General features: G+C 43.2%; 3 protein-coding genes across 3 annotated transcripts in view; all 3 read right to left on the bottom strand.

The window, feature by feature from the left end:
• The window catches only part of LOC144267650 (steroidogenic acute regulatory protein, mitochondrial-like), a 10,789-nt gene extending 1,872 nt beyond the window's left edge, over positions 1-8,917 (bottom strand). The window contains exons 1-6 of the mRNA XM_077821785.1: positions 8,854-8,917; positions 6,635-6,757; positions 5,128-5,273; positions 4,049-4,207; positions 1,175-1,359; positions 73-166 (exon numbers count right to left, since the gene is read on the bottom strand). Coding sequence (XP_077677911.1) covers positions 73-166; positions 1,175-1,359; positions 4,049-4,207; positions 5,128-5,273; positions 6,635-6,757; positions 8,854-8,917 — 771 coding nt within the window. The remainder of the gene's footprint in view (positions 1-72; positions 167-1,174; positions 1,360-4,048; positions 4,208-5,127; positions 5,274-6,634; positions 6,758-8,853) is intronic.
• Positions 8,918-29,606: 20,689 nt separating this feature from the next.
• Positions 29,607-58,579, bottom strand: LOC144268474 (microsomal triglyceride transfer protein-like). The gene is made up of 18 exons (XM_077823418.1): positions 58,513-58,579; positions 54,643-54,824; positions 52,296-52,439; positions 50,893-51,000; positions 50,275-50,391; positions 46,523-46,662; positions 45,910-46,063; positions 43,514-43,671; positions 42,428-42,596; positions 40,855-40,962; positions 40,514-40,726; positions 39,531-39,745; positions 37,063-37,160; positions 34,558-34,682; positions 32,789-33,016; positions 32,266-32,390; positions 31,303-31,473; positions 29,607-29,754 (listed from the first exon to the last, which is right to left on the bottom strand). Exons 1-18 carry the CDS (start codon positions 58,577-58,579, stop codon positions 29,607-29,609), a joined length of 2,670 nt encoding a protein of 889 aa, XP_077679544.1.
• Positions 58,580-66,058: 7,479 nt separating this feature from the next.
• The window catches only part of TBATA (thymus, brain and testes associated), a 15,310-nt gene continuing 9,279 nt past the window's right edge, over positions 66,059-72,089 (bottom strand). The window contains exons 7-10 of the mRNA XM_077822847.1: positions 69,636-69,717; positions 67,915-68,119; positions 67,299-67,348; positions 66,059-66,138 (exon numbers count right to left, since the gene is read on the bottom strand). Coding sequence (XP_077678973.1) covers positions 66,059-66,138; positions 67,299-67,348; positions 67,915-68,119; positions 69,636-69,717 — 417 coding nt within the window. The remainder of the gene's footprint in view (positions 66,139-67,298; positions 67,349-67,914; positions 68,120-69,635; positions 69,718-72,089) is intronic.

The following is a 72,089-nucleotide window of genomic DNA, read 5'->3' as shown; positions in this document are numbered from 1 at the left end:
CACAGGTGGCATGTGGCGACTTGTGGCAATAGCAAAGTGGTCATATATCCTAGCAAGGCAGCATGAACTTGCCTTGAGGTCCACGCTCAGGAGCCAGGTGAAGCGAGTCTGACATTGGTCACCTTCCAATGGTTGCAGAACAATGCAGCTCAACCCAGACTCAGCCCTGGCAGTTGGGGGAGAAAAAGGAATTTAGCTTCTTTCTGAAGGGAGACCAACTGAACCTTCTGACTTGGACACTAAAGTAGCTCTAGCCATCTCAGGTTTGGATTAACACATCTGCTCACATTGAAACCTGCTTACAAGCTCTCCATGACATCCCTTCTTACTGGACTGAGCCAATTGTGCATCAATTAAATACAAATAGATTAAAAGTACATGTATTGAGGTCTGATAATAATGCCATGGATGGGTAGTTCTTCCTGGGGAAAGAAGTTTGACTAGCCATTGAACTGTACAGGTATCAGCTCTCATCTTAATAGGCATCACCTCACTAGTCACATTTCATTTTAGATTCCTAGGCCCAGTCCTTCCATGACCTCTGTGCAGGCAGACCCCTGCAGCTAATGTGTCTCTGCGTGGCCACATGGGAATGCCTGTACAGATGTTATTGTAGGGTCAGGCCCATACTTTGTAAGTGGATTTAAAGCTCATGAAAATAATGGAGTATACCAGCGATGTAGGCTAGAAACCAGGTAGAGCACTCTATACAGCCCATCTAATGCACCTAAGGCCTAATCTGCATCAGACCCTACCGTTCCAGTCCTGCCCCTTCTACCAAGATATCACATTCCTGAGCTGCACCTTATTCTGTTTCAGATCTCCTGATTAGAGATGAATACTGGTGTCTACCTGTGCACTGGGTTTGTGATGGGCCCAAAAGAGGGCTGGGATCTTCACTTGTAACGGTGCCTTGTTAAAAATAAAATTTAAAAGCTCAATTATTTAATGCCTTACCTGCCTTGCAGTTGCTAGGTGCTAACTGTTCAGAAGAGTGGTTTTTGTGTGGCCCTAGATGTGTGTTGTGCTGAACATATTTGTATTCCACCGAAATTGTGTATTCGTGATCTCTCTCACACACACACCCCTATAGGGAAGATGTACCTCTTAAGTGCACAACACACATGCTAAAATAATGCATGCACAGATTCCTGTTAACATTCAGAGCCTTCACCTGACTTGCCCCTTTTGCATGGGCATGAACTCGGAGTGGGTTGCAGTGCCAACCAGATACACAGTTGTCTCCTTCTTCCAGCAGTGCCGTACACTGACAAAGTCCCTTTGGCCAATGAGGTTTCCAGGGCGCTGAGCAGTGATCTCATGAGTCAACAGGGTGTCCTTCCCAATTCTTTGAAGGATCTTTAGCAAGGACACAAACCAAAGAACTGAATAGAAACTATTGGATGGGAAACTGTAACAACCAAACAGTCTGGAAAACCTGGTCCCCTTCCAAACAAGCATAGGGGGTGACAACAGCCCATGAACCAACTGGCCATTTTGTTCCCTTAAAGGCACTAATGGTTTTGCAAAACAAATGCCTGTTCTCCTTGCTGGCACCTTTCCACATCTGTGGAAACCCACCTTTAAATGTATTCTTGGTACGTCTTTGAGTAGTAGAGGTGGAATGTTCTAACCATCCCTCCCCATCTTTTTCCAAAGCTGCTATGATCAAGGCATATCTACAGGAGCAAAGGCTGGACTTCATGCCCCATTTAGAACCTTGTTCCTTCCTTGCATATATAGGCTTAATGCATGATTGGGAGAGTATCAACCTGTACCAAGACTTGGCGGGGTTGGGGTTAACGCTATCTTCCTCAGCAGAGGAAAGATCACAGCTGCAAGCGCTAAGTGCAGGGACTGGCAGGGTGGGAGAGCTTGACCAGCTGCGGATAATTAAATAATCCTCCCAGTACAGTATAAGGGGGATTTGCCCCTAGGAACTTGGGTTAACCAATATTAGGAGTGATAAGCTGTAAGAAGTAGTTAGTCCTGTTGACCTAAGAAGAAATGTTATTAGCTAGCAATAGTTTATGGGTTAGGTACTTCTCTAATACGATTACTTCCTTTAAAGGGGTGGGGAGTGTTTCTAATACTGGTGTGGAAGCTAAGCTGAAAGAGACAGAATGTACTGATTAGAAAATACAGTGTGACTCCACTAGCCTGTGTAGAAGCTAGCCAGGGATGTGCCCTGCGGTATAATGCAGCAGAGGTAATGTTGATCTCTGACTAGCAAGTTACTAAACTCAGGAGAGCAGGAATTAGAGGCCAAATCAAAACAAACTAGAGAGACTTAATTCTAAGATGCAATGCACTCAAAATCTATTCCCAGTGCTGTGCCCCTCACTGCAGTGCAGCAGCATTACTAGCAGGCTTGGGTCCTGAGAAGAACAGAACATTTCTGGGAAAACACCCCAGGGTAGGAATGGTCAGATCTGCAGTCTGTTAGCCAATGGGAAAAGGCTGTTTCTGCTCTGACTAGTTATTTCTTTTACTTCTGATTAGGTACTTGACCTCCTATTAAGAACCCAACCCTCTATTGTGTTTGGGGTGGGGAGAGGAGGTGTGTTTCTCTATTTTATTGTTGAAGACCCTTTCAAAGAACTTTGTACAATCAGTTTAATTATCCAAGTGGCTGTCAGCATTCCAATAGGTTTCCGCTGTACATCTCTGACTTGTGAACTTTGTGATTTACATGGATTTCATTAAATGACTCAGCACATACATTCATTTCACTCAGTTAATTAGCATTATCTGTGCATTAGTTAATGGTCACTTTACTTGATGGTCTTATAAAGAAACTCTGCACACTGATGTCTGCATGGGGGCATAAAGGCAGCAGCTTGTTTCTGTATAAAAATTAAACTCTTCCAGTTTACTGTTTGCTGTGACCCTGTGCAAATATCTAACAGCTGATCAAACAATGAGAGGATGACAGCCCTGTTCTGAGTTCCATCTTTGGTCTCCTGGACCAGTCACTAATATATATTTGACAATGATCAATATAAGTTTCCTACAATCAAGGTGCCCAAGGAAATTGTTTTACTTCCTCTTTCTTGATGAATATAGTATCCAAAACAAAAAGCCCTTCCGCGCTCTCACTCTCAAGTAAATCTTAAAATATATGCTAGTGTATCAGAACTCCATGCCCCACTTTAACAGCTGCTCTTTTACTGCATTTAGTTTGAGGTCCATGTTCTCAGCAAGGTGCAATAGTTGTATGTAATAGGCTCTACCTCTTCTAAATAGCCTGAGTCCTTCTGTGCAATGTTGTCTGGGATTATATCCTGCACTTTCAGGGAATGGCATTGACATTCAATACAGTTCTCTCTTCTAAGATCCTATATAGGTTCCTGTGAGCCTAGGTCTAGCTGGTAGGTGGAGACTCTTATCACAAGTATATTCTATCGGACCTCCACTATCAGTATTGGCTGATTGTGAATTTTTAAGTAAGGTCTGAAGAGTTTGGTTTTGACCTACAAAGCCCTAAATGGCTTAGGTCCTACCTATCGGAGAGACCACCTCTTTCCCTGTGACATACTGTCACAGCGGAGATCAGCAGAGGAGCTGGAGCTGAAGCCCCACTGGCATATACAATACACAAAGGGACTGCTGGCAGGGTATTCTTGACAATGGCCCCATGGCATTAGAATTCACCCTTTCCCTTGGCCTGAAATAACCCCAGCCTGCTGACCTTCAGGCCATGCTGCAAAGTTCAGCTCTTTATCCAGGCATTGGAAATGGAGGGGAGTGTGGGTGGGAAGCGGTCATAAATGGGGAATTACTTAGCAGGAAGAGGGGATTTGAGCTCCTGAGTTGCCTGGTTTGCTTCTGGAGGGTTATGCTGAAGGACACTGCTGCACTTTAGCTATATTTGGGTGTTTATTTTGGCTGTGGTTTTTTTTCAAGTTCTGTCAAGGGTCCTGAGAGCATTTATATAAATGTAAATAAATAACTGCAGGAGGCTTTGGGAGAGATTTGTGAGCAGGCAAAGCAGTAGCAGACGAGAAACTGGAGGCTGTAGAATGCCCAGACCCATCTCTCCATTTACCTTTACTCGACTAAGGGTAGGATTCCACTCAGGCATTTGCTCCAGCTTCTCAAACAGTTCATAGTATAGCTGGTCCACTGGAATGCCCAGCACCGCCTCCATTCGGAAGACTTTGCCAAGCCTAGGAAGAACTGTACTCAGCACCAACTCTCCTTTTCCCTGGGATGAAAGAACACATGGCAGGGTAATCCTAATCACAATGATGTAGGTGTGCTAGAATCAGGACCCAGGCCTATATCAGTAAGCCTGCCCGCATTCCCTGCCAGGTCATGCACAGATTGGCACTGACTCATTCACTGACATAATGGGCCTTTCTAATAAATGATTTTGGTCCTTTTTCATCACCATTTGTTTTATAGATGAAAGTCATTATCTTTAAATCATGTCACTACTATTTATTTATAAAATATTCACCACCAGAGGTACATTCTGTGCTTGCTGTTTCCTTTCTAGCTAAAGGAAACTATCCTTCTAAAGGTCTTAATATATAAGCACATAAATAACAAAAACCAGAACACAGACATGAGTTGGTGTCTGTTAATTTTGTAGCATAAACATTCTGAACTTTCTCGGGGACTATGATTGACTGACTTCCCCTCAAAGCCTTTTCATCTTGTCTATTTGTTTAATGTATTCGTGCGTGTGCTTAGCCAATTGTCTGTTAGAAGTTGCACCTGTTTCCTTTTACATTGACCATAATGTAGAATAGTTTCCTGTAAGCCCTCCTGTTATCTACCTGCTTTTCTGTATCTTCACTCATACCATATGCCCTGGCAGTCACCCCCTCTCTCTCTCACACACACACAGCCCTCTAGCCTCTCAAACTAATTCACCCATAGTCCTTTCCATGCACAGGCAGGTGGAAATGTGATAGACATTTTGCCGTTGCTGTTTTGACACTGGCCCTTTAATCTTGAAAAGGGGCTCTATGGGGGAGGGCATTGCTAGAGATCGTTATTAACAATAATAAGAGGAAGTGATAAATTCCATCTAGCCCTTCCGTATGCCCCAAGATTTTCTCAGCATGAAACTTTTTTGGACTGCTAGAGTAACAAAGGCAACAAGTGCAAAGACTGTACCTGGTAGGTTTCTGTCTGCCAGCCATCTTGCCTTTGCAGTATCCCTAAAGCTCCACGCAGGGTGGCTTCTCCTTGATTCACATAGGAAAGCTCCATGTTTGAAAACCAGCTGGAGTTAACATCAGAGCCATGTTCTTGACCCACAGCTACAGGAGCAAGCGCAAAGTACTTGTTCATATATGTTCAAAAACCTCCCTACTTTGCCTATATACTCTGGCCTTTGATAAGGATACACAATAGATCTGCTGTTTTAAGAGTTGTGTGTGGAATTACAGTGTGCACTGATGGGCCTCTCAGCTCAGGCCCAACCCTATAAGAAGATAGATCTGAATCGTCTCTGACTTTGGAGAAGTCCAGACCTGAACATCTTTGCTTGTGGGGCCCTCTCCAATATAATGTACAGAGCAACATCCCATTGCCAGCTAGCCATTTAAGTCAGTTTTCCCATTGTTGATGTCAGAAGGCTATGAGTCATGGTCATGACATCACAACTGCAGAATAAAATATCTTTAAAGTAGAAAACCATTTAAACAGGTGACTTTTTAAGCAATAGCATTAATATCCAAATAAACTATCACCAATATGCTGATTGGCCCAAACACTTGAGGTAGCATCATTCCACCACACTATAACAAAATTTTCCTGAAATCAAGCCACGTATATAAAACAAAATGAAAAGCCTTGTCTACAACAGCCTCACTTGGACAACGGCTCTCAAAAGCCCAGTGTTGACATATAGGCACCTACATCTACATCAGTTTTTACCATTATACGAAACTGTTTTTAAGTGCGATGTATAAAAACATCTTCAGTGACCATGGTTGTATTGGTCAATAGAGATGGGGCACAACTGGATAAAATCAAAACCATTTGCAGGAGGCACTTACTAGCTATGAGCTGACTTGCTGAAATGTATTTTTTAAAAATTGCACTTAAAACTAGTTCCCACCAGTAATGTGATAGAAACTGAATGCAGATGGGGACTATTTAGTAGTGTTACATATACCACATTGCCTCTCCAACGAATGGTTCAAAAGAACAGGACAGGTAGTTCCCATCTGCAAATCTTTGGGTAATTATTAGGTGGGCCTAAAAACACTGTTTAGATATTACAAAACACTGTTGACTGGACTCAACCTTTACTACAAGTCTTTTTGGATTTTCATTTTGTTCATTTGGTCTCTCTTACAAGTCTCAGGATGAATATACCATTGGTTAGACAAAAGTCTGGCCGCTAGCCAATACTGAGATGGTTATGAATTATTCAAGGTATTGAGACCTCTCATATGGTGAGAATAACATTAATTCTGTGTTCTCTGCAGTATAGCACTATCTCTGGTTATAGATCAGTCACATTCAGGGCAGTCTTAATACACATCCATCCATCCATCCATCCAGGGGTTTGCAGGTAGCACATACAGGCTGTGCCAGCTGCAGGAGGAACCACCTATGGGAGATTTCTTAGGACATGCAACATTCAAGCATCTGTGATAAACAGAACTCTTACCAGGGTCCTCCCACATTATCCTCTGAATATAATCAGGAACTGTAGAAGACAGGCAGTGAGATCCTTTTGACATGAGTCCTCTTATGTCATGCCCAATAGCTGAGAGAGCCATTCTCTTCAAACCTACAGGGGGACAAACATAGACAGCTGCTAAAATGTATCATATTCAGTAAGGAGGCACATTGGCCTGGAGATTGGGGCAAAGGTCTGAGAGCAAAGAGAATACTAATTAGATTCACTCGCTCACTGGATGACCGTGGATGGCTTTTGGGCAAGGCACTTCACTGCCTTACGCATTAGTTTGTTTTAGTTGGAAAATAAAATTAAAGAAACCTCTTGCCTCATAACAGGTGGTTTTTCCAGCCATGGTAGAGTAGCAATCAACTGTCTGGAGAGGGAAGAATCTGGTGAACTGCCAGAAAATTGCCTGGAACTGTAGAGATGACCAAAAAGTTTCAAATTTTTTCAGTAAAAAAGGCATCTTTACCTGGCAGAAAAGTGGTGAGTTTCAAAATTTTTCATGCAAACAGGGATAAAGTTTACAGGAAAATTTTCATGAGAAATGTTCCGATTTTTCAATCCGATCTAGCAGGACTCCTCTCAGTAAGGTGTGTGTTGGCCTCATGAACTGTCAAAGCCAAGTTTGTGATGATGGCCCAAAATAAGGAGCATGAACCAAATATTCAGAGAGGAAACTTCAAATGCTGTGGGATTGCTTCCATAAGGGTAAATGGTCTTTTTATAACATCAGTATTCATTATACTTTTCGTTTAATGTAAACAGTTTTCAATAATAAAGGTAAGGGGACATCAAATTTGTGTGGAATGCAGGTAATTTGGGGATTAAAATGAGTATCATCCCACAAAATGAGGGACACTTAAGCAGTATGGTGAAAATTTCTAATGACATCACACTGCTGGTAGCTTGCAGAAAAGAATCAGATGTACAGAGGTATAGAATTTAAGGCCATTAAGATCATCTAATCTTGCCTCCTGAATAACACAGGCCTTAGAAACTCGTCCAGTAATTCCTGCATCAAGTCCGTAACTTCCATTTGACCTTGGGTGTCAAAAACATTCCAGTGGAGGAATGAGGGGAGTTTGCCTTTTTCAGTTTTCTCTAACATTTTCCTGTCTAAAACATAAATTAATGAAAGCCACAGTTAAAATGTTGAGCACAGTACATTTTTTTAATCCCAGGATGTTGCATCATATTTCACTGAGCTACTGCACATCATTGTAGCCCTGTCTCACTGCAGTTCTGCACCTCTGTGATAAATCAGTAATATCTGCTTCAAAACACACCCTCCCCCTGCATCCTACTGTAATACACTGCACTTGACTGCAGCAAAAAGGATCCCTGTATCATAGAACAGGGTCTCTCTGCAGAACAGTGCAGCAAGAAACACTATGTTGGGGGAAATCTGATTCATGGGCATCACAATGAATTGTTCCCTGGCATCAATAATCTGGTTTGGAAGGATTTGATTTATGATTTTTGAAATTTTTGATGATAAATTTCAGTGGATGCCAATGTTTATTTCCAGATATTTCTAAGTTGATATTTTTGCACTAGCAGGAACTACCGTTCCTCTCCAAGATACTAATAATGTTGTTTATTCTGAATGTAATAAATTCAGGAACCAAGTCATAATTTTTGACCATGAGAATATGTAATGATTTGTTGTTAGGTCTGCTAGCAAAGAAGGTACCTGTTGTCTACCAATGCAACGTATCCTATGGTTCAGATCCTCAGCTGATATAAATGGTCTCAGGATTTGGTTCCATGTGTTTTCAACTTTCCCTCCCTATATATGTTGATTATTAATGATCCCATTTTTATGCTATTTTTTTTGCATAAAGGGAAAGAACAATTAGCAGCATTTACAGATTAAAATCTGACCCTTCCTAAACATGATATAGCAAAATAGGAATATATGCACCATATACATGTCAGCTTGTTTATAAATGTGTCTGTCTGACTATATGTCTATATAAATATATACATATATATTTTATCTATAGAGTGGTGACTGATGCTATTTTCTGTGTGACTGAGAGCGTCCACTGTATAGGACATAGCGATTTATTGTGGTTGTCCTGTAGAATCACACCAGTTATTCAGAGGACAACACTTTTCCATGGTTGACACTACATGGAGGAATATATTTACAGTATATTGTATGCTCTGCTTTATAGATCAAGGAGAGTTCTGCTTACCAGTCATCTTTCGGAGGTGCTCATGTGAGATCCCACAGCACAGTTTGAAAGTTGCTGACAACATGGTGTGGAGGTGTCTGCTGCCTCTTGTATTCAGTGTAAAAGCTGACAATGGCACTAAATCATGCCTTTATAGTGATTTTGAAGGACAACACCTGATGATATGGACCATGCTTCTAGAAAGCAGCTGGGAATGAGGAGCATCCAAGGACAAGGCAACCAGAGGGAGGGGCCAGAGAGAGGCACCCACAGTAATGAGAAATCACTGCTTTTGTTTAAGCATTTTACAGTCAGCACTTTCCCTTGGTTTTGGACAGTCAGACTCATTACTGACAGGTTTCAGAGTAACAGCCGTGTTACTTAGTGTACTAAGGAGTACTTGTGGCACCTTAGAGACTAACCAATTTATTTGAGCATAAGCTTTCGTGAGCTACAGCTCACTTCATCGGATGTATACTGTGGAAAGTGTAGAAGATCTTATTATATACACGCAAAGCATGAAAAAATACCTCCTCCCACCCCACTCTCCTGCTGGTAATAGCTTATCTAAAGTGATCACTCTCCTTACAATGTGTATGATAATCAAGGTGGGCCATTTCCAGCACAAATCCAGGGTTTAACAAGAACGTCTGGGGCGGGGGGGAGGAGGTAGGAAAAAACAAGGGAATAGGCTACCTTGCATAATGACTAAGCCACTCCCAGTCTCTATTCAAGCCTAAGTTAATTGTATCCAATTTGCAAATGAATTCCAATTCAGCAGTTTCTCGCTGGAGTCTGGATTTGAAGTTTTTTTGTTGTAAAATAGCGACTTTCATGTCTGTAATCGCGTGACCAGAGAGATTGAAGTGTTCTCCAACTGGTTTATGAATGTTATAATTCTTGACATCTGATTTGTGTCCATTTACTCTTTTACGTAGAGACTGTCCAGTTTGACCAATGTACATGGCAGAGGGGCATTGCTGGGCACATGATGGCATATATCACATTGGTGGATGTGCAGGTGAACGAGCCTCTGATAGCGTGGCTGATGTTATTAGGCCCTGTGATGGTGTCCCCTGAATAGACATGTGGGCACAGTTGGCAATGGGCTTTGTTGCACGGATAGGTTCCTGGGTTAGTGGTTCTGTTGTGTGGTATGTGGTTGCTGGTGAGTATTTGCTTCAGGTTGGGGGGCTGTCTGTAGGCAAGGACTGGCCTGTCTCCCAAGATTTGTGAGAGTGTTGGGTCATCCTTCAGGATAGGTTGTAGATCCTTAATAATGCGTTGGAGGGGTTTTAGTTGGGGGCTGAAGGTGACGGCTAGTGGCTTTCTGTTATTTTCTTTGTTAGGCCTGTCCTGTAGTAGGTGACTTCTGGGAACTCTTCTGGCTCTATCAATCTGTTTCTTCACTTCCGCAGGTGGGTATTGTAGTTGTAAGAATGCTTGATAGAGATCTTGTAGGTGTCTGTCTCTGTCTGAGGGGTTGGAGCAAATGTAGTTGTATCGCAGAGCTTGGCTGTAGACGATGGATCGTGTGGTGTGGTCAGGGTGAAAGCTGGAGGCATGTAGGTAGAAATAGCGGTCAGTAGGTTTCCGGTATAGGGTGGTGTTTATGTGACCATCGTTTATTAGCACTGTAGTGTCCAGGAAGTGGATCTCTTGTGTGGACTGGACCAGGCTGAGGTTGTTGGTGGGATGGAAATTGTTGAAGACATGGTGGAATTCCTCAAGGGCTTCTTTTCCATGGGTCCAGATGATGAAGATCATCAATATAGCGCAAGTAGAGTAGGGGCGTTAGGGGACTAGAGCTGAGGAAGCGTTGTTCTAAATCAGCCATAAAAATGTTGACATACTGTGGGGCCATGCGGGTACCCATAGCAGTGCCGCTGATCTGAAGGTATACATTGTCCCCAAATGTAAAATAGTTATGGGTAAGGACAAAGTCACAAAGTTCAGCCACCAGGTTAGCCGTGACATTATCAGGGATAGTGTTCTTGATGGCTTGTAGTCCATCTTTGTGTGGAATGTTGGTGTAGAGGGCTTCTACATCCATAGTGGCCAGGATGGTGTTATCAGGAAGATCACCGATGGATTGTAGTTTCCTCAGGAAGTCAGTGGTGTCTCGAAGGTAGCTGGGAGTGCTGGTAGCGTAGGGCCTGAGGAGGGAGTCTACATAGCCAGACAATCCTGCTGTCAGGGTGCCAATGCCCGAGATGATGGCGCGCCCAGGATTTCCACGTTTATGGATCTCGGATAGTAGATAGAATATCCCAGGTCAGGGTTCCAGGAGTGTGTCTGTGCAGATTTGATCTTGTGCTTTTTCAGGGAGTTTCTTGAGCAAATGCTGTAGTTGCTTTTGGTAACTCTCAGTGGGATCAGAGGGTAATGCCTTGTAGAAAGTGGTGTTGGAGAGCTGCCGAGCAGCCTCTTGTTCATATTCCGACCTATTCATGATGACAACAGCACCTCCTTTGTTAGCCTTTTTGATTATGATGTCAGAGTTGTTTCTGAGGCTGTGGATGGCATTGTGTTCCGCACGGCTGAGGTTATGGGGCAATTGATGCTGCTTTTCCACAATTTCAGCCCGTGCACGTCGGCGGAAGCACTCTATGTAGAAGTCCAGTCTGCTGTTTCGACCTTCAGGAGGAGTCCACCTAGAGTCCTTCTTTTTGTTGTGTTGGTAGGGAGGTCTCTGTGGATTAGTATGTTGTTCAGAGGTATGTTGGAAATGTTCCTTGAGTCGGAGATGTCGAAAATAGGATTCCAGGTCACCACAGAACTGTAACATGTTCGTGGGGATGGAGGGGCAGAAGGAGAGGCCGCGAGATAGGACAGCTGCTTCTGCTGGGCTGAGAGTATAGTTGGATAGGTTAACAATATTGCTGGGTGGGTTGAGGGAAACATTGCTGTAGTCTCTTTTGGCATGTAGTAGTTTAGAAAGTTTAGTGTCCTTTTTCTTTTGTAGAGAAGCAAAGTCCAAGCATATCGATCAGTTACTAAGCCTTTTCTGGAACCTCCTGGTACTTTTTTCTCTATCCAAACAAACTGCAACATACTGTGCTGAGCAAGTATTCTGAGGTTAGACATCCCAGATTAAAATCTGTGTTAATCACCCACATGCACTATTTCAGCTACTTGTGAACACCTACTTGATTTTTACCCTGTTAAGGCAGCTGCCCCTCTATCCACATCACCCTGAAGGCCACTACAGCAAACACCCGTGAGCTATGTTAACTTGTAGGTATCCACTGAAGATTATGATGAAGGTTTCTGTGCACAAACTATAATAGACTTGTATGGTTTTGGCTCTAAACGGGATGTGAATGGAGTTCAAGGCCTGTAATTTTCTGTAGTGTACGCTGTAAACTTCTTGCTGCTCTGGTTAAAATGGGAAATGTGCACCCTTTGAACCCTTCCAACCATGGCAGAAAAACAGTGGATATAATTGGTTTGTTAGGAAGATCAGTAATGTGATATGAATACTTTCACTAAAAATGCTGATCTGACTTGCCAAATGGTGGTCATTTGACTGTTCTCTGTTACCATTTGATTCCTGTTTGGTGCCCTTTGTGAAGTGAGATAGCGAACTCTATTCAGTTCCCAGAAACAGCTACTTGTCTGAAAAAAAACCCCCATTATTACAGGTGACACCTAGTTGTCACACTGGTTAGCAGACTCAGACAGGTCAAGAATGACCTATGACGAGCTCAGAGATAGGAGCTTGCACTTTGCACTTGCTTCCCATTATGGACCTCAGTATTCAGGCCTGGCACCTTTTGCCAGTATTAATAAATTCACTCTTGAAAGAGTAACAATAATAAAGAGAGATCAACCTCTCTAAGATCTAAAATCTGCCAGTGGATTCAGCTGGGCTAGTTGGCTTCTTATAGTGCATTTTAACTCCTTGCTACAGAGGACTTGGTGATTCAGTGACTGCCTCTCTGTCTTCTTGTTTGCCATAGTGAACCCACCGGGAACTTGTGGTACCACATGGTGAGGACAACAAATATAAGCCTTCACTGCAGCTGTGCAAAGTCATTCCTGTATAAAGTTTGACCCTGGGGTAACAGGATAATTTAGCTCTGTAATTCTGCAATCCTCGGTATCAGAAAAATGTCAAAAATTGGAGGTAATTCAGAGAAGTGGGGAGAAAATGTAAGGGGCATGAGGTTTTGATATATAAAGAAAGAACTAAAGCTGTATAGCTTAACCAAAGAGTCTACGTGTATCTAAAGGGTGTCACATGGAAGAGGGAAAGGTCTGGAAGAAACAATCCTGCATTAATATGTGTGTGTGGTGAGGGTAATAAGTCTTACTCATCTCTAATTTCTATGGTCCCATAATTATACTGCTCTGCTTGTATTGCTGAAAGTGTATATTTCATCATAATGTTGCTCTCACCTGCCCTTTTCTGTCTTTCTCAGGCAGCTCTATCTCACCAGGTCTCCGACTCACCCAGTCTCCTTTTCCCTAAGCCTTGGTGCATTCTTTTAAGCCCAGTTGGGGTCACCCTGAGACAGAGTATCTGGGAGAGAAACTGCACTGGAGGATGGAGACAAGTTCATATGCTCCAATACTGAGCCACTGGGGGCAAACATAATGTAACATGAAAAAATAAAGGCCTCTGTTATTTCACTGCTCCTGGTTCATCTGCTCTCCAAAGTACTGAAGTGGCACTTCAAAGCCAAGTATGCAAAGTAACTAAAAAAAAAAGTCTAAATGAAGGAGGTATAAAGTAAAGCTCTTGGTTCATCAAGTCAGGTAAATGTCAAATTCCCAAGGGGGATGGAGAGGTTCAGAGGACACCATCAAAAGAACTTCTCATCTTTTTTCATTTGTTTTTTTCTTCATCAATACTAATAACACTTCTAAATGCTCAAAACTGAAGTGTCTCCCCTCCATTGCCATCAGCTGTACCAGTTTGTTGGTGTGTTTGTGGTTTCCATCACTCATTATGAGGTCTTAATTGTTCATACACTGGTTTGTTATTGTAGGGTTGTCCATGGTTGTTTGATTACATTGGTTTATTTTTATTGCACCGTGTCACCTTTCAGCCCTCTATCACCTATCCCCTGACTTAATCCTTAGGGTTTCTGTATGCCATTCCCATGACTCTGACCAGGTATTCTAGGCAGGTACTGAGTGTTGCTGTGATATGTAACCTATTATTTAAATCAGCTTCTGTACCAAATGACTAGAGGATAGCTAATGTGACACCAATTTTTTAAAATGGCTCCAGAGATCATCCCAGTAATTACAGGCCGGTAAGGCTAACTTCAGTACCAGGCAAACTGGTTAAAATTGTAATAAAGAACAGAATGATCAGACACATAGATTAATATGATTTGTTGCGGAAGAGTCAACCTGCCTTTTATAAAGGGAAGTCATGACTCACCAATTTATTAGAATTCTTTGATGGGGTCAACAAACATGTGGACAAGGGTGATCCAGTGGATATAGTGTACTTAGACTTCAGAAACCCTTACCAAAGGCTCTTAACCAAAGTAAGAACTCATGGGATAAGAGGGAAGGTCCTCTTGTGGATCAGTAACTGGTTAAAAGATAGGAAACAAAGGGTAGGAATAAAGTATCACTTTTCAGAATAGACAGAGGTAAACAGTGGTGTCCCCTAGGGGTCTGTGTTGGGACCAGTGCTGTTCAACATATTCATACATGATCTGGAAAAAGGGGTAAATGGTGAGGTGGCAAAATTTGCGGTGATACAAAATTACTCAAGATCGTTAAGTCCAAAGGAGACTGGGAAGAGTCACAAAGGGATCTCACAAAACTGGGTGACTGGGCAACAAAATGGCAGATGAAATTAAATGTTGATAAATGCAAAGTAATGCACATTGGAAAACATAATCCCAATTATATATACAAAATGATGGGGTCTAAATTAGCTGTTACCACTCAAGAAAGAGATCTTGGAATCATTGTGAATAGTTCTCTTAAAAACATCCACTTGCAGTAGCAGTCAAAAAAGCTAACAGAATATTAGGAACCATTACGAAAGGGATAGATAATAAAACAGAAAATATATATATAAATCTATATAAATCCACAGTATGCCCTCATCTTGAATACTGTGTGCAGAAGTGGTTGCCCCATCTCAGAAAAGATATATTAGAATTGGAAAAGGTACAGGGAAGGGCAACAAAAATGACTAGGGGTATAGAACAGCTTCTGTATGAGGCAAAATTAAAACAACTGGGAATTTTCATCTTGGAAAAGAGGTGTCTAAGGAGGGATACAATAGAGGTCTATACAATCTTGACTGGTGTGGAGAAACTGAATAAGGAAGTGTTATTTACTCCTTCACATAACACAAGAACTAGGGTATCACCCAATAAAATTAATAGGCAGTGGGTTTAAAACAAACAAATGGAAGACAGTATCCTGTCTTCCAACAGTGTCCCAAATCACAGTAAATTCTGTATTAGCTTAATTAAGGGCCTTGTTACCTTTAGAAATTAGGGAATAAGGAGAAGAGCACAGTAATAAGGTAAGTGGGATAATTCCTGTCTAGTCTAAGATGTAACATTCTCTTGCTAGACAGGATGAAATCTTAGTTACAGTCTGTTGAGTCGAGTAAGGAAACTGCTGCTTTATTGTGACAGTTGCTATGTCAATGAAAAATTCTCCCATTGTCCTTCCCTTGGGTTTACACCCTGTATTTACACTGCGTCTCTCCCCTTGATGTTCAGGTGTGAAAACGTCCCTGTTACTGTCTGAGATATGAGGGATGAAATCCTGGCCCCAGTAAAGTCAGTGGGCATTTTGCCATTGATATCAGTGGCTAACGGTCTTTTGTGGTACCAGTGTACAGGCTGTTTTCCAAACACAGCTTCTTAGAGTAAGCATATCATTGTTTCTGCTTCTCTACCCCCTGTTCCATTTGCATCCATTATTGAATGCAGCTTCTGTACAGGACAGCCTTTCAGATGGTTTCCAATTAATTTGCAATCCTTTTTAAAAATCCCTTGAACCTGGTGAAGTGTTCAGTGTAAACATTAAATCTATTGTTTGAAACTTCACTTAACACCTCTCTGAAACTGTCCTTGTTACACCAAAACCTGTTTGCTGTTGATGGCCCCATTTGTCTCAGGCAACTTCTTTGTTTTTCAGGCTGATGGATGGTTTCACTCATTTCCTACAGCCACACGTTTAAATGTATCATCCTATCACAACACCTCTAATTGATCTCAGATCGAGCTGTAGATTGGAACAGGGTTCCTCTGAGTTCTGGGTTACACTCTGACTCGTTTGTTTTGCAGGATTACACATCCTGGGTGTTGGGTTACTGGCGTTGGATTGTTTGGGGATGTTTTTTTTAGAAAGGAGAGCACTTTGTTTGTTTGTTTTATGCTTGTTTTGACTAAATCTTCCTCTCCATAAGGAATGACATGCACTTCACTGAGAGTTATAATTACAGAAAGGTAAGTCAAGCTTGTTGCCTACCAAATTTTACAATTTCTCCCTTAATGAGCCTGGGCAAACCTCAGTTTCCTTGTCATTGCAGTTCACCTTTGCTCTGCTCCTAGTTCACATGCCTAAGCTTGCCTGTTATATTATATAGGAACTCAAACAATAACACCTGTCCCTGGAGACTGCTTCATCCTCTACTTAATCCCGTGCTAGACTGCCACACTTACAATCACCCATTTTGATTACTTGCCTTATGCCTCCAGCAGACAGACCAGACCTTTGCATTGTCCTTCCACATCACATGGAGTGGGGCATGTCAGCTAGGAAAACAGTCTCCAGCTGCCATCTTGCATACTCAGATGCACTCATCTTCCTTAGTTTCTCCCTGAAAGGGTATCTCCATAGAAGCAAACTGGCTCATTCAGAGGCCACCTACTTAGACATCAGTAAAGATGATCAAGGGTGGGTGCTACAAGCTGCACTGAGCTTCCATTCTGGGGCTTGTATAAAAACTCTGTAATGCTGAGTTCTTTGGCATCTTTATTTCAGTTGGTGGGATGGGGTCTGATTCTCCACAGCCATACACCGCTAAGGTCATTTATACCAGTGCAATACAGGAACCCTACTAACTCAGAATGAGGTAGTGTTCTACACCCAGGTTGCAATCCCTTTGCACTGGTCTAAATGACTGCACAAGCTTCAGAGCTATGAGAATTAGATCCAAAATGTTTTGTTTGATTTCTCTTTCTGCTGTTTCCCATGACACAAATCCCGAAAGTTTCTAGAGCCATGTTGTTTCGCTGTCTTCTGCTTTCCACATGTGCACCCGGTTGTGCCAAATCCAGATTAGTGCATGTAACTTGACATGTCTAAGCAAATTTGCAAACTTTGCAGACAGTTTTGGAGGGTGGCTGAAAATCTGTCCTATGATCTAGATCCCTATAGAGTGCTGATTTTATACCACCCTGTTTTTGTGGTCAGTGCTAAATTAAGTGACTAAGAGGAGACTGATCCAAACTTCCTTTTTATTTTGTGCTTTCCTAGGAGCTTGGAGATTTTCTGAGGATCAGATTAAAAAGGTAGCACTGATCCTTTCTGTTGCTGGCTTTGTGATACCATAAACACAGCATTCTGAGTAAGGGGAGTAAGTATCATATAAAGATGAGCTTCTATGAAACAAAGATCCTGTTTTCATGCAAAAGTCCCTAGTAATAATGAACAAATGAAAAATGCCAAAATATTATTTAGAAGCAAAACTGGTTCTAAATGGAATGTTTTCCAAAGATTCCCATGGGGTGTCAACAGCTCTATATTGCCTGGTCCATTCTCAGCATGTGCTGCAGAAAAACACCCAATCACTAGGAAAGGCCTTGATCTTGTTAGTGCCCCTTTCCTTATTCCACCTAAAGTTAGCAGGATAGCATTTATGTCCTAGTCCCCAAAGAATGCTAAGCCAAGGCTATTATATCAACCACTTGGGAAGGGATGAATTCTAGTACTCCTGCAAATGTGGAATGGATACAAATAGCTACACCCGGGTAGAATGCAGACAGATGACATGCAAGCTTCCCATCCCTCACATCTCAACTTTATCCCACCATGTCAATGTTGATCTGTAATGGACCTTGTATTCCAGTCCTGGACCCACTGCGGTTCAGCCACCGTACTCCAACCCTGACTTGCAGCACTCCTGGCTATGCCACTCTTGGATCCCCACATAGCTCAGGCTTATGTATGTTGCACTTATTTAAAAATCATTTTTGTACCTGTTTTCCCTATAGAAAGTGGCAGGATACAGGGACTATATAATGATTTTGTGAACTACTTTATTATCCCCTTTACTATCTATGCTTGGCAGTCTCTCCTCCTTCATTTAAGTTAATAATTCTCTAGATTCTTGATGATTTCAAACAGTCCTCAGCAGCCTACGTGAGAACATACACCAGTGCTATGGACTTGCATCTCTGCCTTCCTCCCCACAGTAGCAATGTCCTTCATATAACTCTGTATCTTCTTACACTCATTCCTGTCACTTTTGCACATACATTTCTGTGTTAGTCTCTGCAGGAAGCAGGCATTCAGATAATTTTTTAGGCATTCAGATAATTTTTTATTACCAGTCTTGATGGATTGAAATCCATCTGTTGTCTTGCTCTTTACATGGTGTCCTTAAAATATTACTTCTTTTAGCCAGCAATTGAGGGCTAGTAGTAATGTACTGTCACATGGGGTTCTGAACTTGCCCCTTTTCTTCCTATGTTGAAAGTAGCTGGGGAAGAGGCAGTAGGGAGCATTTTCACTGTACTTCCAAGAGAACTCCTGCTGACTATGGGCTAGACCATGGTTATACCACAAGCCCTGAGTAAGGGACTCAGAGTTACACTCTGGTCCCTGGTTTCCTGATTTGGTCTAGGAGGAAGCAATCTGCACCAGACCTCTACATGACACAGGTTATCGACCTTGTGCATCAGTTTAGCTGTGCTGGCTGGCACATTGCAGGGGCACAATCTAGTCTCACCCACTTTTCAAGGTTTCTTTTCACTGTAGCTGAGACAGGAAGAGCACTGAACATCCTGTGACCTCTCCGGTGCTGCAAGAACTCATACCACTTCCCACCGTACTGGGTCAGTACTTTTAAATGTGACACTTGCAATGAAGAAGAGAAGGTGCTGCTTCCTCTACACTCCTTCATCATTGTATGAAGAAGTAGTGGAAGCCCTCTTTGCCAGAATTCCTTAGTCACATTTCTAATACGAGTATTGCAATGGGCTACTTGTTACATTGTGTGTGTAGGTGTGCATATATATGAGTTAGAAGACTGTCCTCATTGCCCACTATCCATCACCTCGGAAATCTGGACTTCTCTGGCATACATTTAAATAGCCACTGGAGGTCTCTGAGCTACAATATATGAAGTGACTCTTGGAGAGATGTTTGGAAAAATTGCTTCCAGATGTCAGTCTTGTTTACAAAAAGCAATGCAAGGTTTGAAACAATCTTCTGGTAAGGTGCTATGATGTGACAGGCTTCATCCTTTAATCTGATCTCACAAAATCCCAGTTAGATAGATGATTGCAGGCTAAAGATGGGATCCTGCACACTTGAAATTTCTCCTAATTATCAGTGCTAAATCTTTCTTTATGAAATAACTTTGCACTGAAATGAATGGAAGCATCAGTTCTAATTGTGCAGATCAATTTAGTGCAAGTCATTTCTCAGCCTGGGGAGGAACATTTTCTTATGAACTATCCAAGGTCTCCTGAGGAAAGACAGTTGCCAAACGCTGAGTGCAAAAGTATGTGAATAGCACAAGATTCAAAACCAGAATCACTGCTGCCAATTCTTCACACCAACAAGTCGGTAATTAAAGTTGCCCATTAAAAATGTCATTCGTTTAATGGAAAGGTAGATGTGGATTCCTTTTGTTTCTCCATTTCTTCTTGGCACCTTCCTCCTCTCTTTAATTAATATTATAGGGTTCTAATTAATGGCCTGTTTTCATGGTAGTATCAGTCTATCCATTTGCAGTATAACACACAATGTAACTAACTTTTACTGGTGATGGGAGCATGCATAGCTAAGTGGTTTCAGATCTGATCCTGTAGAGCAGAGGTGGGCAAACTACAGCCTGAAGGCAGCATCCAGCATGCAGGACTGTCCTGCCCGGCCCTTGAGCTCCCACCGGGAAGGTTAGCCCCTGGCCCCTCCCTTGCTGTCCCCCTCCCGTGCAGCCTCAGCTCGCCGTGCCACCACCACTCTGGGTGGCAGGGCTGCGAGCTCCTGCCAGGCAGTGCAGCGGTGTGGTTGGCTCCGATCGGGTGATGTGGCTGCCAGTCCTGGTGCTCTGAGTGGCATGGTAAGAGGGTGGGAGAGGGAGTGGGGTGGATAAGGGGCAGAGGGTCCTGGAGGGCAGTCAGGGGACAGGGAGCAGGGGGCGATTGGATGGGGCGGAGGTTCTGGGGTGGGGCGGTCAGGGGACGTGGAACAGTGGAGGTTGGATAGGCATGGGAGTCCCAGGGGGCCTGTCAGGGGGCAGGGGTGTGGATGGGGGTTGGGGCAGTCAGGGGACAGGGAGCAGGGGGGGTTAGATAGGGGGTGGGGTCCGGGGGGGCGGTTAAGGGTTAAGGGTGGGGGGTCAGGTGACAAGGAGCGGGGGGGTTGAATGGGTTGGGAGTTCTGATGGGGGCAGTCAGGGGGTGGGAAGTGGGAGGGGGCAGATTCGGGCAGGGGCCAGGCTGTTTGGGGAGGCACAGCCTTCCCTACCCAACCCTCTGTACAGTTTCAGAACCCCGATGTGGCTCTCAGGCCAAAAAGTTTGCCCACCCCTGCTCTAGAGTTTTCTTTGGAACTTTCCATAACATGGGCAGTCCTGCTGGTGAATCCTCACAAGGAAAGGTTAATGCAGTTATAAAAGTGGAGCACAGACACTTTATTGGAGTGCAGCGTAACATGGGTTAAATTTTTGCTCTTGATCTTCGAGTGGTTAGTGGAAGTGCCAAACTGTGTGTATGCCTCCTGCTCTAAAACCAAAGGATACGATCAGTTGGTATTGGGTGCACTGAGCTATTTTTATGGTATTTCCTCTTGTATGTTTTATTTTACATGGCCAGGCCATTGGCCCTCTCTAGTTGATAAAGCAGCATGGAAGAGGTGATCCATTTATTGAATTCAAATGTAACATATAAAAAACAGTAGAACAACTGAGGATTGAGAGTAGTACTTTCATCAATTTCTTTTACGGTGAAAAGAACAGAAGTTATATGAGACTGGAAGACCCATGACTAGGAATTGGGTTTATAACATATTGTCACTTGATGAGCTGGCCCTTTAAGGAACATAAGTGACACATGTTGACAATTTTAGGAAAAGGCCACCTGGCCCAACCTATCGCTGCCCTTTACTTTTTGGTTCCAAGTGTGACCCTGGGACCCTCTCAATGTCAACTGCCAGAGAGTCCACCATACTGTGACTCAGATCAGGCCTGATACGCTCATTGCCCCCAACACTCTGTCATCTTAGTATGTATCTAAAAATTGTCATGTAAAGTATCATATGTAAACTGGTGACACGCCGGTCCCAAAAATCATTGCATAATGTATGTACAGGTTGTGCACAAAGATTTATATGTGTGTGCTGGAAATATGTTCTTAAAATGTGTTTGGGAGTCAGTGCATAAACCCAGCCCGCCCTAAACAAAGGAATGTGGATTTACTGGCAGAAGACAACAAAAGTACATTTATATCTATGATAAACAAAGTTAACCAGTTAACGAGAGCGGCTAAGTTCCGATCTACACTAGGAACTTATATTGGTATAGTTATGTATCCCAGGGGTGTAAAAAAATCCACACCCCATGAGAGCCACAGCTATACTAACCAAGCATAGAAAGCTCTAGGTTCACAGAAGAACTCTTCCATCAACCTAGCTAGTGCCTCTCAGTGAAGTGGATTACTTAGGCAGATGGGTGACCCTCTCCCGTTGGTGTAGGTAGTGGCTACTTTGTAGCGTTTTAAGTGTAGACATACCTTTAATGAGCACACTGGGGGGGCAGAGGGGGAGGGGACCAGGGGGAGGAAGACTCACCACCCCAGGAATCCTTTCTGGCTCTTGAGACAGAGACAATGGACTTTGGGTAATGTCGTCATCATCATCATTCCCATAACTGCATTGGTCATTGGGGCACCATCACTGATGGTCAATCAACCAATTATCTCCATCCCTGACAATTGTGTGTCAGTGCTTGAGTCTCTGCGAAGTCCATTCCTGTCCACTCTTTTATGTTGTCAGTCTATCTCTTCTGTCTACCTTTTCTTCTCTTCCCCTGTATTGTCCCTTGGAGGATGACCATGGATAGGCCAGATGATCTTGTTATGTGGCCATACCACTTCAGCTTGCACTTTTTCACGGTCGTCAGGAGGTCTTCCTATGACCCAGCATATTGGGTGATGATGTTGCTGACCTTTTCATTAGTGACGTGGTCGAAGTAGGAGATGCCCAGGATTTTACAGAAGCCTCTCATCTCTACTACCTGTATTTTCCATTCAAGTTCTGCCGTAAGGGTCCATGTCTCGCACGCATACAAAAAAATGGAGATGACCAGTGCGTGCAGCAGTTTCAGTTTGGATTCCAGGGAGATGGTCTTCTTCCTCCAAATTGGCTTTAGCTTTGCCAGTGCTGCTGCTGTTTGCGCAGTTCTTACCCGAATTTCTGCCTTGGATCCTTCATTAGTGATGATTGCCCCCAAATACTTGAACTGTTTCACTGTCTCCAGCTCTTGCCACTGGCAGTGATATGTGAGCTGATCCCATCATGTTTGTTTGTTATCAGTTTCGTTTTCTCTGCACTGATTTCCATGCCATATTTTGCGGAGGTTTCATCCAATTGTTTCACAAGGTTGACAAGTTCATCTTCACTGCCTGCCAGACCATCAATGTCATCAGCGAACTGAAGATTTGAGATTGTTCGCCCCCCAATGCTGACTGTGCATATGCGATCTTCTAGGGCATCAGTCATTATGCACTCCAGGTAGATGTTGAACAGTGTGGGCGAAAAAAGGGAGCCTTGCCGGACTCCAACAGTGGTGCGAAACCACTCTCCTGTTGTACCATTGATGAGAACTGCACTGCTGGCCTTGGCATACAGTTGTTTAATGGTAAGAATAAGCTTAAGACAACATTGCAATTCTTCATGGTTGCCCAGAGAGCTTCGTGCCATACTCTGTCAAATGCCTTCTTGAAGTCAACAAAGTGGTAGATGTCTTGCTGGAGCAAAATGGCATTTTCATTATCCACTACTTAGGGAACAAAGATAGCAGCTCCCTTTGATTCTGTGAATGTTGGGTCCACAATCTGGAGGGCTGGAGATGCTGGTAACTTGATGGGAGTAAGAAAACTGCTTAGGCAAAGATTGTAACTTGCTAAGATTTAAGTTTTAGTCACTAGAAAGTGTGTTTTGTTTTGTTTGTATTCAGATCCCTCTTTCTTTCTTTTGCTTAGTGTCACTTAAATCTCAGTTCTTTTTTTAATAAACGTATTCTTGTTTTAATACAAATCCATCTCAGTGCTGTGTATTTAAAGCAAAGTCTGAGTCTTCAGCTAACCTAAGAGACTGGTGTGGACTCTGTCTCTCTGGAGGCAGCGAACGTAATAATTTCTGCGCGTATCCAGTGAGAGGGATTGGACACTTCAGGGAGTCGTCTCTGAGAAACAAGAGGACTGGGATTCGTTGTTTGTTCCTTACAAGGCAAGCTTCAGACTGGCAGAGTTTTGAAGAATTTGCTGGCCAGGCTGGTATGTCAGGGAGCTTACATGTAGTTTAGCAGCTGCAAAAGAGCTGTCTTGCTCTTGTTAAGGCAGAGGTGTGACACAGTGGATCACAGTTCTGGGTGCCCTGAGCAGGATGTCAAACCAAGGTACAGCTAGAGTTGAAAAATCTCTGGACTGGACCTTGAAACGTTAAGATTTCATTGACTTCTGAAAAGCAGACAAAAACTGCCATCAGTAGCAAAAGTTAATGAATTGCTCTCCAAAACTTTCCAGAAACTTCCAAAGGAGCTGGAAATATGCCTCCAGACAAAATATGGAGAGTTAGTCTCTCCACCTGGGAGGCAGAGGAGATATTCTTTCTTCAAGGCCAGAAATTTTACTACTCTTTTATGGGGAAAAATACAACTATTTGTTCTTTAAGTAGAATCCTTGAACCAGACCTGGATTAAGATCTTCTGAAATGTCAGGTCCCTCACCCATCCCCCCACTTCCTCTTAGTTACTATCTTAGGCTACTTTAGATATAATCCTCTTCCCTACATCTCCCCAACCCCGGGCAAACTGGACTCAGTGATCAGTGGTCACTTACACCAAAAATCACAAAATATTCAGGTTGCTTCCAGTCCCAAGAGACCCAGTCATTTACTCCAGATCAATTTGTATCTTAGATCTCACACCAAAGACAATGCTGTAGCCAATCCTATAATAAACTAACAAAAGATTTATCAGCTATAAAAAAGAAATGAGTTATGTGCAGGTTAAAACCGGCAACGGATAAGCACAAATGAGGTACGGTCTTTGGTTCCAAAAGGTGACAGTAATCTGTCCACTGAATGTCTTTTAGGGCTAACCCAGGTTAATCTGAGGGATCTCTGCATTTGTTCCTCAGCTGCAGCCCTTGTGAGAGTCAAACAGCCAAGAGATAACCATTTCCTCTTGTGAGCATCTTTATATGCCCTTTTCCCAGAGTTCAAACCAATGGGGCCAGCGCTCCTGCACATAACTTTCTCATGGATGGAAGGGGCAATCAACAAAGGTTTTGTCCTACCATGGCCCATTTAGTCTTGATAGTCCTTCTTGACGGGCAGGGGAAACCACTCTTCTTGCTTAGGTTCACAAGTTCAGAGCAGGCATTTTCACAATTATATAGCAAAACTTACATATTACCTTTTAGCACGGGATACTGATATTACAAATAAGATGTATGCATGCAGCAACTTACCAGCATGTTATAGAGTCTAAACACATTCTTGCAAGTCTAACACCTATCTTGAACAATACTAATATTTAGGTGAGCTGGTCTGGTTTCCAGCTATGAATTTGTCAGTGCTCAGCTGACACCAACAGCCTTGGCAAGAGCTGGCACCTGGTTTACCAGTGTTATACACACTGTGACCACAGGTGGTCATCTTGAAACTGTTACATGGGTGTGTGGCTAGTCAAGGCCTTAACTTTGCTATGGTGGTGGCTGTCTTAGGACAAGGGCAAGACAAAGTAGCAGGGAAAGTGAAAGTGCTGCTGGGGCCAGTGGGACTCGGCAGGATCTGAATGATCTTTACTCTGACTGCCCTGGCTCTAAAAGCATCAGTAACAAAAGGGCTAGAGGGGGTTCTTCTCTTTTTGAAGTCTTAGCTGTGCACTGTTGTGTATAGCTGTCTGTACATCACCATTAAGGTCCAATCAGCCACTTAGATTGTCACTGCTGGTGACAATCACTACCGCCTGCCATACTCCAATAGGCAGTCATTCTTAAAACTTGCCAATTGACGTTGAGAAGTAAACAGCTTGACCTCAGGTTTTGCAGTTGTCAAGGCATGCCCTTTAGTATTTTAAAGAGAACGCAAAATACATGTTTAAACAGCAATTTAGCTGCAGTCTTAACAATGAAGTGCCAAGGATTGCTTCATAACAGGGAATACAGCAGATACTGAGGAACTGTATCGATTTCCTTAGGGCAAAACTGACACATTTTTCTGGGTGACCCCAGTTAAATTCTTCCAATTTATGAGCCCCAGTGCATACAATTATTGTATTTTTTTTAATCCAAGAATGTGCTGCTATGTATGTCATTTCCTATTTGACCTCAGGTAATACAGCTCCTGAGCTGGGCCGCAAAGGGCTCTGTAAATCCTAGGAGAGCACATGGGAAGTTAAAGGAAACCAGGAAGGAGGTGAAACTCTGGGAATGCACTTAAATAGCATCTTGACATCTGGCAACCAGACCATTCTGTTCATTGGTTTGGACTAGTAGTGAAGGAGTGTGACGGCTTAATCTGTTCTGGTTTGATGGAGGTTTCAATTCTGAAATGGTCTTTCCCAGGCAACTTGCAGAATAACGTATGCATCCAATGAAGTGAGCTGTAGCTCACAAAAGCTTATGCTCAAATAAATTTGTTAGTCTCTAAGGTACCACAAGTCCTCCTTTTCTTTTTGCAGATACAGACTAACACGGCTGCTACTTTGAAACGAGAATAACGTAATTTCAGACATGAATTAAGATCACTCAGGCCTCATGCTGTGGCTGCCAACCCATTTGTGGAATAAGTTACAGGCATGGTTAACCGCAGGACTGTGTCATTAGCAGCTTAACCTTCAGTTCCGCTGAAGGAGGTAAGCACAATGGTACATGCCAGCAGAGCTGCTAGCAAGCTCTGAGGTGTTTTAATTCAAACAGAGAGGCCAGGAAAGCAGCACTGGAATAGGAGAATCAAGCTAGCAGGAATTAAAGTTGATGAAGATGAGAGACCACGGGGAAAAGTTAAAGATGGAGAGGCAAGTAAATGAGGCTCAAAGAGGGATGGAATTTATTGATGGATAACTTGAATTTGAAAGCAGTTTGAAGACCAGAAGACAGTCTAGAAATATAACAAGTGAAGCATGTTCCTTCCTTCCACAGTCAGGGGGTAATTCTGCCATTTAGACAAGAGAGCAGGTTACATTGTAATGAATCTATATGACCTTGGGCCTGCTCAGTGCAAATTACCTAGTAATCTGCGGATGTTTGAGCTGCTCAGAAGATGAGGGCAAACCCTGATTTTTACCAACATTTTGACTGGTACCCAAAACCTTCACAAAATAGGAGGGTTTGGATAACTGGGATCTTTAGGCCTATGAATCTCACAGGGCTGAAGGTCATCTCTAAGCTCTATAGATGCAGAGCAGAAGAGACCAGAGCTCCTGCAGGGCTTTGGAGTTTTGAGAGAATTTAGCTTCAGCCCTTTGGAACTTTTTGAGGCTGAAGCTGTAAAGCAAGCTCCAGCTCCTAGCCATGTTAAATATAGCTGGCTTCAATGACACCATTCCCTCTGGCTTCTGCGGGGAACGTGTTGCAAAGTGGTGTTCCTCTTCTGTTCACATGCAAGGAAAAATTAACAAAGTCAAATATAATTTTTTTTAAAAAATAGATTAAATTTATTAAACTAAACCAAATGTTGCATAATTAGTATCTCCCTCTGAAAAAGCAGTAAAACACCACCAAGCAAAAATATGAATATCAATATGAAAGAAATGCTATCAGGCAACAAAATCCTCAGCTTTTGCAGTGTTCTCATACTCCCACAATCTCCCCACTCCCCAGTTTTTTCTGATATAGAAACTGTAAGTGGGAAGCAAAACTGGGACACCAAAAATCTTGTCAGAAAGGGATCCAGGAGCATTGCTATTTGATGTTAATTTTCCTTCCTTCTGCAATTGCTGCAGTAATATTCAATTTGTAGCACAAAAATGATAACTGATACAATGATGTTGGTCACTTGAAAGAAAAATAATTGAAAACTTAAAAAACAATGTTTACTCTAAAAAGCAAATTACAATGTACACTAATTACCACAAATATAGCCAAAATATAAACAGAAAAGGGAAGTTTCTCCATCACTTTGCTACTTGAATATTGCCTCATATATCTTTAGGATTGAGGAATGTCTTGTCACCTTGTGCTTCATTTAAAAGAGTGGTACCACTTTTAAGAAGTTAAAAGATGCAAAAGGTTTTTTCATTAATATGTAAACCTAGGATCACCTAGAAGGAGGAGCACCATGGGTAACTATCCACTCGGAAATGAATCTCAAAAAAAAAAAAAAAAAATATATATATATATATATACACATAAACATGTCCTTCCCCTAACTCCTGTTACATTCTGACAAGACTGGGAGGAGAGTGGGATACTGGGAAAGACACTCCCACACTGCTCTGTTCAATTTTTGTTGAATAATATCCATAAAAAGAGAGAGAGACAGAGAACTATATGAAATGTCCTTGTTGTATTAACCTTGGCCAAACTCTCCATTTCATAGATTCATAGATTTCAAAGCCAGAAGGGACCATTATAATCATCTAATCTGATCTCCTGGGTAATACAGGCGAGGGAATTTCAAATTGCGATACCTACTTTTACCCAGTAACGTGGGCTGAACTAGAGCATATCTTTTAGAAAAACTCCGAGTGATGGAGAATTAACAAATACTTTAGTAATCTGTTCAAATGTTTAAAGCTTCTTAGTATTAAAAACTGGGTCTCATTTCCAGTTTGAACTTTGCTGACTTCGAATGCAGCCTTTGGATCCTGTTATGCTGTTGTCTCCTAAATTCAAGATCCTTCATCTATCTGATATCTTCTCCCTGTGTAAGTACAGGCCATGGCCAAATTGCGTTGTAACCTTGCGTAATTGCGTTTTACAAGCTAAATAGACTGAGTGCCTTAAGTTGCTCATTGTAAGGCAGATCTTTCGGATCTCAAAACGTTCTTGTTGCTCTTCTTTGAATTCTTTCTAATTTTTCAACATCTGTTTTAAAGCGTGAACACCAGAACTGGACACAGTGCCCCAGTAGTGGTTCCACTGTTCCACTAATGTTGTATTGGTGAAATGAGAAGTAATATCCCTAGTAGACTTCCATTCCCTTAAAAGAGGAGTCTTGCCAAGGGAAAAATTGCCATATATATATATATATATATACACACACCCTACTTAAGCACAACCCTATTTACCTTCACATTAGTTTTCCATAATGTGTTTAATTATTCTTGCTAATACTGAAAATTGTGTGGGTCAAATTCATCCATCTAACCCCTAAAATGAGAAGTTATGCCAGAGTTGAATTTGCCCTATTTAAACAAAGGATTTGCCACTACCAGCGTCATCTTCTCTTTCTCGATTTCTGACATCAGTCATTTCCCTGGCAACAGAGCATGAACTCACTGGAGGATCAAGCAGAAGAAGTTCAAGTTGTGAGGGAACTGAGATGAACAACTATTCAGATACAAACACTTTTAATTATACCAAAAGGAATGTACATAATTGCTGACAGATTATGCAGCTTTTTTGTTTTACTGCTTTTTTTTCAAAAATCAAGTACCCCCCAAAATCAAGCTACCCTTTCCACATGCATGGCCCACTATCGCAGTCACCAAATCATGCAATATTGGATTCCATTCACTTCCTCAGCCCCGGGAAGTTCTGACCAGATCCTCTGAGAGAGCTCACTTGATTGTGGTTACTCAGGTGAGTGAGAAGAAATGTGTGATTAACATGCCATTCTGGGTATCCTCTCTCAGAACACTTTCTTAAGACTGCCTGAAATTCACCTTGTGACTCTCAAAGCAAGGGTCTTAGCTGTGAGGTTTATGATGGCCCAGTTTTGCTTCTAAGGGACCATCTCATATGGAGAATGACCATCATAGGGAAGGGTACATGATTATGAACATTCTACCTCTCTCCTTTCTTGGTGTCTTAAGGATTCTTAAGGCCAGACCCAGAACATGTTAATTCTGCTGTACCTTTGACTGTGCCAACAGGATCGTGCACATCTCAGAGCTGGCCCTTTACAAGGGACTTGCCTTGATGAACTCTAGGGATTCATGTCCCAACCACGTTTGGCACCCTGATTTCAATGTGTTCTCTTGCAATAGGGATACTTGTTTTTATTACAGTCAGTAAAAAGCAGACTGTTTTGGGAGCTAGAAAGGGCTCTGGGCTGCCCACATCAGTCCTGGGTCTGGCTCATGGATGTGGCTCATTGAGAATTTGGGACCAAGGAAAAGGGAGGAATGATAAATCCAGACCCAGCACACATTGATTCCTCTACTACTCCTTTGTCTCTGTCAACAGGATCTTGCACATCTCGGAGTTGGCCCTGTGCAAGGAAAGCTCACGTCCAGCAATAATGCCCCGTCTTCCCTTGCGAACAGTAATGCTTTGGTTCAGTGAAGATTCGGAGATTGTAAAGATTTCTCTGTGGAGCAGAACAAGAGCAACAACAAAGTAGTTAGGAGACTTTAGAATCATACAAGATTGGACCCAACTTGTCTTCTCAAATCAGCATGTTCCATGCTGATGGGTTCATACCTCATTCATTCCTTAAAAGTTTGATCTGTTGGACTGTTATGGCATATTCTGACAGGTGTTTTTTCTTGACTTCTGTCAATGGGGATTTATTGCCCCTTGAAAACAGTATTATATCCATGTTGTATAACCATGCTAGAGGCTGCTATGAATTTAATCTTTAGCACAGATTAACTAGCACACTTTAAAACAATTCCAACATTTCACAACACTGGACAGGGAAATTTTGCTGATAGTTTCACCTGTAATGTGGATGGGACCTAAATGTTTCAGTAGGAGGATGAACCACTGCTGTCTCAAGTTATCCCTCTGCTCCCAGCAATTGACTGAAAAGGGGAAGATTCTTAAAGAATGAGTTGATTTCTGGCACTAGTCTGCAGTGCACACTGAACAGGAGAATGGAGCAGACTGGACTTCCAGGAAAAGCTGTGTAGCAAGATTTGAAAATCTGTGGAGAAATGAATAACTCCTCAAGAGTTTCACTCCTCAGTGGGAAAGGACCTTGGATCCAAGAGCTTCTCTCTCTCCCTGTTTTGATGCCTGACCTGTAGGTGAGGTTCCCTTCATGTCCCTGATGTATCTCTGGGGTGGTTAGGAGGCCCAAGGCTTTTCTATGGGAACCTATCCATCTATTATTTGCAAGTATTTCAGACAGTTACACTCAGCCCTGTTACCTCGAGTCAGCTAGTAAGTCATAGGAACAGTGGTATCTGCCTCTGATGCCATACAGCAGCAACAAACTGCTTGACACTTTTTTATGTTAAGAAGGAGCCATGAAGGATTTATCAGTAACAGCATAATAAAACAGTGATGTTATATCTGGGACAAAATCAATATTGGCATTAGGACCAGCAGTTACAGTATAAAAGAGGTTTATTGCCACAATACTGAAAAAGACAGCCCAGCATTCTTCTGGGCACAGGGCTTGTCTTAGTACTTCTTAAGCTGGCTAACTCTCCAGCATTGTCCAAGGCTTCCTTTAACCTTTTACTGACCTCTCCAAATGGAGGGACTCAACAGAACCTGCTTTAAGTCAAATTCTGGACAATGAAACTCCTACCACGTGCTACAAGAAACAGGGCAATAAATAACTTGCTGCTTAGTGGGAGGGTGAGAACTGGTTTTCATAATAACCTCTTCTCTTGTATCCTGAGGGTTTAGTATCCCCGGATATCTCAGATGCTCATGACATTGCGGAAGGCCAAGTACCACTGGAACTAGGGAGCACAGTTGTCAAGGTTCTGAACTGAGTTCTAATGTCAGGAGGACAGGGAGAAGTAGTGCATGATCTCCCTCCACACCTTCCCCACCACTGGGAATCACAAACTAAACATTGTGTCTGGTGTGAGAATGTCCGTGACAGTAGGAATGTCCTAATCCCCACCCCTGAGTAGAACTCCACACCCTAGTAGTCCTAGACTAGAATGCCTCATCTTACCTGTAAGGAAGCTGCTCCTCCCTTAGCTGCAGACACATGAGCACAGGATTCCCTGAAAATCTCACCGCTGTATCAAAATTGATTGAGGCTTCTGCCTCTATCTGGCTTTTCACACTGGCTTGAAAGAAAGGGGCATCGATTTCTGCTGTGAAATCAATGGCCAGTCCACCCCTGCAACGGGAGAAAGCATAAATCCTGTCACTGGCCAATGCCTCCCAGGGGAACATACTGTCTGTGCAATGCCGGCAGTCTATGATTTCATTATTTCTTAATTTGTCAGCAGCTGATCCCGAAGGAAGGGGAGGTGCAAAAAAATGTTAATTAAACCCATCTATCAAAGTGAGGCTTTTAGCCTGATCCCAAGCACAGGCTATGGGAGCCTAAAGACAGTGATAAGTGACGGGTGTCTGTGTTCATGGGGAGGCAGATCTTTCAGAAGTTGCTAACTTCTTTTTGTGGGATCCTTGAACATATAGGTTCAATGGGGTAGATTTAAAGGGGTGTGTAACCGATGTAGTTCTCACAGCTGGTATAGAGGTATAGGATACTCTATGCAACTCCCTCCCTCTCTCCCCCCCAAAAAAGCCCCCATCCTCACAGCATGGGATGTGCATTTGTGTATTTGGTGGGAAAGGCATGGCTGGAAAGCATGGAGCTCTAAAAAGAAAAGGAGTACTTGTGGCACCTTAGAGACTAACAGATTTATTTGAGCATAAACTTTCGTGAGCTACAGCTCACTTCATCGAGTGCATGCAGTGGAAAATACAGTGGGGAATGGAGCTCTAGTTATCTTTGGCCAATTATATAAAATAGCCCTTTGGGGGCTGTTACAAGTCAGCCTAAGTTGGAGCAGCCCTGAGTCTGTTCTAATGTTTTGAGCAGCTCTAAGGCTGTTCTAATTTACGCTAGTCCCTGCTAAGTCTCCTGAGTGTTCAGAGATTAAATAAGTTTTCACTCATTTACCTCGTTTTGATGCTTGTTCTTGATTCTTGCTCCCATAAATTCATATCAATGTTGGCTGAAATATCTAACCCAAGTGCCCCCTGAAGTTTAACCACAGATTGCAGTCCAGACTGGAGTGGAATTGCCTGTAGAACAGAAAAGAGCATATTTATTTTGGAAGCACTTTTCTTGATCTTAGGTGCTCATACAAAAATATTAAACAGCAGCTGGCCAGAGGGGACGCTGCCAACTTTGCACTCCCAATGCCTACTAGTCTAGGGAGGGGAAGACAGGAATTGAAGCCAGGTCTCTCACATAGCAGTGCAGAACCCACCTCTAATAAGCCAATTCAGAAAACCAAATCTTAACATCCTTTGATCAATGCCATCCCATGGTTAGATTTGGCACCATCATGAATCTCAGGCATGAGCCCATGGCTTGCAAGCAGGCTTCCTCCAGAATATTCACTTAGCTGCAGTGTACCATGGTGCTGTTTAACAGGCAGCTTGGATGATGGAAGGCCCTCATATCATACAGCCATTACCTGTTCATGATCCATCAGCAGGACATTCCCTTTGACCACATTGGTTGGCTCTCCGCTGCTTAAGAGGACCTTGGCCATTAAATCCGTATACCCTTGGAAGAAAACAATTGGCCGTAACTGGACTTCAAAGAAAATGGCAGACATCCCAGCCATGAGCTCCTGCTCCTCTTCTCCTTCAGTATTACTCTCTCCCAGCACAGATTCTAACCCCTGGGCTTCAACAGAGACCTAAAATACACAAGCAGAGAAAATGTGCTGTACAAGGCAAGGCTTCCTCAAGGGTTGACCTTTACTACTTCCACTAGGGAAAGCTGGATAAAGAACCTGCTGATATGCTGATAGAAACACTTATATTGAGAGCAGTTGGTTGGCATCTTACATTACTGTACTACTGATTCAGGTAATATCTACCCGTGGGCCTAGTGAACTGGGAAGTGATTATATTTAAAGCTCAGTGAGCCTGATACAACACTGGCCTATCCTTCGAGCAATCATTTAAGTTGAACAAAGTGATTGCAAAACGCTATTGATCTGATTCGGTATTATTTTACACCAATTTTGGACAAATGTAAATGATAACACAGGTGGCAAAGCAGTGGAGAATCAGGTTCTAGTATTTGATATTGTTTATTTTAAGGGTGTTAATTAAAGTAGAGAGGAAGGCTGTCTAGTGGTTAGGACACCATCTGGGGACTTGGGTGACTAGGTTTAGTTTCCTGCTCCATCACAGTGAACTTGGGCATGTCCCTAAGCTCTCTGTGCTTCAGTACCTCATCTGTAAAATGAGGATAATAGTAACTCCCTCATTCACTGGGGCATTGTGGGATAAATACATGAAAGATGGTGAGATGCTCAGATACGACAGTCACGGGGGCCATATAACTCTGATAGATGGACAGAAAAAAGATTCCATTTGCAATCAATCCTATAGAGTGATTAGCATCATAGAAATCTTAGACGGGTTTCAGATCTCCTTGCACTGTGTCAAGTGTGGATCAGACCATGATGTAAAATTGTCTCTCACGCTAAGCATGAACATGTGAGGAAAGTTTCTCAAAATACAGGGGCACTTAGCGGCTTCCAGATTTCACCTAACCTCTACTTGGACATTCAGGATAACAGTTTTTATCTAATGACTTTTTTAGGATGAAACCCTGGACCAGTTCCTGGCAAAACTCCCATTGACTTTAGGGGCCAGTATTTCACTCAGTCTTTGTAGTAGTAAATTTTAAAACATCAGTATAACAGCAGTGTCTCTGTTCTAGTCTTTTTGAAGATGCCATGGGCTAGATCTTCAGCTGGCATACATAGGTGCAACTTCACTGAAGTCAATGGAATGAGATTGATTTACACCAGCTGAGGATATGGGCCCATATATCCATAGATAGATGATGAATAAAAACATCAGGAAAATATTGACGTGTCAGGATGTTTAGCCAAGGTGAGCAACCTTCAATAGAGGCACTCTTAGAATGTCAAACAGCAGGTTTGCCCTGGTTCCCACTTCAGAACTGTGAATAACACAGCTAAGCAGCTAAGGTATTGAGCCTTCCCATGTGTGGCTAGATGTAGCAGATGTTCTCTATTGTGGGGGCGTCTGAATGGGCACATGAAGTCAAATATTAGGAACCCACCAGGCCTACAAGGAAGGTTAAAGAGGCGATATTGAATGGCTGGCACAATGCAGGAGTCCTGGGTTCCTGCACATGTATCTATTGTTCAGTCACTCTAAAGTGTTTCGCATTTAGGGACAAAAACTGATAGCAGACCTGAGCTGTCTGAAGCTGGTGGCCATGGCTTCGCAGCATGAAACCTGAGACACTCTTCCTCAGGAGACCACCACTCTCAGTGAATAGCAGCTCCAGACTGAAAGTGGACAGCATGTCATCCGTGACTGAAAGACAGAAAGACACACCAACGAGTAGAGCTGTACAGCAGTCATCACTGGGAAAATGTTACACATCCATTTTTAAAACATTCCAATAATGGCTAAGGGGCGGGACACTTTGCAACTATCTGACTGGAAAATAAAGAGTTTGGAGGCCTCCCATGTAATATAATGGGAAGATCTGAAGATTCTGCCATGGGATTGCAGAGAAGTCCAGTGTGGTCTTCTGTGTTCAAGGTGTCGAATTCAGTGGCATTATAACTCAAAGTACAGAAGAGCTCTGATGGGGGTGCAGGAAACATTACTTTGTTATATAACCTGTTGGGTTTCTGGGTAAATCAGACAAAAGGCTAGAGGCCTTTTGGTAAGTACCAACCCCATTCAGATCATATCATTATATTCAATATCTCTTCCCTTCCAGGTTATGGTAGATGAACAGCACAGTCCCATACACTAACAATTAACAGTCTGACCAAGAAGCCAAAATATGAGGGATGCAAAATTTAATCTCTGTCCAAACTTATAATAATCAAAGGATTAGCCCTAAAATGTTCCTAACTCCCATTTAGTTTGCCTCTGCATGCCCAGAACATCCTTTGGGGATATACAAAGGAACACAGTTAAAGGGTAAAAGGGAGAAATGATATGAATGGGCACAGAAATGAGAGCTGGAGGGTGGGGATAAAAATATTTGGGCAAATCATAAAGGTTGTGTAAATTGTCATAGCTCCAGTCAAGTCATCAACTGAGGATCTGCCCCTTTGAAAAGCTTATTAAAATACTCTAATGAATTAAGAAATAATTAGGAATAGAGCTAGTCTCTTGGCCTAGCAATAGCAGCAGTGTTCTATCACACAAGAGATCTACCACAGGTTTAGGTCCCAGATTTGGCTAATCTTTCGTGGTAGCAGATTCTGGGAGAACTGTGATACTGGCATGATCAGTGTTTGTATAAAGTATGTGGGAAGACGTACCACACGGTGGCACTGGTCCTTTAAGAGGAAGATTGTGATTGGTCAGCTGACTCCCCAAGTTGGGCTTAAAAGAGGGTACCTGGCTGGGCCCTAGGTATGGTACGAAGTGGTGGTGGAACGGGGAGCGAGCAAGCATCTCTGACCCTCACCCCAACCAACCTGGAGAGTTAGAGTTGGCCGAGTCAATCAGGAAAAGAATAGGTGAGAACTGCCAGAGACCAGGGGACTGTGGAAAAGTCTTGAAAGAAAGCTCTCGGTGGTTCCTGGGGGAAGGCTAAAGGCAGGAGAGCAATAAGAGAGGTTTTACTGGCTGATTTCCCCAAACCAGAGCAATGGAGTTGGAAGGCTGGAGAGAGTTGAAAGCCAGAGATCAGCTGAGGGAAGTGCCTGCTGGCTCTAAGCTGGAGAGCTGCAACTCAGGGCTGGAGAGGGCTGAAGGCTAGGGAGCAGCAGAGGGGATTACCTACTGGCACTTCCATCCTGGAGACCTAGATCTAGCAGAACAGTGAGAGGGATGGGGGAGTTAGGGATTCTCCCCTGGTGAGGATGACCTCCCAGAACAAAGGGGTTCCTACTTTGAAGAAGTGGGATTCCACTCTAGCTGGAAGGGCTGGGGTGGGTATCCTGGCAGAGAGACAGAAGAGGACTGACAAGGAGCCTAGGTGTGGTGGAAGACACTGGAGTATGGCATGGAAAGACTCCCAGCAAAGAAAGTGGTGTGGGAGGTGGCCTGCTGGGAAGAATGGGGTGTTAAGGACTATACACCCTGGGTGTGGTAGGGGTATGATTTAAGCGAACCTGAAGTGGAGTTACTGGGGCCTCTGAAAGGGGAAACTGAGGTAGGCATACTTGGCATGCTGTGACTGTCACAGAAGGGTGCTCCAGGATGGGGCTGCCCTTTGACAAGCAGTATGTCAGAAAGAGATGTATTTGGATGATGGGGTGTGTGTCTGACATCACTCCACACAAAGCTTCAGAGTAGCAGTGATACGCTTTGTAAAGAATCAAGAACAATGGCTCTGCTAATGTGACCATGTCTGACTGATTTGGTGCCTCATTCCATAAAGGAGTCATTTTACGCTCTACATGTAGAGCCAGCTTTTGGATTGTGGTGGCCCTACCATAGCAGTTTCTTTCCCTCACATATCCTTCCACCTCCTTTCCTTCCTCACTGCTTTTAAAGTACATGCAACTAGAGCTAGTGGAGAAATAACCAATGTGCTTAGACATCTCAGGACACATACAGAGGACTCTCGCCACCTCGTCTTAAATTTGGGACAGTCACACAAGTTAGAGATCCCCTTTAACTCCCAGGGCTCCTTGACAATGGATTCCAAAAGTAGACTCTGCCTACAGGTACTTTCACTTGGTCTTTGAGATGAGCTTAAACATAATCTTGTCCATGCTGTCACCTGCCAAGGGTCCTGAGAAAGAAGAGGAACTGCCAGTTTTGGAGAGGTAGTTGTAATTATTGATCTGTGGATCTTTCAGAATTTCTTTCATTGCTTTCCTAGAACAAAACAGAGGAAAAGGTGAGTATGGGTGGGGCAGAAAAAGAGGAAAATCTAGTGTCTGAATCTAAATCAAAAAGGAGTACTTGTGGCATCTTAGAGACTAACCAATTTATTTGAGGATAAGTGTTCGTGAGCTACAGCTCACTTCATCGGATGCATTCAGTGGAAAATTCAGTGGGGAGATTTATATACATAGAGAACATGAAACAATGGGTGTTACCATACACACTGTAACGAGAGTGATCACTTAAGGTGAGCTATTACCTCACCTTAAGTGATCACTCTCGTTACAGTGTGTATGGTTCTATAGAGAACATGAAACAATGGGTGTTACCATACACACTGTAACAAGAGTGATCACTTAAGGTGAGGTAATAGCTCACCTTAAGTGATCACTCTCGTAACAGTGTGTATGGTAACACCCATTGTTTCATGTTCTCTATGTATATAAATCTCCCCACTGTATTTTCCACTGAATACATCCGATGAAGTGAGCTGTAGCTCACGAAAGCTTATGCTCAAATAAATTGGTTAGTCTCTAAGGTGCCACAAGTACTCCTTTTCTTTTTGCGAATACAGAGTAACAACGGCTGCTACTCTGAAACCTGAATCTAAATCAAAACTCAGAAAAGGCAGTTACCATTATGGAAGGTTTTATAGGGAGGTTAGGAGACATGCACTTAAATATATGTATGTATATATGAACAACATATTGAGAACAATTTAAATGGCATGAAAACAGCTTTACTGAAACCAGCTCCTTTATACTCTTTCTCTTCTTTTGTATGTTCCCAAAGGAGGGAGAAAATAGCTCAGCGATATCCCATATGGCATGGGCAACTATTCATGACGTGCATAAGTTTGAGGCTTGGTGGTGGTTGTAATTGATGGTTCTACAGCATAAAAAGGACAGAAGAACATGGAGCAGGACAGAAGAAGAAAATGAGGGAGAGAGGGTAGAACAGAGTGGAGTTGTGAAACGGTATAAAAGCCTTTCCTAGCTCAGGGTTTCCTTAGTCTGGGTGTAGTTATATTCCTACAAGAATAGAATGTGATGTGCTAGAGATGGCTGAAGTAGTCACACTGGCCAATGTGGTCAGTAAACTTAATCTTCTTCTATTGGTGAATTGTCCGCAAACGGATTGATTTTTTTTTTATGATTTAGTCTGTTATTCAAAATGATTTAAGAACTGGTTTGTGCAAACATATCCTGCTCTGTGAATTGCTTACAAATGATTTGCCATCAGAGCATGTGATTGTTATGTAGATGACCATGGTATTGTTTCTTTCTTGACTGGATGACTGCCAAATCCCCAAAGAGCTTTCAAGATAGCTATGTGAACACTCCTGTGAATATCTGTTCATTGGAGCATTACAACACTTTCCCTTCTGCATACATTTTTTGTGAATGAAAAGTTGCTTGTTATGAATGTTTGCAGAAAATGAATGAAGAAACTGTGAATACCTTTGAACTAGATTCACTTTTTTACCTGAATAAATGTATTCAAATACATTGGTGCGATATGTCATAGATTCTAAGGCCAGAAGGGACCACTGTAATCATCTAGGCTGACCTCCTATATATAACAGGCCACATAATTCCCCCCAAATAATTCCTGTTTGAATTACAGTGTATCTTTAACAAAAACATCCAATCTTGATTTAAAAAATGTCACTGAGGGAGAATCCACCCCCTACATGCCTTAAATAGTTCCAGTGGTTAATTACTCTCCTTGTTAAAAATTTACATCTTATTTCCAGTGTGAATTTGTCCAGCTTCAACTTCCAGCTACTGGGTCTTGTTATCCATTGTCTGCTAAATTAAAAAGCCCATTATCAAATATTTGTTGCTCATGTAAGTACTTACAGACTGTGATCTCATCACCCCTTAATCTTCTCTCTTGTTAAGCTAAATAGATTGAGCTCCTCGAGTCTATCACTATTTGCCAGCTCAAAAACTTTTGCATTTCAGTCAGCTGTTGGGTTGGGCTTTTTTGAGAATCTGGAAAGACTAATATAATTGCTCATACTTTATAGATATCTTGCAACCCTGGAGTTTAGCTTCCGAACACCTCTACAGTTTTTACACTGTCATTTGGGTGTTCCGTATAATATTGTTTACTGCCTTCAGCACATAGAATACCACTGGACTGAGGCAACAAATCTGGGAACTTAAATCAAATTAGTTTGCTTAAGGGAAAAAACAACAAAAAAGGAAAGACTAACAGATGAGTGAAGAGAGAGAATGTTGGAGAGAAGGAAAGAGAGGAAAAAGAGGAAGGCGATGGAGGGTATTTAGAGGAAGAAAGGAAAAAGGGATTTGGGTCTTAAAGTGACAATTAATACTTTCCAGTCTCCATACTCACCTGGCTGGGTGATGGTGAGAATGTAAACTAGTCTGGATTTTCGAAAGTAAAAATTTTGACATTTCTGCTTCCAGCTCTCTGGTGGCCAGTAGGATATTGGTGAGGTCCATGGGCAAAGGCTCATTGTCCAACAGAATTTCAGCAGCAGCCAGTCGAGAGGTTTTTTCATAGTTTCTGTTTTTCTGATGGAAAATCCTCCTCATTGCCTTTTTCACCTAATGCCAGAATATAGTTAAAACTTTACTTCTCAACATTCCTAACACCAAATATATAATTATTGCATCTCACACTACACTTTCATGTTATATTTTGCACGTGGAATCCTAGATTTTGGGCTTTCAACAGAAGACCTACTATTTACAACTCCAGGAAAAAAACCGGAAGTATAGTCATCACCAAAGCCCTGCAGAGCCACCTCCTGTTCCTAATCTAGATGGCATCTCTCCCAGTGGTGGCAAAGCATGAAGAATGCTCTCTCGGAAAGAAAAGTTGAGAGACCACTAGGTGTTAGAAAGATAGGCTGAGATCTATGGAACTACTGTCAGATTTGAAAAGACTATCACATTTCCTACTGACTTGGGTAAAGGGAGTCTCCATTCTGGCTCCCTGGGTGTGGCTAATGCCTATGAGCCACAAAGCTCCCAGTTAATATCAGCTACAGTAATGAGCAGAACAAGCCTCAGCAAGTCCAGTCATCACACGGAGACTCTGCTAATTGGATACATCCATCTAAGCACCATGGGGCAAGCACACCACTTATTTCCTTCTCAGTGCAGGACAGAGGGACTTCTGGGAATAGTGGCTAAAATTTAAGGAAGCATTATCCCAGATGTGATAGATGGAGAATGCTGGTAGTTACAAAGTGACTTGGTGAGAATGATATCCCATACACTTCCTGGAACACGGACACCTGGGCTGTTTCATGGAAGGGTGTTTTAAATGCATAAGGAAAAGCTCTGATTCTAAGTAGGCTCGTTCCATACCTCACCAGTGATATGCTGAGAGGAGAACCTTTGTAGGGCAGATACTGCTGTACCTGAGACCCCTGCAGACCCTTCCTCTGCATAATGCAGAAGGGTAGGAATGGTTTCTGGGAGCAGGGCATTCTGCAGGGACAACAGGTAAATGATTATCTCAGAATTCTCCTTGGTGTCTCTTAATCTTCTCAGAACAGTTTCCATTCCAAGTCCTACTTCCTGTTTATGTGGAGGAGGCAGAAACAGAGCAGGGTGAAAAAGAAGCATGACACAATTTTTAGGCAGCTGTGGGGAAAAAAGGGGAGGGCTGAAATGAATAACTGCAGCAATCATGTCAGGAAACCCACCTGCAATCCACACAGCTTCATCCGGCACAACTTGCCAGCTAGAGTGCCAATGACAATTATGCCTGTTTCCCAGATGGCAGGGTCTAACTCCTTTCCATTCAGCTTGTCCTGGGAGAGTGGGTGTAAAGAAATGAAGGCAGGATGAAGGGACAGAGAGAGAGAGAGAATATGTTTTAGTTATAACCCCTAAAGGGTTTAGTGAGAGAGTCTCTCTAGCTTTGCTCTCATCTGCCTTGGCCTAGTCCCTCAATATTCTGGTTTCCATAGCAGGCAATTAAGCTTTTACTGTCTATATCAGCCCACTGATATAAAGTCATGCCACATATTTCCTCAGAGTGTTTATTCCCATTTCAAGTATTCATGTACAATAATATCTTAAATAGAGGGATTTTACACAAAAATGAATTTTCCTCTCCCACCTTAATCCCTTTGGTGGGATTTTGCATGTCCTGGATGGAGTCCTAAAGATCCTGGACAGCTTTTCCCTCCATTATAAACCCTTTTTTTACTTTATGAGGTCTCAGAACTCTAGCTGAGGAGAGCGGCACAGGCTTCCCTTTGAAGGCCAACTCCAGGCCATAATTGGATTACTGTTGAGCAAAGGAAGTCTTTGTCAACAGAGGTTGTAAAAACACCTTTCCTCCAAGCTCTCATAGGCTCCACTACTGTGGACGGTATGAGGCTGTGCTCTGTCCTGAGGCCAGCCTGGAATACTCCTACTGGCCCACTGATTACTCCAGAAATGTAAAAAGTAACTCCAATTCCATCTTAGGTTTGCCTTCCTACATAACAACATGGTGGCAGGAGATCATTCTCAGTGCCCCTCTGATCTCAGGCTGCCAGAGCTAACCATGGTTTTAGGGGCTGCTTCACAGAATTCCTCATTTCCCTTTCCTCCCTCCCCGCTCCCTGTAGCCTTGTGTAAGTAGAGTTATTGAGATGTCAACATCAATACTGGCTGAAAAATGAGGAGAAAAAAAGATTTGTAAAAAATGTTGACATTTCAGAATTATTTCCACTTTGAGATCAAAATGAACTCATTCATTGTCTGAATTTTTTTCCCAATTGTTATTAACATGTTAATTAACATCATTATTGATTTTTTGACGACTATCAAACCTGTTTTTCCTTAATTTTAACATGTTAATAACCATTTCCATAATGATTTTGATAAAATTTTAATTGAAAAATAATGAAAAAAAAAGAGTCAACAGTTTTTCATGTAAAATTTCATTTCCCAAACAAACCATTTCTGATGGGAGGAAAAACCCCATCTGATTGAAAAAATGTCAACCAGTTCTAGTCAATACACCTAGGCAACTTGCTCCCCTTAATACAGAGCAATGTTTTGTCCAAAATCATGAGGATTGCTTCTGAAGTCCCTTCATTAAGTGCTTGGATGGACAAAGGACATACTTAGCATTTTATCTTTCTCCTTTGTGAGGGCTTGATCTTGCTCCACTGAAGTCACTGGGAGTTTCTCCATTAACTTAATGGGAGCAGGATGAAGTCCAAATCCAGTAGTAGGATCACCAAAGAGCAGAAGGGGAGAGAGGAAATGCCTCTGACTTACTAGCACCAGGCGCAGAAGTTCTTTTGAGGGCCGAGGAGAGAAGGCTGCAGCATAGAGAAACTGCTCTAGGAGGGGCACTTGTCCTTTGTTGCTAAAATCCAGAAATTCAGAGAGAGCTGCCAAGGAAGCTGTTGACTGGGCAGCTACTGCAGCATCAATGAAGAAGGTACTGGAATGAGAGGAGAAAGCGAATTATGTGCGCTATGTACAGCTGAACATGGGGAGGATGGAAGCATTTGGGGCCAGATCCTCAACTGGTGTAAACTGGCATAGGTCCATTAAAGTCAAATGAACTCACACTGATATATACCAGCTGAGAATATGATCCCTAGTTTCTGTTTCCCCCAGTTCCAGAAAAGGAAGTAAATTCAGTCCTCCATTGAAGTCAGTGAAACTGCACCTACTTACATCAGGGCTAAGTTTAGTCCAGAGGTTTTTCAAAAGTGTGCAGGGTAATTCCAGTTCAATTTACATTCTACCTATATAAACACCCTTTGCAGCTTCAATTGGATAAATTATACACATAAATAATAAGCTACCATATGGAGAAGCTTTCATCCAAAAATTAGCTAATTTACAGCAGTTGATGAACTGGAACCATATATATGTAATCACATATAGATTTCACCTAGCACTGAAATGCAACCCCCTCTTGAGTGGAAGGCAGCAGCCTTTAAAAGCGCACAGTGACACCATGCAACAGTTCAGCATAGGAAGTGAAAAATGACATTGTCCTGGAATTACTGAATGGGACATGTAGAGCAGGGATCTGCGTTTATATGGGGCATGTGTCTCTGAAAGGTTCCCCAGAGCGTTTACTCTAAAATGTGCTGAATCTGCATCAAAAACATTCAATTAGCTTATGGTACCTTGTAAAAAAACGCCAAGTCCCTAAAAAAAGTGGCCCTTGAACTTCTTCAGACTGGTCATTTGAGATACTGGGAATGATAATGTGCCCTTTTCGCATCTGCCTGAATGAAATGTGGTTAATCATTAAAATGAGTCCAGAAACTGCCTTGTGAACAGGTGTCTGTAAGAATGGCTGTTGTCTTTTCTGAACAGACAGTCACTGGGGAATTTACTTACACCATCTTCTCCGGAGCTTTCCTCAGCAGCTGGAGGACATCCCTCTTCTTGGCATCACGCAACATCTGGATGAACCTGTGGAATTGCCAGGTTGTTGACACCTTGGAGACATCCATTTTGACTCTCCTGTTACCAAGAGTCCTCAAATATGTTTTGAGCTGAAAACAAACATTCATATTATCAATAAATGCAATTTTATATAGATGCCATAGCATGGGACAAAATGTGCACAGTATAAAGACAGGGATTATTTCACCCATCCCTTAAATGCAGCTATCTCTGGCATGGACATTGGCAGCCTTTCCACAGATAGCAACAACATTAGATCCAAATATTTAGGACAGAAATAAAGAATACCATGTCACTGCAAGAGGGATTTTGGTAGGCAGAATATTTTGGTCCAGCTGCAATTTGGACAGGACTAATATCTCTATTCTTGTAAAAAGTTCCATGAGATATTTAATGACCACAGACAACCAAGATCTCAGTTGCCAGCAGCAAATGTTCCATCATTTCCCCCCTCCCCTTGCAATACCAGACTGGGACACTGATTAAATAGTGACTCAGAGGGAAGCGTACTACCTTCTGCATCAACAGCATGCCTTGCTTCTGTAGTGCCTTGTATTGACCCAGTTCAACTCCATTTATATTACGTGGGCTGACAAGTACAGAGGTGTGGCTCCAGGCTACTAAACACCTCTGCTCCCTCACAGGGAACATGGGTGGACTTGACAACTTTGGACATGCAGAAACTACAAAGCGAAGAACTACAGCGTGAAGAATGAGAAGTGGGAGCTGAATCTCGGCCTCTCTATTTGCAAGGCAAGTTACTCCTTACTCAGCTCTCAGGAGTCCCAGATACCAGGTGTCCTCCTGCTGTACTTTTCCCATCATCCTTTGAAAAAGATCAAGCAGGGGAGTTAAAGCGCCAGCCTTGAAAAGCTAATAATTTCAATGCCTGACCTTCAATCATCAAAGCTCTTAAAGAAAAGCATGTGAGCAGTGAACCTCCAGGACTAGTTACTGAGGCCAAACACCTGACAAGGACCTAGACAGTACCTCTGACCAATCAGGAAAGTGGGTTCATAATGGAGTAGAGGGCTATGCCTTTGGCATGCAACCTGACATGCAACTGAAAAGTTTGATGGCTAAGGTCAACTGCTCCATCCACAAAATCACAAAACCAGAGAAAATGCATTTAAATGGGCTAGTCTGCAAAGCATGTGTTGAAGAGCAGACAGAGTGAAACTTATGCTGTGCATTGACAGTTTAATAGCCCCAGCTGGTACAATGAGGGCTTGGAACACTATCAAGGGTCTGACCACTTTAATAAGGCAACCTGTACAAGGCATGGTCTAGTGGATAGTGCACTGGACTGGGAGTCAGAAGACCTGGATTCTTATCCTGACTGTGTCACTGCATGACTGTATGACCTTGGGCAAGTCACTTCACCTTTCTGTACTTCTGTTTTCCTCCCCTCTTCATCTATTTTGACTATACGCTGTTTGGGGCAGAGACTGGCTCTTACTATCCTTTTTACTGGGCTTTGAACAAAGGGGGTCTCCATCTCAGCTGGGTCCCCTGGGCACCACTAGAATACAAATAATGTTTAACATGGACATTGTTAGGGGTGCTGTCTTTGGAATGAAACTTTCACCCATGGTTCCTTCTTTCCATCGCTGGTGGCTACTGTGCAGGTGCTCTTAAAGAACCCATCACACTTCCAAAAACAATGGAGTGTAGCCCCAGTATCCTGGGCAATACTTCCTCTTTCAGTACAGTAGTTTTAATGTTCACAGCTGTGTGTGTATTATTACAGAGTACATAACAGCAGACAGGCTTACCACACTCCATGGGTTTACTCAGAGAGCCCTTTATTCCAGTGCTGCAGATGAACAATAACATTTTGAAAACGTATGCGGCACTTTGGGGACCCTACATAACATTCCAATCAGACTGAGGAACTATGGAAAATTATAAGAATACCTGACATTCAGTAGGTATTTCATGTGCCTACCTGGTGTTGCCGAGCAAGAATCTCTAGTTGCCTTTCTCCCTGTGGGCACCTAGAAAAAGTGTCTTTACACTAGTACTTCGTTACTTTACGAAATGAAGCAGCCCTTGTGATCATGAGACTTTGGTGGACAATCTCCCTACCTACTGCCCGAGCCAAAGTTAACCAGAGAATTCTTTTGAGCCATTGTGTTTAATCTCACAGTGATAGATACTGGATGTGTAGCTGCTGTTGGCCCTTCCTTGCCATCACTGTGTGTACTGATTTTCTATTTAAACTTCTCAGACCCTTCAGCCTTCTCCAGCTAGATCTCACTTTGTTTTGCATTCCCAAGTGTCACATTAGAAAGAGAATTCTTCTGCAAGCATTTGGTGCTACTCACCAATGGGCACTGCATGCAGGTTCTCTTGAAGGGCGGGCTAATTGTGCTTATAGGTTGGTGCTTTTCCAGTATGCCAGCCAGAGCTTCCTGAAGGCTTTGTACAGGAGTCTCTGCAGGGCCAGGCATCGAAGAAGACACAAGTTCAAGCTGCTGTCTGGTGAGAGAAAAGAAGCTGTTGAGAAGGGTTTCATCTTTTAAACCTCCCTTTGCTTAGGGAATGGTTAGGACATATGTTGATATCAGTATGGTGTACCCTATGAGGTGAAGTGAAATGAACGTAGTGGTAAATAAAGGGCATTTAGTATTCCAGAAGCTGCAAGGGAAAATGAAGAGGAGTGAAGGACCCCTCAGTTTTGGGGTGTGTTTTGTACTCCCATAGCCTGCCCTGGGTTTATGTAGGAGCCAGAAAATATAAATCCTCTGGGATGATTTTTTCAGTGTGTCCAATTTTTATCTTTCACCATCTCTCCACAGCCCACATCAAGACATAACAAGGACATCAAGCCCACACGGGAGGAGCGTATCTCCTAGCTGCCAACTTTTGTAGGGAGACATTGATCCCATTCCAGCCTACTCAGTGTATGCAAGCCTCTGGAACCAGCTCAGCACTAACCTTGACACGATCTTGGTGCCAATGGAGGACTTCAAGGTTGGAGAGACCTTGTGGCTTTCCTCCGACAGCACTGACTGGATGAGACTTCCTCGTACAGAGTAAAAACTTTTGCTCGTGGGTTGCCACAGAACTCCAAAAATCTGCAAAAGAATGGAACAAATACATTATCCTTTTGCCAATCTATTCCTTTCTTGTTCTCCTTTCAATGTTTGCTCTTCTTTTTGTTTCTAACAAAAGTTGTATCTATGCATTTGATAGTCTTACCCTGGAGCCTCCTGGATGAAAGAACCACCTCATCACAGAACCGCTATGCAATTTGGCAGCTTTGTCAGTTTCTGGTCAGTAGGGAAGATGCCCAGGACTGAACTAGTAGGAGATGTTGTTTGTGGGGTTTGAGGTGCCTGGATAGATCTATGACTATAATATTAGAAGGTCCTGCATTGCATATATTGGCGTTATTGTGTGGAGTCCAGGACTATAATGACAAGGCAACCTGCAATTTGGGATTGAGATGCAATAGCAGAACTAAGAGGTGGTTCAGCAGAGGATGGGTCAGATCAGAAGTGAAGTACAGAGACAGAACTATTTAGGAATCCAAGGCAGGGATATCAGTAGTGGTCGCAGGTTAAGACTGGTGTCTATTGGCTAAGATGAGCTGGGATCTAGTAGTAGACTATGAGGGCCTGCTTCAGGTTACAGCTAAGTGCACTGAAGAGCTGTGAGGTGGCACAGGGTTGGAGTTGCTGGAAGAGGAATGAGGAAGGTTGGCTGAGCTGTGAGAGGACAGGACTAGGACAGTTGGACACACTTTATCTGAGAGCTCAAGTGCATTGGAATAACTGTATGGGGTAGGGCCCAAGAATCGAACACTCTAGTTCAGTTCCTGCATTGTGGGCTGGCAGAGCTGAGTTGGGCCGTCTTCAACAAGGACTGCGGAGGAAGGTTATTCACTCAATCCTACCCTTTCATGAACACCAGATTCATCTTAAAATGTATGAAAGGAAAATAAAGAAATGCCTACTCTATTTTCTATTTCTAACTGTAGAGCACAAAGCTGATAGTTACTCTTAGGGCATTCTCTGGGCACCAGTAGGATTTTGCTAATCCCTTCACTGCTGCCAGAACATGCATAACTCCCACAAGCAATTTTCTGTAAGTGGAACAACAGGCTCTAAGAGGAACATCCAGCCTGCATGGGAGGAATGGGTTTTCCAAGATACATCTGGCGCCATGTTCAGCACCGGAGCACTTAAACTAAAGAGAGATGTTTCCTGTCAGGTTCCCACCCTGTAGCAGAGATTAGTATGGAGAAACAGTGACATCCAGTGGAAGGTTCAGTGTATTACAAATTGTCATTGCCAAAGCCTAAAGGGGAAAATAGTGACACTTTCTCAGAGTGAAAGTAGCAGGAAGGGATTTTGGACTAGGGGAGAAAGAATTAGTGTCTGGGGTCAGCCAGCCTCTAATCACTCATGTACAGCACAGGACTGCCCAAGTAGTGGCCCAGGAAAAGGCACTGAAGGTGGGTTTTGATACATAATTGTGTGTAGTGGTTTTGTGCTATGGGCACATGCCCCAGGGACTACATTGAGCTCACCAAACACATTTCACTTTTGACTTACTCCATATTTGAGTCCTGGTCTCCAGAGATGAACAACAAAATGTATTAACACAGGGCATCTCTTATGCTTTGGGTAGCTTGGCTGTTCCTTTTAGCCATCAAGAGATACACAGTGTTCTGTGCAATCACTAGATAAACAAATGTGAAGTGAATGCCTCCCGAGGCAACAGTAATAGATTCTGGATGGCGTTCCATCAGCCTCTGTTGACAGCACTACAGGTCTTTCCAGGTAACTCCCTACTGCCTTTGCCTCATATCACACTCATTCTGGTCACAAACATTCAGACAATTGGGAGAGACAACCCCCATCGTCACCCCCAACATCCTTACAATTAAGGGATACCGTGAAAGCGGGGAATTATGGTTCAGGGAATTAGTAACATGTTATACATTGTTATAAAGCCTAGCAGGTCAATACAATCATGGCTTATAAATATCTTTAACATCTTCTACTGGTGTGTTTATAACCATCTATAATGCAAACAACTCACATTTGTAACATCTATTATTTGTTTAGTAACCCCTTATAAACAATGTGTAAATAGATTCCTAATACAGAGTGTGACCAATCATATTAAAGGGGCAATGTGAGGGGATCTTCTGTGGATAAAGAGAAGCCTCATTCTGCAGCAGTGTCAATCCAGCATATTTCACCCCCACCCCCAAATCTACTGTGAAAAAGGAAAGCACAGAAAGGGAAAGCCTACTGGGTTAGTGTGCTTATTCACAAGGCTATTCAACAAATAAAAAAGAGAGAAAAAGCAGAAATTATCAAAAGTGAACCCAAGCCAAAAATGCTTGGCTCCCTTGCTGTGCTGCAGAGTGACCTTGCACGAGATTCTTTTTTTTTTCAAAGAATGACGCACTTGCCAGACTTCACCATCACCTCTCTGCTGCCCTCAACTTCACTCAGAGACCTCTGATAACTTCAGGAGACATTATCTGAACACCTGGGCCATTATCTGGAGGATTCTTTATGAATGGAGAAGTCGCAGGGGAAGAATAGAGCTGCAGGAAACTACCAGGTTTGCTTTGTGAATCTTTGTACATGAGATACAATGACCCAGTTTACATAGTGAATTATAAGAGTAATAACACCCAGCTCTTATACAGTGCTTTACATCTGTAGATTTCAAAACACTTTAGAAAGGTGGGTCTGTATCATTAGCTTTGTTTTACAGATGGGAAAACTGAGGTTCAGAGAGTGAAGTGACTTTTCTAAGGTCCTACTGCAGGCCTGTAGAAGAGTCAGGAATGGAATTCAGGTCTCCTGAGTTCTAGCCAAGCACTCAGTTCACTTGACCATGTTGCCTCTCAGCCCAGTGAAGGCACTATAGTCCTGATCCTGATCAGGACTTCCAGTAACTCAATGGGAATTATTAGACTGAGTCCTAAAGTTCTACCACTGCCTTCCACCTCATCCTCACACACACATCCACCCTGGACAAACCTGTATCCTCATGAATTTGGTCCTGGCAGAAATTCCATTATTTTCTTTGAGAAAATGTGCCATGTTTACATTTAAATGGCTTTTTTAATATAAATATTCCTATTAGGTCACCTATAGTGCCAGTCCTTGCCAGTGCATGTTTGTCACTACAGTTTTTTCTCCAGTGCTTTCAGTGAAATCTAAGATATAGGTCAAATCACTCTTGGCATAGGCAGATGTAAGGCCAGTAGCTTCAGTAGAATTGTACCTAATTTTACCAGGTCTGAATGCCTGAAACCATCCATTGGGGCTGCTGCCACTTCCCTTGTCACACTCTTCCACAATCCAATTGATTTCACGATTAGCAAATATTTCTGGATATTCAGTCTCCTTTGCTCCTTTTGAGCACAGGGCTCAGAATGATCATTTAATCTGATTCTGCCTTAATTCTTCAGTAGCCACCAAACTTTGGCAGAAGAGACCCCAAGGAGGCTTCAAAAGTGAACTTTTCTTTCTTTTCAAAGCTTTCTTTAAGCCCCAGCATGAAATAATCATAATACACCTGAGACGGTTCACTCTGGGACCTCCCTGAAGTTATTGACTCTATGGTAAGATCTGGAGAAGACTGAAGTACATTTAAAAGGGGTGTGACTGGGGCAGGAACATTCTAACCCACCACCATCAATGTAGGAATGGACTTGCTTTGTTAACGGAGGTGAATCCAAACTTTGGCCTTGTACAGCTGTGCAGATCTTTTGTCTTTACAACGGAATCCTTGGAAACAACATATGTGACTTGACAGCTCCCAGAAACATCCTCCTAAAGCCAAGCAAATATAAGAAATCACGTCATGAAATTATAACGTGTGAGTAGAACTTATGGCAGAACAAAATACAGTTCACTATACACAAAAATGACGCAATCCAATTAGAACAAATTATGTAGAAAATCTGCACAGAGCCAGATACAGGGCCATATTTTGAAAAGAAGACTCAAAAGCCTCCTCTTCTGTATATATGCCTATTCTAGCTCGCATAGTTACTGCAACAAGGTGAGTGTATAAAAAAAACCAGGCAACTGCACACCCAAATGGGTGTTTGACATTTAAGTCATTATAGCAAGTAAACACAAAAAAGGCATGAATGTAATCACAGAAATTATGAAAAACATTATTGTAACTGGCACTAATTGGCAATTGCAGAAGAGAGGAATGGGTTTGGAGAGGGAAACACCCTCTCACTCCAGGGATGGTTTTACTGATGCACTAAGATCAGGTTCCTCCATATTTTTCTTTAAAACAAAACTATATTCTGCTCCTACCTCAGTTGCTGTCCCAGAATGTGGCTGGAATTGGAGGAGACTGATGAGGCCCTGTTTCAGATTCAAGGTCTGGGGCCTTCCTCCTCCATCTCCATAGATGCCTTCTACCTATGAGGAGAAATTTGATTTATGGGAGAGAATCTCTGAGACTGCTGAGAAAGGGACAAGAACTCAGCATGAAGGCATGGAGATAGCATGATGAGCATGACAATGAGAGAATTCCCCTCTCCCCAGGCTCTCAGAAGGGTTTTCTGGACTGATATGGAAGTTCAAGGTGGAGAAAAATTTCAGATTAAGGGGCAGTAGGGAGAACCTCAGGCTTGGGACTCCATGGGGGATGAGAGAAATATTCATTGTGCTGTCACTGCACTAGAACTAGGTGACAACTACACTGTTTTGAAAGGCTTCAAAAGAAAACTGATATCCCTGATTAGCACAGGCTTAATTTCACAATACATTTATGACCACAAAGTCTTTTTAAAAAGTGAGTCCTCTCCACTTTGCGCAAACCTTAAAGCAGTGGCAGTTCCACTTGTGGGTACCTGAAATACTGCTCTACTGAGTCGAAATAACATTCTTTTATCTTCATCTGACTCCTACGAGGCATCCACAGCTGTTAACTGAACAGTAAATGTAGGACCAGTGCAGGGGCAGCTCCTGTAGACTACCCAATTGTGTAACGTACAACAGAGCAGGGGGCTCTGTAGCAATAGCAGGACTTCAGAAAGAGTGTCTGTACGTCCCTGAACAACCTACAAGTTACAGCATAGGCCAGACGGTCTGAGTAGGGTGGGGTGTAGGAGAGCTTTCAAGAGTTCTCTTAAGTAATGAGCTTCTGTGCAGCAATGACCAACGCTCTCCCATCTAAAATTTTGACCTAGAGCCACCATTGCTCACCCAGACTGCTCAAGCCTATTATATTTCAACAGAACTATCACACCTAGAGCCCACTGGCTGACTCTGTGGTCATCTTGTGCACTGCTGTGTGGAAGATCTACTTCCAATTTCTTTCCTTTGCTCTATTCTATCCTAGATAGGTGCTCGTAACACCCTCCTCATCATAATATCGGAGTGCCTTCCATTAGTGCATGAAGTGAAGTGACTAACTGTCTGGGCTGATCGGTGTTCAGACACTGAAAGGCTGGGATAGGGCACCTTTTCCCAAAAAGGGAATGCCTTCTGCTACTCAACAGTCACTCCCACTAGCCAGTTACACAGCAGCACTGTTAGCATCTGAGGAGAGTTTCATCTTGGGGTCCATAGCCAGAAGAGTGGTGCTTACCACATAGAAATTTGAGAGTGGCAAGAATGTAAAGCAGGGAAAATGAGGGACTCTTCAGGTTTCGAATAGGGATTCGTTAGGGGCTCTTTGTGTGTCTGTGGGTGAGGTACTATTAACTCACCTTCCCATTATTCCAGTGGAGGAAAACTGGCAGCTGAAGCTCTGCAGTGTCCTCTTTGCCCAGCACAACCTCAGTGGATGGGTCTCCGGTAACATTCTGACTCTTCTCGTGTTTTGAATCATGGTGGACTTTTAGGTCTTGGATCTAAAACCACAAAACACAGATGGAAGCTATGAGGGTATAGGTCACAGAGCGGGTATGTGTCCCACTTCCCAGCACCTCTGGCCATTTGACTTGAGGGGAGCCACAGATTTCATTTTTAACTAGGGCTGTCTATTAATCACAGTTAACTCGTGATTAACTCAAAAAAATTAATCGCAATTAAAAAATTTAATCGTGATTAATCCCAGTTTTAATCGCACTGCAAAACAATAGAATACCAATTGAAATGTATTAAATATTGTTGGATGTTCATCTATATTTTCAAATATATTTATTTCAATTACAACACAGAATACAAAGTGTACAGTGCTCACTGTTATTTTTTATTACAAATATTTGCACTGTAAAAGTGGTAAACAAAAGAAATAGTATTTTTCAATTCACCTCATACAAGTACTGTAGTGCAATCTCTTTATCGTGAAAGTGCAATTTACAATAGATTTTTTTTGTTACATAACTGCACTCACAAAGAAAACAATGTAAAACTTTAGAGCCTAGAAGTCCACTCAGTCTTACTTCTTGTTCAGCCAATCACTAAGACAAACAAGTTTGTTTACATTTACAGGAGATAATGCTGCCCGCTTCTTATTTACAATGTCACCTGAAAGTGAGAACAGGCATTCGGATGGCACTTCTGTAGCCGGCATTGCAAGGTATTTACATGCCAGATATGCTAAACATTCATATGCCCCTTCATGCTTCAACCACCATTCCAGAGGATATGCTTCCACACTGATGATGCTCGTTAAAAAAATCATGCATTAATGAAATTTGTGAATGAACTCCTTAGGGGAGAATTGCATGTTTCCTGCTCTGTGTTACCTACATTCTGCCATATATTTCATGCTATGTCAGTTTCAGATGATGACCCACACATGTTGTTCATTTCAAGAACACTTTCACTGCAGTTTGGACAAAATGCAAAGAAGGTGAGATTTCTATGTGAGATGTGAGATTTCTAAAGATAGCTTCAGAACTGGACCCCAAGGCTTAAGAATCTGAAGTGCCTTCCAAAATCTGAGAGGGACGAGGTGTGGAGCATGCTTTCAGATGTCTTAAAAGAGCAACACTCTGATGTGGAAACTACAGAACCTGAACCACCAAAACAAAACAAAACACCCCAATTTTCTGCTGGTGGCTTCTGACTCAGATGATGAAAATGAACATGTGTTGGTGCACACTACTTTTGAGTTCGTTGTCAAGCAGAACCCGTCATCAGCATGGTCGCGTATCCTCTGAAATGGTGGTTGAAGCATGAAGGGACATATGAATATTTAGCTCATCTGACATGTAAATATCTTGTGACACCAGCTACAACAATGCCATGTGAATGACTGTTCTCACTTTCAGATGACATTGTAAACAAGAAGCAGGCAGCATTATCTCCCGTAAATGTAAACAAACTTGTTTGTCTGAGAGATTGGCTGAACAAGAAGTAGGACTGAGTGGACTGGTAGGCTCTAAAGTTTTACATTGTTTCATTTTTGAGTGCAGTTATTTGTGTACATAATTCTACATTTGTAAGTTCAACTTTCATGACAGAGATTGCACTCCAGTACTTGTATTAGGTGAATTGAAAAATACTATTGCTTTTGGTTTTTTTACAGTGCAAATATTTGTATTCAACAATAAATATAAAGTGAGCACTGTACACTTTGTATTCTGTGTTGTAATTGAAATCAATATCTTTGAAAATGTAGAAAACATCAAAAATATTTAAATTGTATTCTATTATTGTTTAACAGCACGATTAATTGCAATTAATTTTTTTTAATTGCTTGACAGCCCTATTTTTAACATATCTCATAGACTCTTCACAGACACCACTTATGTCAGAAACAGAAGATGATTGGGATTGAATGTCTCCTATGCCCACCAACTGAAATTAGCATTGCTATGTGTTTATTCAGTGAAGAAACTCTCAGGCAAGCATTTTGGCACTCAACTGGCTTATTAATGTTTGGATAAAGACGAGCCACTGGCCATTTTTCCACAGTCAGCATGCCTCAGTAAAAACTTAATCTACTTACATGGAAGGAATCCGTTGCTGATGGAAACCAAGATGATCCAGCAGTAGTAGCTCTACCACTTGAGCTAAAAGGAAATCCTCATCGCCTGTTGGTCCTAGAAGTACTAACAGGTTTTCTCAGTCTTGCAGGAACTAGGGGACAAAACCATCACATACCTGGATCTGGAGAAGCTGCTCCCCTGCAAGATTTCTCCAGAGCAGGTGCACCTGAACCAAAGCTTCAGCCCGCATCCGACTTCCTTGCAAGGACAACCTTGAGACATAATCTAGCTGCACCTCCAGTGAGTAGCGATATTGATAGAGGATTCCAGGCTGGAAAGATGGTGTCTCCAAGTTCCCTATGAAAGGAGACCAGAACTGAAGCCACCCACACACTTTCACATTCCTCGGTACCCGTGATGGTCTTGCATTCAAATTTATCTCAGCATATAGGTTAAGTGGCAATGAAAAGAATCCCATTGACCTCAATGGGCTTTGGACCAGAACCTGACTGAGATAAATACATATGTTTTCTTATTCTCCCTGGTCCTGCTGCTGAGGCCTGGGTTGGTAGAAAGAACCTCCACTTATCTTGCCTTTAGTAACTCCTATTCCTGGGCCCTTCAAAAAGGGGGTACAAGTAGGAGTAAAGATTAGAAAGGACCTTGTCCACACCCTTAGATTTGACTGAGCTGCCTGAGAGCTTGTGTCTCTGCTCTGCTTTTCCTCACTAAGTGCCAATAAGAGACTCACCCCTCACAGATGAAGATGTTTCGAAGACTGTGATTTGTACAAAGAGTCTCTAGGTGGAACACTGCAAAAACTACCAGTGATTTATGACATTATGAGAGGTTTAGCCTGGTAATGGGTCTTGCACCATGAATTCAAATTTAAAAAGAGAAAAATCTGGCTAAATACTAAGAAATGCTTCCCGACCTTGAGATCTGTAGCCTGTGGCATAATCACCCAAGTGGTGGAATTGCCATCCAGGGAGACATTTAGAACTAGACTTCACAAAGCATTAGAAACACTGTACAGAACAGGGCTGGCCAGCACTGGCCGGGGGATGGGCCAAGTGACCTAAAAGGCCTTTTCTATTTCTAATGTCCATGATAATACTGACAATGTACATTTCCAGATGAAGCCAGTGGAGTGACACTAGGGATGAATCTACTCTCATGCCTGACAGTCATTTGCATTTCTCTCTGTCCAACTCCACTGACTCTGAAAGCTTGAAAGATATATATATATCACCTTAAAAAGTTGCACTGAGTCATTTGCACTAAAGCCTAACCCAGTGCCTGGCAGGGGAAAGAACACTTTTATCTTACAACAACAAAACTATCTGCTTTATCTGCCTGTGTCTTCCATTTTACAGTGTATCAACAACAGAGCAGGAAAATAAACTGAATCACTTTTAAAACTGAGAGTAGATTAGCAGTATTTATTGTATTTAACCCAGAAAATTGAATTTCAAGGCCTGGATCATCAATTAGTGTAAATTAGCACAAACTTCAATGAAGCTACCCCAATTTACAGCTGCTGATGTTCTAGCCTCAAATGTGTATTTGGATGCTACTGTACTAATGTGAAAAGGGTGACTTTCAGATGAGATCAACCCAGCTTCTGCTGATTCAGCCGGGAAGAGTGGCAGGGGGACTCCACTGGGCTCTAATGGATGCTAGGAGGGGATGTAGAACGCTGATCAAAAGCTCCTTGATACAGTTCCATCATCAGATTGAAGGGTGAATTGGGATTGATTTCACAAACTCTGATGGAATTCGCTCCATTCTCTGCCAGTGATGACGTATCCCTTGGGCTCATGAAAATACTTCTGAATTGTATTGCTTTGCTTTTTGAAATAGACAATATTGCACCAATACTGACTGGGAGATACAATGAGTCTTTGTTAGAAAACACTTAATTCCCCATACCCCCTCTTCAACCTATACAAGTAGGACATTGTGCTACACTACCAATATACTTACTATATTTTTCAGGAATGGATAAACATTTCCAGCAAATGCACATAAGTCTGTTTGCCCAGTGGTACTGCTTCTTTCCGTGGTTGTGGGAAAGTGTTTTTGTTTAAATGAGAAAATAAGTGAATGGATTCCCTGAGCCCACCCTCCCCATCTTATCTCTCATATCTCTGGGGTTTATCAAGGACTAAGGATGAAAATTTAGTAAGATACTTTTGTTAACAAAACATCGCTGAACGGAAGAGTTCATTGGCCTATGTAATTACCCAACACAGGTCCACAGCAAGTTTAGCAGCCAAATGTGGGCCTATTAAAATTAATTATGTGCACTGTAGTGTCTCACCACCAGTTTGAATATACAGCCTAGAGGAAATCCTAAACTGGTCTAGGTTGTTATAACTCTACTGAAGTCAATGGAGTTATAACAATGGAGCTATGACAAATTATATCAGATGAGGATCTTCCTCCACTATCTTGTGCGGTCTCTGAGACCGTGGGTAAAGTTACTAAGTAGCCCTATCATTCACCTTTGAGTAGTGCTGTATGTAAACTCCATCCACTCACAATTTACAAGGAACCTTCATGCTATTTCTTAGTCCCTTACAAACTGTTGAATTACAGATTGCTGGTATCATAATACAATAACATTTGCTATTGCCAACCAGTGGAAACCTGTAAAAATTTTCTTAATTTGGTGCAGTTCTTTTCTATTTTATTCTGTGTAGGTTCTTGTAACACGCCCATCACTGTGATATTTGAGTGCCAGGAGATCTTTTCCTAGGGTTGATAGTGATTGATTCATTGGCCCATTAAGGATTAGTTTGCACAATTCTGCTGAAAGGTAAATAAAAACGGGAACCCTGCTGTGGGACTTCAAGACTTCGTATGGGACCTTGGAGATTAGCTCTCAACAGAAGGCTTCAGTCCCTTTTTCAATTCCTACTCCTGTCCACTGCTGCGGGTGCCAGAGGTTTCTTTCCAGGGAATGAATTCTAGTCCTATAGCACAGTTCCATGGATATGTTCATGCTCAGCAAAGTTTGAAGGATCCTTACAGAGATGTCCATTCATTCCATCCTACCTTGGACAACCTAGAATATTTGATGGTGAAGGAATAGATGACATATTCCCACTTTCATACACATACATTTCTTGCCTGTTTTAAAGTAGCAGTGATGAGAAGTGTATCTAAGTCATAACCCCCTAACCCTAACTTAATCATTGACCTAACCACAGCATGTTAGCATAAAGATGCTGGAGAGGCCTTGCCTCAGAATGTCTTTGTTTTTCTAACTCAGCCTTAATATTCTTTAATTTTTCATTTGATGTAGTATGCCTAGAATTATTTGAGATCAATCTTCTTGTGTATTTTATACTTTGTATATCCTTAAAGATTGACTCTGATTTTTGTGTTGGCTTTTGCCAGGAGGAATAATCCGTTCAATCCATTATCTAAAGATACAGTTGTGCTTGAAATTCTCAAAGGGACCTACTGTTCTTCCAATTCATTGTGAACATAGTAGGTTACTGAAGTGTTTTGGAATTCTGTCATCTGATCCTTTACAATGACCAGCAAAATAGGTTTTAAAACTCTCCCCAAAGAATGCCAAAGTCTCCATGAAGGGAAAACTCCATAGTAGATTCAGGCATACATAGGTGTAAATCTAGCTGCATTCCTTAAACCATTCTCTGTGTATCAGAGTTAACTGGTGCTGGCTCTTTTACAATATTTCCTGTATTCCCAGGCACCCAGAGAGAAGCTTCTAATCGCAAAGCCTGAAACTAAGTTACAGCCACCTGTCCCTGAATTCTGGAGATGCAAAAGCTGGTGTTAGTTGCCATGCTAATAAATCTTCATAAAGAGATTAGAAATCTGAGCATTTTCAGAGCTTTCCTTAAACTCCCCTTTTTTGACTGTGGGACTCTAACTTTGAGATCTAGAATTCCAATAAGCACCAGGCATGATGCAGAGTTTTGTGTAAGGTGATGAGCATCCTGTTTCTCGGGTCCACAGAATACTTTCCCGTTTCATGTCATTTCAAAAGCTGAAGTGCAAAGTAGCTTACCTTTTGCTGAGCTGGTAAAGAAAAAGAAAATCAGCCAAATGTGTCCTGAAGCTGCTTGTGAATTCATGGTAGGGATTGTGTGTGAGCAAAACAGAGTGCTAGGGAAAGAGGAGAAGGCTAGAGAAAGGACAGGGCAGGAAGGAAGGGCAGGAGGAAAATACAACAAACCCCCCACAGAGTGGCCAGAATTGACAGGATTCACAATGTCAGGTGACAAGGCCTGACCTTCTCCCTATCCCTGAATCACACATTGAAGGAGAAGCAAATCATTAATCCCTTGCTCCAACTCCCAGCAGCAGCCGCAGCAGCAAAAGAAATAAAAGGTTTGGAAATCATTTGGATTTGCCAAAGCTTGCAACAAGGAAATCAACAAAAACTGCAAAATGGATTTCTGGGTGGAGAAAAGGCAACAGTCTGGAGTCTCCCTTGCTGAATCTGCCTGGGGGTTCAGAAGAGTAGCTCTGTCCCCTGAAACATATGTGCTCTCCACGCCTAGCCACTTCCCCTTCTCTACCAGAAAGAAAAGGGAAAGAAAGGAAGGGAAATTGACAAGAAAGTGGCCAAAAAAGCAGCAGCAGAATCATCCCTCTTCCTTTCCTTTTCACGGGCTGAGGAGTTCCAGCCTCTCGGATCAGGTTACTTAAAGGGCCAGGCTGGAGAGGCATAAGAAAGCTGGGCTCTGTGAATGAAGCTTGTTGAATAGAACACACACACACACACACACACTGGAATGCAAGCTTTCAATTAATCTCAGGCCTCTAACACAGCACTTTACCAAGTGTCCATGAAAGATGATCAGAATTGTAATCTGTTTCAGAAGGAAATAATTTGGAAAAGTAGGGCATTAGGGTTAGGAGAACAGTACTATTTACACAGCCACATGTCAGCACATAGACAAGCCATGCCGTCATCCAGGTTCCTCTATAAATCTGAGAAGTGTTTGTTGTTTGTCATTAGGAGCAGACACATTGTGCTAGGTGCTCTCCAAACACAGAAGGAGGAATGGCCTTCGCCAGGAAGAGCTTATAATAGACAAATCTCATAATCAAAAGGCCGGGGAACTGTAATCTACAACATATGACAAGTGGGAAGGTAACTGGCCATGCTAGAATACAAATGCTATGATGTAAACTGAGCCTAAATCAGTAGAAATTGGGTGTCTAAATCCCTTAGATCTCCTATGAAAATTCCAGCCCTAATGTTTTAATAAAACAATGAAATATTTGCAAAAAGAAAAGGAGTGCTTGTGGCACCTTAGAGACTAACAAATTTATTTGAGCATAAGCTGTAGCTCACGAAAGCTTATGCGCAAATAAATTGGTTAGTCTCTAAGGTGCCGCAAGTACTCCTTTTCTTTTTGCGAATACAGACTAACATGGCTACTACTGTGAAATTAAATATTTGTGTATGACATATAATCTCCAAGAACCCAATTCAGAGGGGCCTTAATCAGTCTGCATCTCTGAGTCACAAATGAAATGGGTTTTAGGGAGGGATTTGTATGCAGAGAGAGTAATGACCGCTGGAGAGGAAAGATAACTAAAGACTGAATCTTGCAGTGCATGAAGGATCTGGCTAGAGATCAAAGGATGCTCACTTACCAGCCCCATTTCTCCTGCTGACCCACTTGCCCTCTCAGGAGCTTGTCTGACTATACCAAGTACTGTGTGCCTCGCATTTCACAGGGTCTTACATTTCAGTCAGATGTGTTGGCAGGGGAAGGAAGTGCAGTGCAGCCAGGGAAAGGAGGGAAAAACAAGAGCTCTAACAGGATTTTTGTGAAGAAAGGTTTGACCTAGTTTATTTATAAACTCTTAACATAGATTATGGGGTGATGAACTGGTCGTGCCTAGTTTCTCACAGATTGCCCATATACAAAATAGGGCTTGAGTCCTACTGAATCCTACTCCATGACATTATTCCTAGCTCTGCCACGGACTCACTGAGCTAGTTATTTAGGGCTTGTCTATATTGGGACTTTAGCCATCGGTGCAGCTGCACTAGTGCAAATCCATAGTGCACGCACAGTTTACATTGGTGCAATGCCATTTGCAGCTTACCCTGCTTTTGAAACTGGTAGCTAAAAGCTCAGTGTAGACTGAGTTTCCCTTCCTGTAAAATGGCATAAAACTCATCCACCTCACAAGGGTGTTTTGAAGTTTTGCAGAGCACTTTGAGCTCTTCAGTGAAAGGTGACATATATGTAAAAAGCAACAAATCTGGCAATTATTACAAAAGTGGTGTTAGCCCATTAGGGGCCCTAAGCAGGAATATTTTGCCCCGCAACACATACTAAAAAGTGACTAAGGGGGCCCCCTTGAGCCGCTCAGGGTGCTGAGCAATTGCTTAGTCTGCTTATGCCTAGCTCTGCTGGCAAACCACTTTTAAATAACATACGAGATCTTTAAAATTCCAATTCCGATCTTTCACAGTAAGGTGTAATGGTGCTTAGCTTGCTTCATGGAATGGATGGTCATGCAATGATCTCATCTCCCATCCCATCAGCTCCCATTCCTCTCAGAACCATTGTCCTTTTCTGCACCATGTTTGGAGTCACTCAGTGCACTCAGAAGCTGTTTTAGTACACAGCCAGGTGTGGGATGCCTGTTCATTCCTTCATTTCCATGTAACCTGTGTTTGAGGCAAGGAAACATATTACAGACCAGCACATCACTTTGGTGCATACACGCACACAATGTGGCTGGAGACTGGACTGACTGGTTTGTGGGGCAGAGGATTCTAATGGTTTGGTCTATGGCCTTTGGATGGCAGAAGTTCAATATCTCAGACCTCTATAGTACTGGGCACTAGACTGACTTGGTGTTGTACAAGTGTTACATGCAGTACGATTGTATTCCTTTGTAGATTTGCTCCTGTCTCCCGAAAAGCCAACTAATGTGATTCTGATTCAGAACACTACTTTTATTAAGAAATAGAGTTGCACTGAAGAGACGCACGGACAACAACAAAGCACCTCAACTTGTTAATGAGCAGCTTGTTATTGAATTCTCTGCATGTGCATAGAATACCAGACCCAGCTCACTTTCTTGTTGTGGCCACTGGACAGAAGCTCTGTGGCAAAAATCTCCAATATCCATGATATTCCGGTGCAAATGCTTGCAGTAATTTGAAATCTTGTGAGGAGCTTCTGTAGCTCTACAATTCATTTGCAAACTTAACACCATTAATTTGCGCTTGAACAGGGACTGGGAGTGGCTGGCTCACTACACAAGCAATTTCCTTTCTCTTGGTATTGATACCTCCACATCAATTATTGTGAGTGGACAACATCCACCCTGATTGAATTGGCCTTGTCATCACTGGTTCTCCACTTGTAAGGTAACTCTCTTCTCTTCATGTGCCAGTATATGTATCGGTAATTTTCACTCCATGCATCTGAAGAAGTAGTTTTTTACCCACAAAAGTTTATGCCCAAATAAATCTGTTAGTCTTTAAGATGCCACCGGACTCCTTGTTGTTTTTGTGGATACAGACTAACACAGCTACCCCTCTGATACTTGAAATCTCAGTGGCAACATGAAATGGTAATACAACATTATAGTGTTATGGCACCTTTCACCTAAGCACGTCAGAAACCCTAATTAAGCTTCTCAACATCTCCAGTTTCTGCTCTGGCTGCAGTGGCCCTCAATACTGAGTTTACCATGGCGCCTGGCCCAGGCTCCAAAGGGGCTCTGGCCTGGCCCACTCTGCTTGGGCTGCAGTAAGGCACCTCCAGCTCTTTTCCGCCCCCCCTCCTACCGCTCTCTCCTGCAGGGGCAGAAGCTTGGTCCTGCCAGCTCCTGGGGCTCCTGCTGCAGGGCAGGCTCCACCCACACCCAGCGGCACCCAAGCTCCCCCCTTCCCCACCTCTTCCCCCCGAGCGTGCCGTGTTCCCGCCCCTCCCACTCCCAGCGCTTCCTCACCGCCGAACAGCTGTTTTCTGGTGTAGGGGTGGAGGTGGGGGGAGGAGTGAGGCCTCAGCATGTTCAGGAGAGGAGGCGGGGGCAGGGCCTTGGGGAGCGGGGGTGGAATAAGGGCAAGGCTGAGCAAAGGCGGGGCCCCCGCACTCCCCTACAGACATCCCCTCCAGCCTCCTGCCATGAGCCACTCACGGCAGGGGGCTGGGAGCACCCTCACACCTCCAGCCCCCTGCCCTGACTCCTGCACCCCCCCATATCCCCACCCCTCGCACCAAACAGGAGCTGCCCCAGGTAAGCGCTCCACACTCCAACCTCCTGTCCCAACCCTGAGCCCCCTCCTGCATCCTAACTCCCTCCCAGACCCTGCACCCCCAGCCCTGACTCCTTCACCCCTCTCACACAAACACAGCCCTGGCTCCCGCACCCCTCTCACACACACAATCCTGACTCCTGCAGCCCTCTCACACACTCCCAGCCTCCTGCCCTCCCTGACTCCTGCACCCCCCACATCCCCACCTGCACCCCTCGCACTAAATGGGAGCTGCCCCAGGTCAGCGCTCCACACCCCAACTTCCTGCCCCAACTCTGAGCCCCCTCCCTCACCCTAACTCCGGGCCAGACCCTGCACCCCAACCCCCAGCCTGATCCTGCACCCGAACTCCCTCCCAGACCCTGCACCTCCAGCCCTGAGCCCCCTCCTGCACCCTAAGTCTGGCCCGACCCCGCACCCCAATGTTTTTTTACTTTTTTTTTTATAAAGCGCTCTGATATACAGCGCTTTACAGTAGTTAGCTAATGGTACAAACAATATTGGGAAAAATCATTAAATGGTCTGCTGAGACCCACAGCGATTTTCAAGTGGTCTGTGGAAAAATAAGTTAGACTACAAAAACCTTCAAGGTACCTCACTTTATTTTCATTTACTTGCTATTACTTACAGGAGGAGGATGAAGGAAAAAAGAATGAAAAATGGGGGTTGGAGGGAGATAAGAGAGAATATTCTTTTTCTTGGCTGGGTCCCAAGGAAGGACCCCAAAAATGAAGCTGAGCACAGGGCCCCACGAACTCTAAATCTGCCACTGGGGCTGACCCCCTCCCCCACAGCTCCCCACGCCGCAGTCAGGGGCTGACCCCGCGCTCCGCATGCCGCTGCCGGGACAGGGGCTGACCCCTCCCTTGCCCCAGCTCCCCGCACCACTGCCAGGAGCTAGGGCTGACACCCTCCCCACACCGCTGCCAGGGGCTGGGACTGGCCCCTAACCCCCCCAAGCTCCATTCTGGCTGGGGCTGGGGTTGACCCCCTATGCCCTGCTGCCTGACACCTCGCGTCGCCACCCCCCCCACCCCCGGGTCCTCCATGCCCCGCTGGGGGGGGGCCGCACCACACTTTTTTGGTAAACTGGGCATTTGTTCATTTGCTCTTGCCAGCTGATGGGGATAACTGCCCGTTTTTGTCAAAAAAGTCAGGATGGCTGGGTCAGAGCTTAAAAAGGGAACTGCCCCGGCCAAACGGGGACATATGGTCACCCTATCTCCAGGCAAGTGGGTCTTGAGGGAGTCCGGCCAGGGTGGGGGCAGACCCTAGCCTGGCTAATCGCGCCACTCCCGAGAGGCCGGAGTGATTCCCTGCCCTGGCACTGGACTGGCCCTGGCCGCGCTGCCAGCTCAGCCTGGCAGACGCTGTCACCTTGCAGCGAGGCTGGTGAGTGTGGCCAGGGTGCCGGGTGTGAGGGAGTGGGTCTCTGGAGGTGTGTGTGGGGCTGCTGGCCAGTGGCGGGTGTCTTGGGGGACGGTGGGGGAGGTCTGTGTGTTGGGATGCTGGGCAGTGGGGGCTCTGAGTGGGGTGCTGTGTAGTTGTGGTGGTGGGCTGTGGGGAAGTGCATTGGGCAGCAGTGGTGTGGCTGTGTGTGGGGGTGCTGGGCAGGGGTGGTGGTGTGCAGGCCGCTGTGAATTTGTGGTGGAGGGTCTGTGTGTGGGGCTGCTGGACATAGAAGTTCTTGGGGACGCTGGGCATAGGGAGTCAGGGGCTGTGTGGCACGGCATGGGCCCACCCCTGAGGGGAAGGGGCATGCTGGCAGCACAGGGCTGGGTGGGCCAGTGTGCGTCTGGCAATTGCCGGTTTGTATACAGTGCCCTTGCACTGGGCTGGGTGGAGTGGGGCCGGCCCCACCATGCTATGCCCCATTGCCCCTGGCTGGCCCCTTGCTCTGGGGGCCGACCTCCCAACGCCATGCTCCTTTGCCCCCATGGGGGCCCACTAGGGTGACCAGATGCCCCGATTTTTATAGGGATAGTCCTGATTTTTGGGGTCTTTTTCTTACTCCTATTACCCCCCGACCCCTGTCCTGATTTTTCACATTTACTGTCTGGTCACCCTAGGGCCCAAAAATATGTTTGGCGCCGGGCCCACAAAAGGTTAATCCAGCCCTGGTGGCCCTAGCACTGTTACAGTCTGCTGTGCTGTGCTCTGCTCTGCTTCTTCCAGACGCTGTAAACTGATCACAGAGTGGCAGGAGTCACGGAGATCAGCTGGATACCCAAGCAGATAGTTTATTTCTAAAGGGACCACAGGCAAATACTAGGAGTCATACATTCTTTATACAAGTAATTGATATGCAATGATGTCATTACCAAAGAAATCTGCACATTTCAGTAACCTAACCTGGCGGAGACAAAGAGATGGAAGATTGTTCTAAGGTCCACATTAGAAGAAAAATCATACAGCCATATATGACAAAAGGAATTGCAGGCCACCATTGCTACCTGAGAAGCCAAGAGCAGCAGTGATGGATCCAGTAAGATCAAACAGCTGTGAGCTATTTTGCCAGAAAGCAGACATACACTCTCCATAGGTGGTGTCTCCACCTAATCCTCTAAATGCCTCTGTGAACAAACATCACTTCTCTCTTATTTGGATTGAATTCCAACCAGTTCTTCTTTATCCAGATTGCTACCTCCTGGCACGTAGTGGGAAAGTAATGAGGCAGCAGCTGTGTTCAGTGAAAAGGAGCCAAAGAACTGAGAATCACTAACATATGGATGACGCTACCACCCAGAATGGCTTTGTCTCCTCCAGTGGCTTTAAAAAAGCACTGACAGGACTGATTTGAGTCCTTTGGAATGGCGAGCAATTGCTCAGCGGTACCCATGGGATCTGAGAGGAAGGACTGAAATGTTTAACGGCCAATCTTTCAAGCAGCGAGTCAACCCACCCCATGGACCATGCACCTCCTGCATCTGAGATCATTGGAAAAACACAGCCACATTCTCTTTGTGATTCTGCATATTGAACCAAATACCCAGCTGGATCATAGCAGAAGCAGTACTTTAAGCATCTACAGCTATGGGGACTCTTGGAATTTCACAGAGACCCATTTTACAGTATGACTTAATGTCTATGGCACAGTCATTAAACAAATTCTGTTTAAATTTGCCACGACTCAACATACAATGTCAAAGTGAAGAGAGGAATTAGGTGATACAGGATATTGCATGCCTTTTCATGTACTCTACAGAACACTTTTTCACTAGGTGAGTAATGAGAGTAACACACTGCAGCTATAGCAGGAAACGTGCTAGCACTTCTTGAGGTTCTTCCATCAGGAATGAGAGAAGATTCCAAGTTAATTGGGTGGATCTGGCTGGTTCTGCTTTACATCCTGGGATAAATGGAACTGGAGAACTTCTGCAGTACCCATATGCACTAAAAATTAAAAATAATTTGGGATGGGTCAATGTGGGTCAACACCAGTTATAATTTCACAGAGCAGTTAATGCCTCGCCCAGGTGGGTAACATTTTCAGTGCCCAAAGGCCAGATTTTTAAGGTATTTAGGCACCTACAAAAGTAGATAGGTGTCTAGGGGCTTTTGAAAATCCTAGTAGGTGCCTGTCTCCCATTGAAATCAATGGGAGTTGGTACTTAGCCACTTTTAAAATTGCAACTGGGTGCTTATTTGCATCTTGAAGCATCTAAATATTTTTAAAAATCTGGATCTAAGAGATGTAGTCTTATAAATGCCTAAATCACTTTTGAAAATGGGAGGTAGGCTCGGAAGTCTCAAGAGTTTTTGAAAATGTTTCCCACTGTTTTTGCTGGTTATAACAATACACTTTATTTAGCTAGAAAAGACAGACAAAAATTGCTCATAGCAGAGTTCATTTTGATAAACCCCAAGATTTGGAACAACTGAACTTTGGAGGAAGTGCCAGATTTGCTTATTTGGATTTGAATACAGCATTTTGTTTTTTGAAAACTGTAGCTCAGGAGAATGGCAAGTTGCAACATATTTTACGATTTAAAAATCTAGTTTACTTATTTCTACTGGCACAGATGTATCATTGGGTAAAATCTTCTTTTATTTACTTAACAGAATTTTCACCGCAAAACTAAGGATGAAATTCTATCCTGATCCCATGCCCAAATCCCTGCCAGATTGAAAACTTTCATAGGGAATGCATTACTGTTCACTCAGAGGTAACCACAAAAAGGCTACCTGAATTCCAACTCTGTGTTACCAAAATATAGCCTGCAAGGAATTTGTCATTTATTTGTCTATATGTAGTATAGTCTTGCTCTCATAGTAAAGTGTGAATGTTCAGAAAGTCTGATCAAGTGGTTAGAGCATTGTACTGGGAGCCAGGACCTCTTGGTTTCTATTCTTAGCTCTGCCATTTGCTCACTATGTGACTCTTGGCAAATCACTTCACTTCTCTAAGGCATCATCCATAAAATGAGTAAAATACTTCCCTACCTCAAAGGTCTGTTGCTGCTTAATTAAAGTTTATAAAATGTCTTAAAACCCTGGGATTTGAAGGGATTATGTAATAAATACAAAGTATTTATTTAATATAATAGTTTTACCTGGCTTGTCTTCCTCTGGAATGGATTCTTGCTTCTGGCTCTGAGACAATCTGTTATAAAGAAATGCAGAGAAAACTAAATATTTTTCTCAATCTAAAATTCTAAATTTTGAATAAACCTGGTAGTCATGAAAATGAAGGGTTGCATTAGTCTGTCACTTTGCCATTCACTTCCTGTGTTCAGGTGTATTTTTATTTTCTAGTTACTCTGCTCATGCTATTGACTGGAAGTCCACATAGAAGGACTGAAATCCAAGCCCCTGCACAATTTTACTAGTTCACCTTAATCTCTGACGCATGTGCTACTGAAATAATGGGCCCCCATTGAGCAGTGACTGCAAGCCATGCCATTGACTTAAATGTGCTTTGGATCAGGTCCTCAGTTAAACCAGTTGAAATGGGGGTGAGGCGGGGGGAGAGGGGGAGTTAGAAGGTGGACAAAATCAGTTTTATTGCTTGCTTGATTAATCTCTTTCTGTGTAACAGTCTCTTTCTCGCCTCTTGCTGCTGTACATGCAGGCTAATGTACCCAGCATGTCTCCAGCTCTCAGTAAGTGAAATGTTTCAGTTCTCTGTCACACTGTGAACATCCCATTGAATAGTTTTTATGACAGAACCTGATTGGATGATTGCTTCCCAAGTGTTGCCCTCTGGAGGACAGGCCCATTGCAGTCTGGGACTGAAGCCTCTGCTCCATGCTTGTGCTCAAGGACTGGGGCTCCAGTTGTAGGTTGGCTGTTGCAGTCTGCAACATCCTCATAACAAGATCCTTTTCTGTAATGAGAGGAAGACAAGTAGGCAGCAGAAGAAACAATATCTCACCTGTTACAAAACAGAGAGTGAGTGAGAGAGAGAGAGAGAGAGAGAAAAGTTCCGATATGGAAACATTTGAATGTCATAAAATGATTTCCCTATTCCCTGTAGTCTGTCACTTTCTTCACCCCCTCTATGAAGCATGCGTTCAAGCAGAGCAGAGAGAAGTTGATCAATCAGAAGTACAGCAGGACTCCAGTGATACCCTGGTCTTGGAACAGTGGCATGTGTAATGGTCTCTTGCTGTAATACAGGTCCGTTGAGTCACAAGCTACTGTGCTACCTAAGATAGCTCAGTGGTTTGAGCATTGGCCCGCTAAACCCAGGGTTGTGAGTTCAATCCTTGAGGGGGCCATTTAGGGATCTGGGGCAAAAATTGGGGATTGGTCCTGCTTTGAGCAGGGGGTTGGACTAGATGACCTAGGTCCCTTCCAACCCTGATATTCTATGATTCTGTTTCAAACAGTCTGTTATACCATCTATTAAATGTTATTTAAACAGAAGAGCTACTCTGGCTCCCATTTAAGGTGACTAGATGTCCCGATTTTATAGGGACAGTCCCAATATTCAGGACTTTTTCTTATATAGGCGCCTATTACCTCCCATCCCCGTCCCGATTTTTCACACTTGGTCACCCTACTCCCACTATTCCCTTTTTGTGGAAATAGGGATTTCCCTTACTCAACTGGTACACACCCAGAGCAAATACTCTTAAAATGAATACAATTAATATAATCTGGCCACAATAATATAATATTTATCTTCCTACAGCTGCATTTTTATACTGGAACTCAATAGTGAAGCCTGAATTCAGCAGCAGCAGCATTACCTTCAACTGCAGCCTGTAACTCAGAAGCAAAATATTCAAACATAAAGGCCTAAAGTTAGGCCTCCAAAGTCATATTTAAGCAGATTAATAAGTGATCTGACTTTCATAGGTACTGAGCACCTGAAGCCCCCATTGAGGTCAGCACCTGTGGAAATCAGGTAATTGATTTAGGAGCCTTATTTTGAAAATTTTGGCCTATAACTTTTACATAGAAACTGTCCTTTACTCTAATGCTGGGCCATATTCAATAACGGTCAGTGAAACCCAAAAGACAATCACTGGCAGGAAAGACAGAATGAAGAAAAAACTGAGACTAACAGAGACAATTTTTAGAAAGCCATGCACGCCATCCATCTGTCCAGATTCTATTCCAATACTATCACCACAGCATCTGAGTCCCTGAACACCAAGCAAAATTCATATCCTTAGTTCTTCACCAGTTACTGCAGACCTGGTCATTAGAAAACCCTAATAGATTCCATACAAAGAAATCTTTCCTCCAGAAGCAAATTTTCCCCTCACAGAAAAATGTATACTCCACAAACTCAGGTTGACCTGAAAGGCTGTAAAGTGTGTATTGGGAATAAACTTGTGGTTGCTGAAGTAGAGATAATTAGGGTGCCAAACTTTGAGAATAGAAGTGGCTGTCTATTCCTTTGGCTCAGGCACCAAGTTGAGGTTTCAGGTTCTCCTCACCCCTCTGACCAGCTGTGAGCAGCCATTGCTGAATAGCCGACAAAGAGTCTGTCTGCAGGATCTGACACAGCAGCTCCAAAATCTGTTGGCAGAAGAGCAAAGTAGAAAGTGACAGCATGATCAGGTCAGAGTGACACTGATTGTACCTGGAACACAGACAAACAGGAGGTCATTAGGATATGCATACACAGGCACCTTGCTTATCTAGACACCGTACAGGTGTGGTTTTTCAGTTTTATGAGTTACTGTTCTTTGCTCAGGGTCTAACCTACACATTTGAAAATATAATAAAAGAAGTAGAGGATGATCTATCAAAGCCCACTGTGTGCAAGGGTAGATATCTCCCCCCACCAACAAAGACTAGGATAAGGCCCTGATCACTGAGTCGGTGTTTAAATTGGACTAAATTTGTTTGGACATTGAGTCTTCTGGTGCACTGCATGCTCACTCCTTTCTGACCGTTGTCCTTGTATACAGGCACGCAAACTCACCTCAGAAGAGTACATTATCAGTTAGGAGTGAACTCATGTCTCCATGTTCTGTGTTGTTTTTTACCATCTCTTGTTTCCCTCTATCTATTGTGCCTAGAGCAAGCAAAACAGGGGCAGGCCTAGTCACACTTGCTATACATGCTAAACTGGAACTTCTCATTCTCCTCCCAGCCTGCAGAGGAGATGAACTTCAAAATGTTTCTTGGGCACTGCTGCAGATTCTCATGAATATCTCTCCTTAGTACCCCTTTCAGCTGCCTTTCTGCAATTAACCTGGCACTGTCTGCTGGCACTTGACCATTTAAAAACAAAACAATATCAAATCCAAGCTGTGGAAAACAAACCGACTTCTAGTAAACAAACTTGTCTCCTTGAGGGAGGGAAGAAATGACTCCTACAAGGGCAGTATTCATTCTCTTTCCATTGTTTACACACGTCAGTTCTCTATTCCCTGCCCACTACAACCTATCATCAGTCAACATTTTTATTAATGATCTCAAAGTAAATATCAAATTATTGCTGATAATTTGCAGATGACAAAGATTGGTGGAGTGGTTAATAATGATGACAACAAGGCAGTCATGCAGAGCAATCTGGATCACTAGGTAAGATGAACCCATTCAACTAAAATGTGTTTGCATACAGCCAAAGGCAAAGTCATACATCTAAGAACAAAAGAATGGCTAATACAGTCTTTGGATGTATAAACAGGGGACTAGTGAGTAGGATTAGGGAAGTGATTTTTACCTCTGCATATGACATTGGTGAGACTGATATTAGAATACTGCATCCAGTTCTGGTGTCCACATTTTTAAAAAGATGTGGAAAAATTCAAGGGGGTGCAGAAAAGAGCCACAAAATTATTTGAAAGTTAGAGAAAATGTCTTTAAGAGCTCAATCTGTTTAGTTTATCTAAAAGACTATTGAGAGATGACTTGATTACAATGTACAAGTACCTTCATGGGGAGAAAATATCAGGTACCAAGTGGCATTTTAATATAACAGAAAAAGGCAGAACAAGAACCAAGCGCTAGAAGTTGAAGCCAGACCAATTCAAGTTAGAAATAAGGCACACAGTTTTAACAGTGATGGTGATTATCCATTGTAACAAACTATTTAAGGGAAGTGATGGATTTTCTGTAAAACACCATGCGCACATATAGAATGTCCTTGTGACGAGGTGTACCTACTCGCACCAGCCCTGAAAGGATTAACTGTGCTTTGCAGGCTGAGGAAGCCCTGCCCCAATGACTGCTGCGCATGCTCAGCCTGGAGGCAGAGTATAAAAGGAAGCAGCCCAACTCAGTTTGGACAGGCTGCTGAAGGGGGAGGATGTAGGCTCTCTGTAGGGAGCTGCTACAGGTCCCAGTTACAGAGCCACAGCACACACAGCTCAGGCTGCTTGATGAGCCTGGAGAAGGGACTGCACTGGCAGGAGCTAGGCCACTTGAGGACCCCAGAGACCCGTGGGGACAGTGGAGCCTCGTCGAGGGAGAAAAGGATAGGAAGCAGCCCAGGGAACTTAGACTTTTCTGCAGTGAGTGAACTGTGGAACCAGTCAGAGTGTTTTGGGAGGATCCCCATTGGGTTGGTGGTGAGCACCCCCTCCACCACCACCAGGGCCCCGGGCTGGGACATGGAGGAGCAAAGAGGGCCCGAGTTGCCCTGCCCTGGATGCCACACACCCCTAAGTGGCGCCCCATTCCCCCAACAGGCCAATCGGCCACACAATCCCACCGATGTGGGTTACTTTATTGACCCTGGACATTAGGCCACGCTGTCCTGAGCGGAAGAGCTGCTTTATTGACTCCAGCCACTAGGCCGTAGTACCATGTTTTATAGTCAGAGTCACGAACACAGGACCCAACAGGGTGCTGTACATTTTTTTTCCCATACCTGACCCAGCACACGGGATGGAGTGTATCTACCCTGCGACAGTCCTAAAGGAAAAATAGTCACACAG

The sequence above is a fragment of the Eretmochelys imbricata genome, chromosome 7, assembly GCF_965152235.1.
Source record: "Eretmochelys imbricata isolate rEreImb1 chromosome 7, rEreImb1.hap1, whole genome shotgun sequence".
In the NCBI taxonomy this organism is placed as follows: domain Eukaryota; kingdom Metazoa; phylum Chordata; order Testudines; family Cheloniidae; genus Eretmochelys; species Eretmochelys imbricata.
This window is presented reverse-complemented; position numbering and strand designations above follow the sequence as displayed.

Excerpts from the sequence above, each read along its gene's own strand:
- LOC144268474 (XM_077823418.1), bottom strand. The coding sequence starts at position 58,579 with ATGAATTCACAAGCAGCTTCAGGACACATTTGGCTGATTTTCTTTTTC. Across the intron at positions 37,161-39,530 it reads TCTCACCATCACCCAGCCAG|GAAAGCAATGAAAGAAATTC; the intron begins GTGAGTATGGAG and ends GTTTTGTTCTAG. Across the intron at positions 29,755-31,302 it reads GAGGAGCAGCTTCCTTACAG|AGAAATCTTTACAATCTCCG; the intron begins GTAAGATGAGGC and ends TCTGCTCCACAG.